The 72,089-nt window shown below is 37.9% G+C and overlaps 3 protein-coding genes, 1 long non-coding RNA gene, 1 other non-coding gene and 5 pseudogenes across 6 annotated transcripts; 1 reads left to right on the forward strand and 9 right to left on the reverse strand.

Moving 5' to 3' along the window:
- Window positions 1-19,081: 19,081 nt before the first annotated feature.
- On the reverse strand, window positions 19,082-19,633 carry LOC104786415 (putative defensin-like protein 9). Its single transcript, XM_019245524.2, has 2 exons — window positions 19,456-19,633; window positions 19,082-19,351 (listed from the first exon to the last, which is right to left on the reverse strand). Exons 1-2 carry the CDS (start codon window positions 19,517-19,519, stop codon window positions 19,167-19,169), a joined length of 249 nt encoding a protein of 82 aa, XP_019101069.1. The 5' UTR covers window positions 19,520-19,633; the 3' UTR covers window positions 19,082-19,166.
- A 2,640-nt stretch (window positions 19,634-22,273) lies between these two features.
- LOC147943508 (uncharacterized) lies at window positions 22,274-22,935 on the reverse strand (annotated as a pseudogene).
- A 10,894-nt stretch (window positions 22,936-33,829) lies between these two features.
- Window positions 33,830-34,486, reverse strand: LOC147943509 (ubiquitin-conjugating enzyme E2-16 kDa pseudogene; annotated as a pseudogene).
- Window positions 34,487-35,379: 893 nt separating this feature from the next.
- On the reverse strand, window positions 35,380-36,971 carry LOC147943510 (uncharacterized; annotated as a pseudogene).
- Window positions 36,972-45,871: 8,900 nt separating this feature from the next.
- Window positions 45,872-45,978, forward strand: LOC147943511 (small nucleolar RNA R71). The gene has a single exon (XR_015558679.1). It is a non-coding gene; the product is annotated as a small nucleolar RNA R71 (small nucleolar RNA).
- A 3,547-nt stretch (window positions 45,979-49,525) lies between these two features.
- On the reverse strand, window positions 49,526-53,378 carry LOC147943512 (uncharacterized). Of its 2 annotated transcripts, XM_087450598.1 has the most exons (8): window positions 53,115-53,254; window positions 52,937-53,020; window positions 52,525-52,595; window positions 51,420-51,862; window positions 51,095-51,224; window positions 50,711-50,998; window positions 50,351-50,575; window positions 49,526-50,138 (listed from the first exon to the last, which is right to left on the reverse strand). In XM_087450598.1, the coding sequence occupies exons 6-8, from the start codon at window positions 50,924-50,926 to the stop codon at window positions 49,692-49,694; spliced, it is 888 nt and encodes a 295-aa protein (XP_087306724.1). In that variant the 5' UTR covers window positions 50,927-50,998; window positions 51,095-51,224; window positions 51,420-51,862; window positions 52,525-52,595; window positions 52,937-53,020; window positions 53,115-53,254; the 3' UTR covers window positions 49,526-49,691. The 2 variants fall into 2 exon arrangements, with proteins under 2 accessions (XP_087306724.1, XP_087306725.1); XM_087450599.1 differs by having other exon boundaries at window positions 51,420-51,788; window positions 52,937-53,378.
- Window positions 53,379-55,782: 2,404 nt separating this feature from the next.
- LOC147943513 (uncharacterized) lies at window positions 55,783-57,527 on the reverse strand. Its single transcript, XR_015557401.1, has 3 exons — window positions 57,083-57,527; window positions 56,672-56,742; window positions 55,783-56,010 (listed from the first exon to the last, which is right to left on the reverse strand). It is a non-coding gene; the product is annotated as an uncharacterized LOC147943513 (long non-coding RNA).
- A 2,210-nt stretch (window positions 57,528-59,737) lies between these two features.
- LOC147943514 (uncharacterized) lies at window positions 59,738-60,492 on the reverse strand (annotated as a pseudogene).
- A 933-nt stretch (window positions 60,493-61,425) lies between these two features.
- LOC147943515 (uncharacterized) lies at window positions 61,426-62,701 on the reverse strand (annotated as a pseudogene).
- Window positions 62,702-64,471: 1,770 nt separating this feature from the next.
- Window positions 64,472-64,837, reverse strand: LOC104786418 (uncharacterized). Its single transcript, XM_010511832.2, has one exon. The coding sequence runs from the start codon at window positions 64,835-64,837 to the stop codon at window positions 64,472-64,474; it is 366 nt and encodes a 121-aa protein (XP_010510134.1).
- Between the last annotated feature and the right edge of the window lie 7,252 nt (window positions 64,838-72,089).

The raw sequence follows: 72,089 nt of genomic DNA on the forward strand, positions 1-72,089 counted from the left end.
ACAGCATCCTCTCTAACTATTTGCACTACCATGAACAGAAGGCTAAGCAAACAATTTCTATTATAACACCGAAACATAAACTCACCGTGGAATCACACACTCAGCTCGAAGAGGATGTTCTAGGACTCCATGCCACACACAATTGACTAACTCACATAATCAATCAAAGCATGCAAATCCCCAAACATCTACAACAGAAACCTAGTGAACCCAAACCTAGAACCGTAAGGGCTCTGATACCAAAATGAAACAACCGACCTTTTTTTTTAGTAATAAATAATAAATATAATATAATAAATAACTACAACTAGTGGTCCCATACCCACTAGCCACCTAACCACACTCACAACCAACAGCGGAACAACATACCAATAAATATCCATTAAACCAATAACCAATAACCAATAAAATAATATCCAGTATTGATTCCAAACAGCATAAATCAAATAACCAGCAATCCTAACAATGCTCTCAGACTCAACTCTAGCAACCTAACAATGCCAGGTAAACAATCAATCGAGTCCCTAGAACATCCTCCTCTTCATTGCCTTTGATTCCACGATCACACTTTGCTTTTACCTACACACCACAAACAACAATTGAGATGCGTAAGTATTATCACAAATACTTAGTGAGGCAATCCTCCCATCTACTGGGCTATACACACAAGCAATAAGATCTCTACAAGCCACAATCAACAATCAAATAAACAAACCAAGCAACACCATACTGGTGTCGACCGACACCCTGCCTGACACTCTCGAAAACCCTAGTTTGTGTCGACCGACACCTCCACATGGCATCGATCGACACTCGCCAAAGTCTCGAGCCGTCCTCGCGTTGGTGTCGACCGACACCCCAACTGGTGTCGACCGACACCGTTGCCGAGCAGCAATTTCCTTCGATCAAAAACTCCGAATCTCGCCTTCAATCTTCTCCAATCCGCTCCTTGCACTCCCAGAAGCCAAACCCAGCCAAAACAGCGACGAAATACCATAGAGAACTCAAAGAAACCACCACATAAGCACCAAATCAGAGAAAATCTAGAGATCTTAGCTTAGATAAGCCATGGTCATGCACTCACCTCTCTGCAAGAAGATTCTGACCAACAAGAACGAATTCCCTCACTCCTAGCAAGCTTCTAGCTCCTTCCCAGCCTTAGATCTCCCAAGAACAGCAAGGAATCTCACCAATCTCTCTCAAAAGCTCAAGAACAAGGTTTTCTCTCTCTTTTTCCTCAAAAACTCACAAACGGCGACACACAACCTCTGAAACACGACCTAGGTTGTTTCCTTCCTTTTAAGACCCGGTTAAATGGTTTCCTTAAACCAAACCAAACCAAATCGACGATTAAAACAAACCCGACGAACCCGGAATTAGTGGTGTCGATCGATGCTACAAGGGTATCGATCGACACCCCAACCAAAAACGCATATTCCGGTTCGCGGATGTTACACATATCTGCTGCAGCTCTCCTTCCTGGGACTCCAGCACCACCGGCCACTCAATCCTGGCACATCAGCCACACATTCTTGACCACTCCCGTCATAAAACCCTGGCCCACCGGCCAACATAATCCTAAAATCCAAGATTAAACCATCATCACTCTTGAGGTCTACATTCCGTCGTTATGTTCATACTTACGTTCTATACATTGCTTGCTCCCAACTCTTCCTCTCTTAGGTCGCAACCTTTGAGCCATACCGATCTCACTCTCAGACTAGCGTCTTCGAGTTATACCGTTTCACTCTTGGACCACAATCCTCAAGATCTCGGTATCAGGGGATTTACTCATCCCCTCATGGGAACATCATCCCCTCTGCCACTCTCGAACCCCTCAGCCCCTCGAGCTATCGGTATTCAGGGGAATCACCATCCCCTTAGGAGCAACAATCCTTAACGACTATAAACATCTCTCGACACAAAGTACCTCATGTGGTCCGAGTATAACATTTCAATGTTGCACCTGCCCACTAAACTTCTAATATCCAACTGGATTAACCCCCAAACAGAGAAATATCTGCTCCAACTGCATAGGTCCACCTATCCGCCTCTCTAGGTCTGATACCTCTTAAGAATAATCTCATACCGGTCATCTACAACCGCTCCAACCTCTTAACATAAGGTGGAAAGTCCTCAACATCCGCAGCCCTCGGCTGCACCCCACCACATGCGGCACAACTGGAGCCTACACTAGTACCCCTCTCGGTAACCGCTCCAACAGCACGCCAAGCGATCATCTCGACCCTGGGCTCCACCTGCTGCAACCCCACACCTGGGTTCCTAGCACCCCCGGCACGCTCACCGGCTAACCCCCTCTGGTCCCTCCTGATACGCTTGCGACCTCTAATGTACCTCCTCGTGGAACTCTAGACCACACACTCGCTGGCCTCGGGACCCGCCTGAAAATGACCACGACCACGTCCCGTCCACGACCAACAACTCAAACACCTTAACCACTGATCTTTCAAGAACAGAGGCTAACAAGCATAAAACAAATCAATACCACACAAAGAAACATAACAATAACTCACCGTGGAATCTCATTGAAGGCTCGAAGAGGATGTTCTAAGACTCCATGCCACACACAATTGACTAACTCACATAATCAATCAAAGCATGCAATCCAAAATATCACAACAGAAACCTATCGAACCCAAACCTAGAACCGTAAGGGCTCTGATACCAAAATGAAAAGACCGACCTTTTTTTTTTAATCATAAATAATAAATATATTATATAATATAATAATAAACTACAACTAGTGGTCCCATATCCACTAGCCACCTAACCACAATCACAATCATTAGCGGAAAACATTACCAATATCCAATAAATATAAATAGCCAATATTAATTCCAATTATAAACTAATGATCCAAACAACATCCAAAGAACCAGCAATCCTAAACAACATTCTAGGACTCCACTCTAGCAACCTAACAGAAGCCATACAACCAAACGAACCACTAGAACATCCTCCTCTTCATCGCCCTGATTCCACGGTCACACTTTGCCTTTACCTGCACCACAAACACATATTGCAATGCATGAGTATTTAATAAACACTCAGTAAGGCAATCCTCCCATCTACTGGGCTATACACATAAGCAATAGAGACATCTCTAACCATCAACCAACAATCATCAATCAACAATCAACAATCAACAATCAACAAGCCAAACAACACATAAACAAGCAGATTAGAGAAATCTCCAGCTTAGATAAGCCATGGTCCTGCACTTACCTTAACAAGTGATTCACAAAACTAAATACAACCAAATGAGAGGATTTCCAATGTCCAAGAACAACCAAACTTGTTCTTACAACCAATCACAACAACAAACAAATATTGAAAACAAGCTGCCAGAAAAAACAGAAAAGAACAACCTCACAAGTGAAACCACGAAATCAAAACTAACCGTTAACTTTCTAATCCCTCCGGTGAAAAGCAAAGTATATACGTCCAGAAGCATTCCACAAAATTTCAGCACGATCAGATTACAGATGAAACCGAAATCGTCCCTGTAACACCCGCTGGTCACAATCCGTGAATGAGAAGAAACGCTCCACGAAACTACCAATATCTCCTAGAATATTAACCCAAATTCACTTCTGTAAAAAGGCTAGTGTACGAAAATCTCTTTAGCTACAACCATACCAAAAATTGATACCTTTCAAAACGATTTGACCAGTTGAATCTTCCTTCTCCCAAACCCTGACAGTTCTGTTTCTCTCTTAACACTAAGGAAAAAGTTTGATCTCCTTCTCTTTCTCCTTTACACTCAATAACCAAGAGTTATGTCTCTTTCTCTCCCTCTCTCAGATGAAAATGTCGACCAAAGAACAAAAGCATGAGAGGAGGCGTTAGTTGAGAAAGAGATTAGGGCTTTTTGGTTTAATTAGATTAAACCAGAATTTAATTAAACCAAAATTAATTAAAATCCACTCTTTTGGTTTACTCAACATAACCCAAACTCAATTCCTGGAAAACGGATGTTACACTACGAATGTAGGAATTTGGCTAATGGGCCGGCTAGTTGTGGTCCAATGATTGACCAAAAAAAAAAAATTTGGTTAGATCTTTATCCATAACATATTGTCCATAACACAACATAGACCAAATAAGTACAAAACCCTTTAATTCTAAATTTTAAATCCTAGAACATAAATCCTTGAACCCAAAACCAAAACTATTCACTTAAAAAAAAAAAAAAGTTTAGTGGATAGAAAAACTATGGATAGGTCTCCATGGATTTAGAAAGCATATCTAGACCTTAAGATTCATGATTTTCATTCAAGCCCATCCAAAACGTGCAGATACTTAAACAAAAGTTCTCTGTGAACTTGATGCACTTGAAAAGAAACCCATTATATCTCAATGGACAAACATCAATCATTTATTTAGAGTCAAACGAGTTTTAAAGCTGAAGAATAACAGTTGAATGGTGGCTATGGATGTGATCATGTGGATATTTTTTTTGTGGATACCAATGTAGACAGACCAAAGAATCTTCATACAACATCCACACAATTAAATACATAGACACCATGAGCTCCTTGCTTCATGTTTTGTGTTGGTCCAGAAACATATACACTCATAAGTGGTTAATAAACAAAATAAAAATTAACAACATTGATTTATTTAGAACATTGAACATCAATCATGTGGATTAGTAGTTATGGATACTTATCTTATAATATCTTGTTCATTCTTTACATGAGCAGAAATTTTTCCAAGATAAATTAGCCACATAGATTTCTTTTAGCTAATTTTTTTTGTACTATTTTTCAGCTAGAAGTAGGTATATTAGAACTTAGAAGTGTCACTAGAAGCATACTACACAATAAACATAGTCATTATTAATCTCAAAGCCTATCCATCAAACTCTGACCACGTGGACAAGCAATGCAGATGAAATTTATCGACAAGTTTGTTGCATGTTCAAACATCACCATAGTTTAGCCACTTAGATGTCTTTTCGCCAAATATTTTTGTACTATTTTTAAGCTAGAAGTAGAGATATTAGAACTTAGAAGTGTCACTAGAAGCATACTACACAATAAACATGGTCATTATTAATCTCTAAGCCTATCCACCAAACTCTGACCACGTGGACAAGCAATCCAGATGAAATTTATTGACAAGTTTGTTGCATGTTCAAACATCACCATAGTTTAGGGTTTAGACTTTAGATGGTATATAGATTCAATGTCTATGTTTTGAGTTCAAGTTGTATTGTCTAAGGTTCAAGGTGTAGGATTTAGGGGTTAAGGTTAAAAGTTTAGGGTTTAGGTATGTGGATGATGTGTCTATATTTTTAATTCATGGTTTAGGATTGAGGGTTCAAGGTGTATGGTTTAGGGTTTAGGATTTAAGATTTAGGGTATAGAGTTTACGTTTTTGGGCTTATATGGATTTAGTGTCTACGTGGTGTTATGGTTACGAGCTAAGGATATATCTAACCAAATTTTAATGGTAGAAAAGGTGGATGAGCTTTAAAGTAAACCCTAAACATGGTGATGCTTTAGGGTTTAGATTTTAGGATTTATGACTTATGTGGATTTAGGGTTTAAGATACAACGACAACATCAAATCCATATATTCATGGTTATGTGGATACCAATAAAATTTGGGGGTTCTAGAGATTTAGGGTTTAGGATACAACGATAATATCAAATCCATATATTCGTAGTCATGTGGATACCAATAGAATTTTTGGTTTATAGAGATTTATGGTTTATGATACAACGATAGTATCAAATCCATATATTTGTGGTCATGTAGATACCCATAGAATTTGTGGATTCTTGAGATTTAGGGTTTAGGATCAACAACAACATCAAATACATATATTCATGGTCATGTGGATACCAATAGAACTTGTGGGTACTAGTAACACATGACCATAAATGTGGGTATTAATAACACATCAAAGTTTGTTATCAAATCCATAATACATGACCATAATTATGGTACTAGCAACACATCAAATCCATATATTAATAGTCATGTGGATACCAATTGAATTTGCGGGTTCTAGAGATTTAGGGTTTATGATACAACGACAACATCAAATCCATATATTCATGTTCATGTGGATACCAATAGAATTTTGGGGTACTGGTAACAAATCAAAGTTTCTTAAAACTTATCCAAATAAATAACTATTTATGAATGCAATATTTTGTTAATCCATCATGCATCTAATTTAAGCTTAAAGTATGTGGACAAACACTCTATTTCATATTGAAATTTTAGTTAAATAAATTCATTAATTTCTAAATTATTTAATTAATTTAGTTTGAACTTAGAAATTGTTGATTTGACTATGAACACCAATTCAATTGTATTTGATTTAGATTAGATCCATGAATTTTTTTTGTGGAAAGAAAAAATATTGAAAGGTGCAAAAAATATTTATTTACAAGTTGCTTAACTTTTTTTTGGTTTGTCAACAACTAAAGTTACTAAACTTAAAATTTAGTATTTTTATCACCAACTAATGAAAATGAAAAATAAATGTTAAAGAAAAAAATATTAAAAAGAAAGAGAAAAGTTAGAGAGAGAGATGAGAAGGAAAAAAAAGAAAAAGTAGAGAGAAGGTTAGTTTAGTTAGAGGGTGTAAGTTGTAATTTGACATAAGAAAAGTATAGGGATAGTAGAAAGTGGATGCAAGTGTCAATACTTTAGGAGAAAGTGGATGTAGATGGAAAATTCCCGTTTTTCTATATATTTATCTCTTGATCTAGTAAAAATTGCAAAATAGATATGTTTTTTTTTTTACAATAAAATTATTCCACACCACTTATAGTATTTTGATTCTTACTAATTTTACTCAAAAGATTTTATATTCTTAATTTTTGAATGAAATTTTGTAGAATTTTAGTATATTATAAAATTATAATATAGATAAAATATTGTAAAAACCTGTCTCGTGGACCCCACTAGCCTCACTGCTAGCCGCCCCAACGGACCCCAAGCTGGCCCTGCAGGGTATCGATCCTAACCCCTCACTGGGTGAAACGACCGACCTTTTTTTTTTTTAATAATAAATAATAAATATAATATAATAAAATAAACTACAGCTAGTGGTCCCATACCCACTAGCCACCTAACCACAAACACATTCAACAGCGGAATAACATAATCAATATCCAATAATAAACCAATAATAACCAATAACAAACCAATATTATAGCAAAGACAATATCCCAATACCAAAAAACAAGAAACAAGGAACCAGCAACCTAGCAATGTTTCTAATGACCCAACTCTAGCAACCTAGCAATGCCAGACAACATCCAATCGAGTCCCTAGAACATCCTCCTCTTCATTGCCTTGATTCCACGATCACACTTTGCCTTTACCTGCACCACAAATACAAATTGAGATGCATGAGTATTTGATAAACACTCAGTGAGGAAATCCTCCCATCTACTGGGCTATACACACAAGCAATAAGATCTCTACATGCCACAAACAACAATCAATAAAACAAACCAGGCATTATACAAAGCACACAGCAATCCGTCGTAGCTGAAAGAAGGGTGTCGACCGACACCAGATGGTGTCGATCGACACTGACAATCTGGTGTCGACCGACACCCTGCCCGACACTCCCGAAAACCCTAGTTTGTGTCGACCGACACCTCCACATGGCATCGATCGACACTCGCCAAAGTCTCGAGCCGTCCTCGCGTTGGTATCGACCGACACCCCAACTGGTGTCGACCGACACCAATGACGAGCAGCGATTTCCTTCGATCAAAAACTCTGAATCTCGCCTCCAATCTTCTCCAATCCGCTCCATGCATTCCCAGAAGCCAAACCCAGCCAAAACAGCGACAAAATACCATAGAGAACTCAAAGAAACAACCACATAAGCACCAAATCACATAAAATCTAGAGATCTTAGCTTAGATAAGCCATGATCATGCACTCACCTCTCTCCAGGAAGATTCTGACCAGTAGGAACGAAATCCTCCCTCCTAGCAAGCTTCTAACTCTTTCCTAGCTCCAAATATCTCAAGAACAGCAAGGAATCTCCCACACTTTTCCCAAAAAGCTCAAGAACACTCTCTCTTTGTTTTTCTCTCAAAAACGGTGAATACAGACAAAAAACACGACCTTGGGTCGTTTTCCCTCTTTTACACTCGATTTAGGGATTCCCTAAACCAACCACGCAAACCGGACAATTAGAATTGAATCAACCAAACGGCCACAACTGCTGTTGATCGATGCCTCACTAGAAGGTGTTGATCGACACCCTTACCAAAATACCAAAAATTGGTTTCCGGGTGTTACAATTCTCCCCCACCAATCTAGATTCGTCCTCGAATCTCGAACAACCATCAGCCAAGGACTCCCGTGCAACCGTCTCCACAACCCACACTCCTCCGACCGATCTACAGAAGGTCACCTCTAGGCGATAGACTCACGCTCCAGGCGTCATTTGCTCTTGACTTTTTGGACTTTCCTTTACTCATAGGCCTAAACCTTGAGTTTTTTTTATTGGCTCCTCATCCAACCTAAGTCTGCATACCAAATGTTGGCTCCTCATCAGGCCGAAGCCCGCATGCCATAATATATAAGGAAAAGTCCAAACTTGTCTCTCGGGTTGCCACCCTACAGCGCGCCCCCAGATCGTCATCCGAAGTCGATATACCAACCATACTCCCGAGCCACAAAGTCTCTGAATATGGCAGTACTAGGAGAACCTAAGTCCCCCAAGAGTCACGAGCAAACGATTCTGAACACGTCTGAGTCCTATCCCTATCCAGGTTTCCTTCCCGTGGTTCGCGTAAAAACATCTCAATGTCCTACCAACCACATATTCCCTCACTGGAATACCTCATGACCACACAAGGATCATATACACGCCACAAGGGCCGCCACAAAGGCCAAACAAAATGTCCTAAAGAGGACCGCCACCAAGGCCAAACAAATGTCATAAAGAGGACCGCCACCAAGGCCAAACAAATGTCCTAAAGAGGACCGCCACCAAGGCCAAACAAATGTCCTAAAGAGGACCGCCACCAAGGCACTCTGGCTAAACAGCCCGCCACAAAGGCCATCTGTCCCGAAGGACCGTCATGAAGACCATCTGTCCTGAAGGACCGTCACAAAGACACTCTGGCTAAACAGCCCGCCACAAAGGCCATCTGTCCCGAAGGACCATCACAAAGACACTCTGGCTAAACAGCCCGCCACAAATGCCAAACAAATATCCTAAAAAGGACCGCCACCAAGGCCACACAAATGTCCTAAAGAGGACCGTCACAAAGACACTCTGGCTAAAAAGCCCGTCACAAAGACCACACATTTTCCAAAAAGACCGCCATACACGGGCACACTGACTCAAAAGTCCGCCACTAAGGCCACACACAAGCCCCCCTTTAAGGCTCTCCACCGCTAAAATGGACAAATTCTAACTCCCATAAAACTTTCCATATTTAGCACTTTCCATTTTTGGAAACTTTCCACTTTTGGAAACTTCTCCTTCAGGAAATTTTCCTTCACAACCCCGCCTCACGGAAACTTTGTACCCCAACACCACCTCATCTTGTTACTGAGTCGCACAACCAACCAACCTAAGCGACCGAGTAACAAGAGAGATGGGCTGGAATACTCCATTCCCGCTCCAGCCACGGATTACAGATGGGACCAGGCTAAACAAGCTCAAGTCGCGGCTTGATTCTCATACCACTTCTTGAACCTTGCCTTCATCTTTGCCTCAGGCTCCCAAGTCTGCTCCTCAACACCATCACAGTCCCACAGGACTCTCATCAAAGGAATCTTCTTCTTCCGAAGTTCCTTGATCCTCCTCTCGAGAACCCTCACTGGTCTCGCCTCCACTGTCATGTTCGGGTGAAGATCCTCAGGAATCTTAGCCAACACCTGCTCACCCTCACGGAGACACTTCCGCAGCATATACACATGGAAAACCTTATGGAATGCACGCATAACCTCAGGTAACTCCAGTCTATATGCCACTGGTCAAACCCGCTCAATCACTCTGAATGGACCCATATATCTCAGACTCATCTTAGTCTCTGACAATGACATGTTCGGACCCCGCAACATGGCCATCTTGAGGTACACTCTGTCTCCTACCTGAAACTCAAGATCTCTCCTCCTCCTATCAGCATAACTCAATTGCCTATCCTGAGCCTCCTTCATGTTCAGATTGAGAACCCGAATATTCTCTGAGCTCTCCTGAACAAAACTAGCACCAAACATGCTCCTCTCCCCCACCTGAGTCCAGCATATTGGTGTACGACATGGTCTCCCATACAAAGCCTCATAAGGAGCCATCTGAATACTCGCCTGGTAACTGTTGTTGTAAGCAAACTCTACCAGGTTCAGGTGATCTGCCCAATGGCCACCCCAGTCCAACACACACATCCTCAGCAAATCCTCCAGCGTCTGGATCGTCCTCTCAGACTGTCCATCTGTCTGGGGATGATAAGCTGTACTCATATGCACCTTAGTGCCCATCTCTGCCTGAAATGCCTTCCAGAACACCGAAGTGAACTTAGAATCCCTATCAGACACAATGCTCGCTGGCACCCCATGCAATCTGACTATCTCTCTCACATACTTCTTGGCCAAGACCGCTGCTCCGTTAGTCTTCTTAATGGCCAGAAAATGTGCTGACTTAGTCAACCGGTCCACAATGACCCAAATAGCATCAAAAGTCCGTGACACTGGCAATCCTACCACAAAATCCATAGTGATCATATCCCACTTCCACTCAGAAATGGGTAAACTCTTCGGTAATCCGCTTGGAACCTGATGCTCAGCCTTCACCAGCTGACACACGTCGCACCTCGTGACCCAACTAGCTACAACTTTCTTCATCCCGACCTAATGATAGTACCTCTTGAGATCACGGTACATCTTAGTCGCTCCTGGATGAATAGAAAACATGCTCGCATGAGCCTCCCTCAAGATCTCCTATCTCAAATCCTCATCCTTGGGCACACAAATCCGACTGGGCACCAAGATAGTACCATTAGATGAGACCTGATACTCTTAATCAATATCCTTAGAGAAATTCACCAGCCCCAAATCCTTCTCCTGCGCCAACCACACCCTGCTTAGAAGATCCGCTCTATAAGCCGCCTCCTAACCCAATGGTTCTCGAGAAACCGCACACAAGCTCAACGCACTGATCTCTCCTACCAGAGACTTCATCTCCTGGTCCTGTAGTAACCTGTCAAACCAAGGAGACTCCTGATATTAGTGACATTTTCTAGTCTAGGCCAATCTCTGATAGCCTGAATTTTCTCCAGATTTATAGAAACTCACTCTGCAGAATCAATGTGACCCAGAGAACCCATCTCACGCTGCCAAAAACTACACTTGCTCAACTTAGCAACCAACTTCTGCTCCCGCAGCTTCTCCAGAACTGCCCTCAAATTCACTGCACACTCCTTAGGACTCTTAGAAAATACCAGGATATCGTCGACAAAAATGATGACAGACACGTCCAAAAACTCTTGAAACACACTGTTCATCTATCTCACAAACGCTGTTGGCGCGTTAGTCAACCCAAAAAGGCATTTCCACGAACTCATAATGCCCATACCTCATCCTGCAAGCCGTCTTCCTCACATCTGCTTCATCTATCGGTATCTGATGATAACCCGACGCCAGATCTACCTTGGAGAACCAAGTAGCACCTCTCAACTGATCCAACAACTCATCGATCCTAGGAAGAGGGTACTTGTTCTTCATAGTGACCCGGTTCAAACCTCGATAATCAATGCACAACCAGAAACTCCCATCCTTCTTTTTAACAAACAACACCGGTGCTCTCCACGGTGATACATTAGAACGTATGAATCCCTTGCTCCATAAATTCTCTAGTTACTTCCTCACTTCAACTAAACAAATACTCAAGTATGCCGACATCAACTCGCCGCCACCTGAATATTAACCCTCTTGTTCGTCCAAGAACCTCTAGTAACTTGTCTCTTAGGGAAAACTTCCACAAGATAGATTAATCTAAAATTAGCTTTCCGCTTAGCTATTCTCCACAGCAAATCATCATTACGAGCGTAATAAAACAAACAAGTACCATACGTTCGCATATTCCGATTCAGTGTATCAAATGCTTTGCAGACCGCCAACTTAACCTACTTGACTTGTTTCCCCCCAGCAAGCTTACCAAAACCTTAAATCTAGTAACCTTGTCCATCTCCAATGAACTTCATGTACCATCGTCGCAACGATTAGTTTATCCTGCCATGAAGGCTTCTCGTGAATCTCATGTACCTGGCAACCATGCCCTTACCGGCTCATATCTGCTGCAGCTCTCCTTCCCGGGACTCCAGCACCACCGGCCACTCAATCCTGGCACATCAGCCACACATTCTTGACCACTCCAGTCATAAAACCCTGGCCCACCGGCCAACATAATCCTAAAATCCAAGATTAAACTATCATCACTCTCTAGGTCTACATTCCGTCGTTATGTTCATACTCACATTCTATACATTGCTTGCTCCCAACTCTTCCTCTCTTAGGTCGCAACCATTGAGCCATACCGATCTCACTCTCAGACCAGCGTCTTCGAGTTATACCGTTTCACTCTTGGACATCAATCCTCAAGATCTCGGTATCAGGGGAACTACTCATCCCCTCAGGGGAACATCATCCCCTCTGCCACTCTCGGAGCCCTCAGCCCCTCGAGCTATCGGTATTCAGGGGAATCACCATCCCCTTAGGAGCAACAATCCTTAACGACTATAAACATCTCTCGACACAAAGTACCTCCTGTAGTCCGAGTATAACATTGCAATGTTACACCTGCCCACTAAACTTCTAATATCCAACTGGATTAACTACCAAGCAGAGAAATATCTGCTCCAACTGCATATGTCCACCTATCCGCCTCTCTAGGCCCGATACCTCTTGAGAAATAATCTCATACCGGTCATCTACAACCGCTCCATCCTCTTAACATAAGGTGGAAAGTCCTCAACATCCGCAGCCCTCGACTGCACCCCGCCACATGCGGCAAAACTGGAGCCTACACTGGTACCCCTCTCGGTAACCGCTCCAACAGCACGCCAACAGATCCACCAAGCGATCATCTCGACCCCGGGCTCCACCTGCTGCAACCCCACACCTGGGTTCCCAGCACCCCCGGCATGCTTACCGGCTAACCCCCCTCGGGTCCCTTCTGATACGCTTGCGACCCTCCGACGTACCTCATCGTGGAACTCTGGACCACACACTCACTGGCCTCGGGACCCGCCCGACAATGACCACGACCACGTCCCCGTCCACGACCAACAACTCAAACACCTTAACCACTGATCTTCCAAGAACAGAGGCTAACAAGCATAAAACAAATCAATACCACACAAAGAAACATAAACTCACCGTGGAATCACACAGTCGGCTCGAAGAGGATGTTCTAGGACACCATGCCACACACAATTGACTAACTCACATAATCAATCAAGACATGCAATCCCAAACATCTACAACAGAAACATAGTGAACCCAAAACCTAGAACCGTAAGGGCTCTAATACCAAAATGAAACGACCGACCTTTTTTTTTTTTTTTAATAATAAATAATAAATATAATATAATAAAATAAACTACAGCTAGTGGTCCCATATCCACTAGCCACCTAACCACAAACACATTCAACAGCGGAATAACATAATCAATATCCAATAATAAACCAATAATAACCAATAACAAACCAATATTATAGCAAAGGCAATATCCCAATACCAAACAACAAGAAACAAGGAACCAGCAACCTAGCAATGTTTCTAATGACCCAACTCTAGCAACCTAGCAATGCCAGACAACATCCAATCGAGTCCCTAGAACATCCTCCTCTTCATTGCCTTGATTCCACAATCACACTTTGCCTTTACCTGCACCACAAACACAAGTTGAGATGCATGAGTATTTGATAAACACTCATTGAGGCAATCCTCCCATCTACTGGGCTATACACACAAGCAATAAGATCTCTACATGCCACAAACAACAATCAATAAAACAAACCAGGCATTATACAAAGCACACAGCAATCCGTCGTAGCTGAAAGAAGGGTGTCGACCGACACCAGATGGTTAACGGTTGGTTTTTATTTTAGGGTTTCGTCTTTGAGACTATTCTTTTCTGATTTTTCTGTCCAGTTTTGCTATAAGTCGTTTTTGGTTGTGTGGCTTGTTGTAGGGAATTGCAGGGCTGTTTCAGACGTTAGGAGAGTCTCAACTGGTTGTATTCGTTGTTATAATCAGTTTGATAAGGTGAGCGCGTGACCATGAGCTTATCTAAGCGATTGGGTTGTATAACTTGTTTTGTGTGAAGTTGTGTAGGTGTGATGAATGTGTTATTGGATGTTCTGTTCAATGTTTGGTTTGTTATGTTTTATTTGTGGTTGTACTCTTGATTTGCTTGTGTGTATAGCTCGTAGATGGGAGGATCGTCTCACTGGGTATTTCTGGTAATACTCACGCATCTCATTGTGTTTGTGGTGCAGGTATTGTGTAGCGTGGAATCATGGCGATGAGGAGGAGGATGATCTAGGGTCTCGGTTGTGTGTTGTTGTAACACCCACAAACCAATTTTTGGTATTTTGGTAAGGGTGTCGATCGACACCTTCTCGTGAGGCATCGATCGACACCAGTTGTGGCCAGTTTGGTCGGTTCAATTTTAATTGTCCGGTTTGCGTGGTTGGTTTAGGGAATCCCTAAAATCGAGTTTTTAGAGGAAGAAAACGACCTAGGGTCGTGTTGTTTTCTGTTTTCCGCCATTTTCAGAGAAAAAGAAAAGAGAGAGTAGTTCTTGAGCTTCTGAGAGAGATTGGTGAGATTCCTTGCTGTTCCTGAGAGATCTAAGGCTGGGGAGGTGCTAGAAGCTTGCTAGGAGTGAGGGATTCGTTCTATTTGGTCAGAAACTTTCTGCAGAGAGGTGAGTGCATGACCATGGCTAATCTAAGCCTTTGATTCTCTTGTTCTTGCTTGTTGTTGCTTGTTTGTGTGTTTTTCTTGCTGGGGATTGGTTGTTACAGGTTCCTACGGAGGTATAAGGCTTGGGTTTTGAGTATTAGACGATTTGGAGGATATTGGGAGCGAGATTCGACTCTCGACTTCGCGCGGATCGCAGTTGCAGAGGGAGTGTCGATCGACACCACTTGACAGTGGAGGCGAGACCAGTGAGGGTTCTCGAGAGGAGGATCAAGGAACTTTGGAAGAAGAAGATTCCTTTGATGAGAGTCCTGTGGGACTGTGATGGTGTTGAGGAGCAGACTTGGGAGCCTGAGGCAAAGATGAAGGCAAGGTTCAAGAAGTGGTATGAGAAGCAAGCCGCGACTTGAGCTTGTTTAGCCTGGTCTCATCTGTAATCCGTGGCTGGAGCGGAAATGGAGTATTCCAGCCCATCTCTCTTGTTACTCGGTCGCTTGGGGTGGTTGGTTGTGCGACTCAGTAACAAGATGAGGTGGTGTTGGGGTACAAAGTTTCCGTGAGGCGGGGTTGTGAAGGAAAGTTTCCTGAAGGAGAAGTTTCCAAAAGTGGAAAGTTTCCAAAAATGGAAAGTGCTAAATATGGAAAGTTTTATGGGAGTTAGAATTTGTCCATTTTAGCGGTGGAGAGCCTTAAAGGGGGGCTTGTGTGTGGCCTTAGTGGCGGACTTTTGAGTCAGTGTGCCCGTGTATGGCGGTCTTTTTGGAAAATGTGTGGTCTTTGTGACGGGATTTTTAGCCAGAGTGTCTTTATAGCGGTCCTTTTTAGGACATTTGTGTGGCCTTGGTGGCGGTCCTTTTTAGGACATTTGTTTGGCCTTTGTGGCGGGCTGTTTAGCCAGAGTGTCTTTGTGACGGTCCTTTGGGACAGATGGCCTTTGTGGCGGGCTGTTTAGCCAGAGTGTCTTTGTGACGGTCCTTCGGGACAGATGACCTTTGTGGCGGGCTGTTTAGCCAGAGTGCCTTGGTGGCGGTCCTCTTTAGGACATTTGATTGGCCTTGGTGGCGGTCCTCTTTAGGACATTTGTTTGGCCTTGGTGGCGGTCCTCTTTAGGACATTTTGTTTGGCCTTTGTGGCGGCCCTTGTGGCGTGTATATGATCCTTGTGTGGTCATGAGGTATTCCAGTGAGGGAATATGTGGTTGGTAGGACATTGAGATGTTTTTACGCGAGCCACGGGAAGGAAACCTGGAGAGGGATAGGACTCAGACGTGTTCAGAATCGTTTGCTCGCGACTCTTGGGGGACTTAGGTTCTCCTAGTACTGCCATATTCAAAGACTTTGTGGCTCGGGAGTATGGTTGGTATATCGACTTCGGATGACGATTCGGGGGCGCGCTGTAGGGTGGCAACCCGAGAGACGAGTTTGGACTTTTCCTTATATATTATGGCATGCGGGCTTCGGCCTGATGAGGAGCCAACATTTGGCATGCAGACTTAGGTCTGATGAGGAGCCAATATAAACTCAAGGTTTAGGCCTACAGGTAAAGGAAAATCCAAAAAGTCAAGAGCAAATGACGCCTGGAGCGTGAGTCTATCGCCTAGAGGTGACCTTCTGTAGATCGGTCGGAGGAGTGCGGGCCGTGGAGACGGTTGCACGGGAGTCCTTGGCTGATGGTTGTTCGTGATTTGAGGACGAATCTAGATTGGTGGGGGAGAATTGTAACACCCGCAAACCAATTTTTGGTATTTTGGTAAGGGTGTCGATCGACACCTTCTCGTGAGGCATCGATCGACACCAGTTGTGGCCAGTTTGGTCGGTTCAATTTTAATTGTCCGGTTTGCGTGGTTGGTTTAGGGAATCCCTAAAATCGAGTTTTTAGAGGAAGAAAACGACCTAGGGTCGTGTTGTTTTGTGTTTTCCGCTGTTTTCAGAGAAAAAGAAAAGAGAGAGTAGTTCTTGAGCTTTTGAGAGAGATTGGTGAGATTCCTTGCTGTTCCTGAGAGATCTAAGGCTGGGGAGGTGCTAGAAGCTTGCTAGGAGTGAGGGATTCGTTCTATTTGGTCAGAAACTTTCTGCAGAGAGGTTAGTGCATGACCATGGCTAATCTAAGCCTTTGATTCTCTTGTTCTTGCTTGTTGTTGCTTGTTTGTGTGTTTTTCTTGCTGGGGATTGGTTGTTACAGGTTCCTACGGAGGTATAAGGCTTGGGTTTTGAGTATTGGACGATTTGGAGGATATTGGGAGCGAGATTCGACTCTCGACTTCGCGCGGATCGCAGTTGCAGAGGGAGTGTCGATCGACACCAGCAAGTCAGGCATCGATTGACACTGTGGGGTAGTGTCGGTCGATACCATTTAGCCAGTATCGGTCGACACTAGGCTGGTGTCGGTCGACACCTCCCTTCCAGCGAGACGATGTTTGATTTCCTGGTTTGTGTGTTTGTTTGTTGCTTGTTTTGGAACTTTGGAATCACTGTTGCTTGTGTGTATAGCCCAGTAGATGGGAGGATTGCCTCACTGAGTGTTTATCAAATACTCATGCATCTCAATTTGTGTTTGTGGTGCAGGTAAAGGCAAAGTGTGATCGTGGAATCAAGGCAATGAAGAGGAGGGTGTTCTAGGGACTCGATTGGATGTTGTCTGGCATTGCTAGGTTGCTAGAGTTGAGTCATTAGAAACATTGCTAGGTTGTTGGTTCCATGTTTCTTGTTGTTTGGTATTTGGATATTGCCTTTGCTATAATATTGGATTATTATTGGATATTGTTATTGGTATTGTTATTCCGCTGTTGATTGTGATTGTGGTTAGGTGGCTAGTGGGTATGAGACCACTAGTTGTAGTTCATTATTATTATTATTATTATTATTATTATTATTTATTATTAAAAAAAAAAGGGGGTCGGTCGTTTCAGTTGTTGGACTTGGTTATATTGTTTATGTTGAAACCTTGGATAGAGTTATGCTAGGTTGATGGATAGAATGCTTAGGAATGTTATTGCATTGATGATGTGTTGGTTCTGTAAGTTGGTATGTTTCCGCTGTGCATATTGATTGTTATTGGTTTAATGAGGAATTGTGGTTTGGTTGGTTTAATTAAGTAGTATGGGATGCTTAATTATGTATTGTACTTATTTAAAAAAAAAGAAAAACGGGTTAGATCGTTTTAAATATTAAAATATTTTTATCAATATTAATCATACCCACAACCACAAGTAGTATATTATATTAAAAACCATATCCACAAGTATATAGTTTTTAACATTTTATCTATATTATTTAACTTATCAGTAATATTTATTTTATTTATCAGCTTATCTAATTATATAAAGTTTGGTTTCAAAGTTACTCATTAATAAGCTCGTGACACGTGCCAATTTTATCAATAAAATATCAACACTTGTCAATTCTAATTCTATTAAAATATTTAATAATTAAAGGGAAAAAACCGTCATCTATTTTTTCTTTGGACGTTTAATACCTCGTGTTATTTTATTGGAAGAAAAATACCTCTTGTTAGTAGATTCATACTTACGGATTAACAGACGTGTATAAGCGTGACAGAATCATGTAACAGCGTTAAATTTTGACCTCACGTTTCTAAGTAATATATATGATTTGTGTACACAGTCAGTTGTATTAATTGATGTGGTCTGGTGGTAAAATTTTTAATACTCAAAGATTCTGGGTTTGACACCCAAGACAAACCCTTTTTCATTTTTTTTGTTTTCTTCTTCTTCGAGCCACGAGCTCCATTAATAACAACAACAGCTCGAAGTTTCTCTACTTAGGAACAATGGTAAATCGAAAAACAATCTCTTAGCAACCTAAGAAAACTCAAAAAACCAGATCTTCACCCACTTCCTCCATTGATGAGACGAAGCTTCTGGCAAAATCCAGATTTTGGTTCGATCGGAGAAGAGGAAGAAGAAAATACTCTCCATGTGGCCACTGGTAGCTTCGGGATTAATAGAGAAGGAGGATGAAAGAGAATTGAATCAAATCTCTAGATCCTTCGTTAGCTCCGATTGAATCAAATCTCTAGATCCTTTGTCAATTTTATCGAACAAAGCTTAGTAGCCATATATTGTAAAATAGAGCTAGTTTTGAGTACATGTATAGATATCTTAGACTCTTAGACTTAGTGATGGATTAAAATTAAATTACTTTTTTCGAACAAATAAATTAAAATATTTATAATAGTATAATATTTTGTTTAGGTAGAATTACATAGCACAAGGCTTCATGCACATACATCTGCTGTGAAAGAAATCTCCGTTGCATTTACCATCAGGGAAACCTTCGCTCATACACACTCGCTTGCAAGTCCTCCATTTCGAGCAAAATCCCGTGAAGTTGATGCTTTCGGTTTCGCACATTTGGGGTTGTCCTTCAACCATCTTCATCACACCTATATAAGACCATATCAACAATAAGAATTCAATAGTATAACCAAAAGAATTTGTATATTTCAGTAGATTTGTTTAGAGCTAGTGGGATGATAGATTTGTTTACCAGGTCCGACAACAAGTAGGATTAGGAAGAAGAGTGTAGAGATAAACTGCATAGAGCTCTTCATTTTTCTTTTTCTTTGATAAATGATTAAGCGAGAGAATTAAGAGAAAACAAGTAGAGAGATCTTGATGTTTAAATCAAACTTGTAAGAAATTATGTGAAAAGGTTCGCATTTTATAGTAAACAGAAGCATAAACCTTAGTTGGTAAAAGTATCAAAGTATATTATTTATAACTGTGAAAATGAAGATTAATGAAGATATATGGAATAAAATCTTCTAATGAAGTATATTAATGAAGATAGAGCTCTTTATATCTATCTCTTTTATCTATCTTGATCTAGTAAAAATGTAAAATAGATATGTTTTTATAATTTACTTACAAGAAAATTATTCCACTTCACATATCTAGTAATTTCTTAAAAAATCTACTCAAAAGATTTTATATTCTTAAATTTTAAATAAATTTTTGTAGATTTTTATTATATTATAAAATTAAAATTTTAATATAGATAAGTATTAAAATATGTTTATCAATATTTATCATATCCCCATAATCTTAACATCTTTTGTTAAGATTTACATAATTAAATCGTTGCCATTTGGATTATCTTATTCGTTCTTCGAGACTTTTAGTTTCTGAAATTTCTTTTGTAAGCTTTTACCCTCCGGTTAGGGCAACCAACCTTGGAGTTATCTTTTAATTTAATGTTTGGGTGACAAAAAAAAATCCTTTCCATTTGAATAATATCAAAACTTGAAATTATTATTTGTAATATAATCATACGTTAAATTAATATCCAAAAAAACAAACTTTAAATAATACTAAAAGAAATTGCTATCCATAATTTAAATATTTTAAATACTTTTAATTTACAAAAAAAAAAAATACTTTCAGATCATGTTATCGAGCGGGTTAGAGCTGTTTACATAAATATGATTATATAGATTTTTTACGGATTGTTCTACTAAAATACATAAAATTGTTTAGTTTCATATCAAATAAGTTAACGAGAGATGTTAAGCCAATCCTAATCGGTTCGAAAAACAAAAAATAGAATCTATCTAAAATTATAAAATCTAAATATTAATCAAAAGATATTAAAATAAAACACCAAAATTCACAACATACATATTATCATAATAATTATTAAAAAAAAATATTTAGCTTGTATCACAGATTAAAATCCAGTTATATTTAAAACCATATCCACAAGTAACATATAATATATATATATATATATATATATATAATATTTTATTTCTATTATAAAACTTCTCAACCAAAATTTTATAATGAAATTTCATGTATGTAAAACTTTTTCTTTTACTTATTTACTTATGTGTTTATATAAATTCCGGTTTTTATCCACCCAAAAAAGAGAAGAATCTCTGAAATCGATCACAAGATAAAAGCTCATGGAACATTTTATATTTGAGCATTGGAAAGTCTAATGAAAAGATATAATACCAGTGTCCTAAATGACCCTGACTCCATCTTTCATGTTCCAAATTTTTAAAGCAATGTTTTTTCTTTTACAAGATGAAATCTTCTATTTCTTTTCTTCTAATATGCATTTGTATAATTTTCTCTATGGTTATCATCTTAAAATTCACTGTTTGAAAACTATATTGAATTGAATTGTTATAACTTCCTTCCACGTCTACTAGTTTAGTGATGTAAATATTTCACCACATTCAAATAAAACAATGAATAGACAAAACATTTTTTTGGTTTAATTAAAAATTACTAATCAAATACTATAGTAAATCTTTTGAATCCCCTTTATAATAAAACGGAAGTACACAACATTATTTTATAGACTATATAATTTTAATAAGTTGGTTATACATATGTTATAGATTAATTGGTTACAAGTTAAATAGTGGGTACAACTTTAATTTATTTCCGAAAATCTTAAAAAGAATATTCTAAAGAATTATTTGATATCATCTAACTTACCATATTATTATTTTTTTCAATTATTCAACCATATTAAAATCTTTTGATATCTAACTTAACATATTAATTTGTTAATTATCATTCTACTTCACCTCTCATTTTTATATATGATTCTATTTTGTGAAACAAATAAATTATCATATTATTATTATAATTAAAAAATAGTTTTATTTCTGTATATACAATAAGTTGAATTTTTAAAAACAAATATAAATTGTTCAATCTATAAAATATTCAAGCTTTAGTAATATTATTCTTTAAAAATAATATCTATTGAATTAAAACTTTACTGAGTAACGGGTCAAAATTTGAATATTTAAATTCAATTTCATATTTTTTTTTGTTGAATTTTATATTTTATATAATATAATAAACTTTAAATAATTTACTTTGAAATATTTTTATAATATTGAAACTTGATATAAAAGTTAGAGAAACTATAAACACTCTAAACTGATTTGTTATAGCAATGTCAATAATATGTCACTATACTATGAAAGAATTTCAAGAAACCAAGTATATTAAAACAAAAAGTATAAAAATATATTAAATTACTGATAATATAATAACTCGCTTTTTAAAAACCAAATTTACAAAATTATGTATTATAATGACATTCAAGTCATGATGTAGAATATACATTGTTGAAATAACTTCACATACATAAACTAATACAACATTTTAAAATTTTATTTTATAGTATAAAATATAAAAAAATTGTATAAAATAAAATTTAACCAGTGTTATAGCACAAATACTTTCTAGAATCATTAACAATATAAAACATACAAAATAGGTATATCTTTTTCATCATATTTAGCATATGATTTTATTGCATAATGTTTTATCAAAAAAACTTTTTAAAACAATAACACAAATAATATTTTATAGAAAATTACAATATAAATAAAATAAATTTCAATCTGTGTTCTAGCACGGTCTTAATCTAGTTGTACATAGTATTGTACGGCCTAATAATATTCAACATCTACACCAATCATACATATGTACACAGAGATAGAGGACTAATCAATCTTACATCCATTTAAGGAAATAATCTAAAAGAGATGAAAAAATTAATCAAACAATGCCATATAAAAATCCTTAAGATGGTGATATATTGTCGTTGCTGCCCCATCATGCGAAGGAGAAGCAAGAGATGAAGAAGAAGAAGGAGACATCTCTTCGCCAGCAGGCATATCTTGAAGTGCCGTCAGAATTCGGCGGATGCTGACAGACCTCATAGGCCGGAAACTGTAAGCCATTTTCAAAGAATTCGATCTAGAGAAAACATTGGACGATTTCGAGAGGGTGAGATACACCAAAGCTTGAACCAGAGAAAATAAGGCCACCTTCATTAACATCGTTCATAAGCCTCCATCCATTTGTTGTAATAGACAGAAATACCTATTAGAAGAGTTTTGATAAGACAAAAGAGTTAATTATGGGTGGCCGTGGTAACAAAATTTTTTCTTTTTTTCTTGGGGGTTGTGTCAAGATTTGAAGATGAGCTTTGAGATTGAAGATTTTAAGTTGATGCTGAAAGAAGGACATGGAAGGAGAGCGCCTTGCGTATTTGACCAGAGGTAGAGACGTGGAAGTAACGGACATGGACATAATACTGTTACTTAGACCTTATCCGGTCAAATGGAAGGACACGCCATATTTTTCTACAACCCATAACATGAAAAGTAATATTTTAAGTACGTGATCGATGATTGAACACCAACTCATGAATTGTGGACTAGCTAGAACCTTTGTCCCTCGGTTCGATCCTCAGTTTGGGTCGAGATGATATACTGTTCCTCACAAGGATAATATTGACCAGTTTAGCACTTGCGCAACATAAAGATTACCCCAAATGAAGTAATGAACATATATAAAACTTTACATACCTCCCTGGCCATAGTTATGTTCGTGCAAATACTGTATATACCAAAAACTTACTATAGTAAGTATATATTTGTCTCGTTATTACCATTAGACAAGAAATTAAAAGATTACATAAAATGGTATAATTGGCAAATAAACAAATATTATACTTCATTGTCCATATATATTATATAGTTATTTTGGTTGCAGATACAAAATCATATAGTAATCTTTGCTCTCGTCATAATATATGATAAAATACCATGGGAAGAGTGATTAAAAAATTACATAATCCTACTATATTTATTGAAAATTACACTTATAAAAATAACATTAAAAGTATAAAAATTTATATTGGAATGTCAATATGAATAGTAAAAAAAAAAATCATTAAGGATAATCAAGAGAATTTAACCAGAATAGATAAAAAAAAGGGGGAAAAGCAAAAATGCTCCTTTTTTCTTTCCACTTTTTAAAAATGCCCTTGGGAAGGGTCCATTTTTAAGGGTACCCATTTTTTTGGTGAAAAAGAATTTTTTACCCTTAGTGAAGGAAACCTAATTTTCTCTCCACTTCGCCGTGCTTCTCTCCTTCCTCAACCGACGATTCTCTCTCTATCCTTCTTCACTTCGTTCATCGGCGATTCTGCACGGCGATTCTCGGTCCTTCTTCGCAGCGATTCTGCGCTTTCGTCTCTCGTACACGTAATTCCCGACATTGATTCTCGTTCTATCGCAGGCAGGATCCTTCTTTCTTTGTTTCTTTCTGGGTTTATCAATTTGGACTATCGCTTTTTTAAATTTAGGGCTTTTAGATTTCTTTGATATCGATTTGGAATATGTAAACTCTTTTAAATTTGGATTTCTGTTCTTGTAAAACAGTTTTTAAAAGCCCCTTCAGTTTCTTTGATATCGATCCAGATTCAGAATCTAACGCATTCAGATCAATAATTGTGTTTGATATGGATTTGAAATTAGTAAAGTCTTGTAAATTTGGATTTTTGTTATCTCTTGTAAAACACTTTTTAGAAAGTCCCTGTTAAACTATTTGATATTAATTTTTAGATCGGTCGTAGTTGAATTATGTCGATAAAGTGTGTTGATAAGATGACTTCAGATCGATAACGTGTGATGTTGATTGTTAAAAACCCTTTTAAAACTCTTGTAAATCCGTTGAAAAGTCTAATTAAGTGTGTTTCTTTAACAGATGGCATCAAGTGATTTTGAAGCCCTTGCACTACCAGAACCAATATATGGTATGGGTTTTGAACCAATTGTTGGAGCAAACATATGTCAACATTCGGACTTAAGCCTAGTTGCCAAAGTTAAACATGCATTAGGAAAAGCATCTTTCACGAAGCTTCAATCTTCCTTCCTTGGGCCTATCATCGATCTTTCGGCCAGAGACATCAAATTTTCTGGGAAATTATTCCACTACTTGATGCTGAGAAGGCTGAAGACAAGAGGGAGAAACTTATGGTTTACAGTCGACATGCAACCTCTTCGGTTCTCCATGAGAGAGTTCTTCCTTACAACAGGTAATTATAAAGTGTTTGCAATGGTTTTAAAAACCTTTCAATGGTTTTTTAAAGGGTTTTAAAAGGTTTAAAACCTTTTTAAAACCCTTTTAAAACCTCTTTAAATTTTAAAATTGTTAAAAGCCCGTTAAAACTCTTTTAAAACTCTTTTAAAACCCTTTTAAAACTCTATTGTAAAAAGGTTTTTCCCGTTTTAGAAGTTTTAAAACCCTTTTAAAACCCTTTTAAAACCCTTTTAAAACCCTTTTAAAACCCTTTTAAAACTCTTTGCCGTTATTCTGTTTAAAAAGGGTTTTAAAAGGGGTTTAAAACAGTTTATATTAGGCAAGTTTGAACAAACTAACATCATTGTTTTATTAAACATAGGGATTCAATGCAAACCTATTCATAGAGAACCAAGGAATAACCGCAAAGATCCAATTAGTGAACCATATTCTTGGGCGGTGAGAGGAGATTACACTTTAACTCAACTTCAATATCGACTATTTAATGAACCAGAAGAGGGTGAAGAACCTTTGGATGACAAGGAAAAGGAATGCCTCGCTGCAGTGGTATTAACAGAAGGTATTTTGATGACACCATATTCATTAGAGAAGATACCTCTGTCTAGGCTTAAGCATGCATCGGATTTCGAGATGTATACAGCCCAACCATGGGGCAAGGAAGCGTATAACATTCTCGCCACATGCATTCAGAAATTCGATAAAGATTCTTGGTCAAAAGGTCAGTATAGTGTCAAGGGATTTCCCATGGCATTATATATATGGGCCTTGAGTGCTGTTCCAATTTTTGGTGATACATTTGGGAGAAGATGTAATTTTTCTAGAACATTCTATCCACTGATTCTCAACTGGCAATCAAGTCGATATGCAAGGTTTGATGATATTGTTGAAGCTATTAAGACAACAACTTGTGTAAGTTTTGAATTCTATTAAAAGTGTAGTTTTGATTATTCATTGATTATCTATATTTGATGAGTTTTGTATTGATGGATTTTGATTATTTTTGTAGGTTGAAGTCAAAACAATAATTGGAGATCTACAAGAATATAAGCATTTGGTTGATAAAGATGACAATGATTTTGAAGAATAAGTTATTGGCTTGGTTATGAAAGGCTATAGGTTGAAGAAAGAAGAATGGTCTTCTAGATTAGTTGATATTTACTATGCTTTGGGAGAGTTGGGTGACAAAATAGGGGAAAAATTGCCAGTCTTTGAGAAACATGAGAAAATGGAGAAAAATTTGTCAGATTCAGAAAAACTTGACATAATCCTCTTTATGTTAGATGACTTCAACAAAAGACTAGAAGCCATTGAAGAAGCTGTCAAAACCACATCAGGGAAAGATAAGGATAAAGGAGTAAGATTACAAGATCGCACCTTTTCGCATATATTGGACAATAAACTCTTTAAACTGAGCTCCTTTTTTTTCTTTTCCCTTTGCAGTCTCACGAAGATGAAGATGGACAGAATAGAAATGAAGAGGTTATAAATGAAGAGGTCAGTATCTATTTTAAAAGTTTTAAAAGTCCCACATCAAAGTTTTTTGTTTTAAAAGTGTTTTTAACGGATTTACAACATAACACTGATTAATGGGCAACCATAGTGACTTAAACCTTTTAAAACCCTTTTAAAACAGAATGTAAAACCTTTAAAATGATGTTGTTATATGTTCTTTTGTTTTGTTGCAGGCTGGCAAACAAAATGTTGATGGAGATATTGCTAGAGAAGATTTCGTAGAAAGCCAATCTGCAGATTCTGTCCGTCCGTCAAACACACAAGATGGGAGCTACGCTGCAGATGATGAAAACACCCAAAAAACTGGTGGTGATGATGGTAATTACTTTGAAGAAACACCAAAGGTACATATATCTAGTATTTTTATAAGTTCTCAAATACCCTTTTAAAAGCCTGTTGTAAACCACAATTGTTATCATCTTTGAAGGATAAATCTCCTTCTCCACGCCCTACTACACCAAAATTTGATCTTCTTTCTGAAGAAGATGAGGATAGTGGAAAAGATAAAAGCATGGGTAAAGAGAAGGGAGCAAGCAGTAAGAAGAGAGTTTTGATAGAGAGAAAACAGGTAAATCATTAATTTTTTATATAGTTGTTATGAGTATTTTAAAAGATTTCATCAAGTAAACCAAGAAATGATGAACTGCAGAGAAAGTGTAAGCAAAGCAATGATGGTGATGATGATGTTATGAACAGAAAAGAGGTTAGTAACTAGTTGTATAATGTTTTACATTTTATTAAATGTTTACAAAAAATTGTGATTTTCTTGAGGCACTACAGAGGAAGAAGCGTAAACCAAGTGACAATCCAGATGCTGATATTCAAGCTAGAGAAGGGGTATGTATCTAACTTAATTATTTCTATGAGATATTTAAATTGTTTTCCAGTGTATCGATATAAAGTGCAAAAAATTTTTGTTTTGTAAAGCCACAGAAAAAGAAGAGTAAATCTGATGATGTTGGTGGAGTGCAAAGAAAAAGTGAACGAAATACAATTCCTTCTATTCACACTCAGCCGCCTTACACGGCCGAGAAGAAGAAGGACCCAATACTTTATCCTTTTTCCAAAGTTGATAAGACCCGGTTAGATGTATTTAGTGACTGGAAGACTTCAAGGAAAACAAAAGTAAGTTTTAGTTTCTAGCAACAAAAGTAAAAGTTCAATTAGTCTTTTAACATATGTATTCATGGTTTTGTAAGTATTCATGATTATTCTGTTTATTTTTGGATGTAGGCAACTAACAATTCTGGGTAAAAAAGTTGATGCTAAGTGGTTCACAACACTAGAGACGCCAAGGAAGTCGTTAACAACACTTGTATGATTACAAAGCTTAAGGTTTTACAAATGTGTTGTTAACGTTTCATGGGGTTTTAAAAAGGTTTTAAAAAGGTTTTAAAGAGTTTTAAAAGGGTTTTTAAAAGTGTTTACAAGAGGTTTAAAAGGTTTTAAAAGGAATTAAAATATGTCTTTTAAGCGTTTTCAAAGATTTACAATGTGTTTAAATTGGTTTACAAGATGATGTGTGACCGGGTCTGAACTTATTTATATGAATTATTTGACAACAAGACTTGTTCTAATCTGTTTTTTGTTGTTGTTTAGCATGTTGATACAGTTGTGAAGTTGTTAAGCAAAAGAGAAGAAAGTCATTCGCACTTCTATAAAAGCAAAGCATTGACGTTGGCTGAAACTTCTTTTTTGAGAGAGATTGATGAATATTACTTAATATTCATTGACAACAAAGATGAATATGAGTTCCCTGAAGAAGGATTCAGCCAACTCTTCAAGGAAGCACCTACAAACAAAATACTGGCGCCAATGTTGGTTAAGGAAAGGCTTTGGATGCCATTGATGATCAATTTGGAGAAGAAGGAGTTGATTATCTACGACTTAGGCAAGCATTTCTACACCAACAAAATTAAAGACACACAGGTGGGTGCATATGCTGTTGCAATGCTTTATATTGCCCAGAAGAAGTTTGGGATGAAAAATGATACAGAGAAATCTCCGTTCAGAATCAGTATTATAAATTGCATACCTCAGGTAAATACTGTTGAGCTTGTTCTCTAGTTTTCTGATATGGTTTCTGTAAATACTTTGGACTCTTCACTTTGTTTTTTCTTGATAGGTTGATAAGATTGAAGATAATGGTGTCTTCATGCTGAAGACAATCGAATGTTTGGCTATGAGCATAACAACAAATGGCAATCTTAAAAATGAGTCAATTGGTGATTTACGGAAGAAAATGGCGGTTGATATCTTTGCAGGTCAGTGTAGGTTTTTACATGGTTATTTAAACTGGTTTTAGATGGGTTAACAACTTTTGTATTGCAATGTATTTTAAATGGTTCTAACATCAATTATATTATATTTGCAGAATTACAAAATGACTAGGATAATGGAAGTTTGCATCTTGCTGGTATATGAACGTGATCGCAGGAATGGTGCTTTAGCTTATTGCATCAAGAACAATATTTTAGTGTTTTTACTGTGACACTATTCTAAAAAAATGTTAAGTTACTCCTTTTATATATATACTTTGTTTAAGTTTAGGTATTTACAATGAAGTTTAAAACGTTGTTTATCATTTCCGAATCCTTTTAAAAAAAATTTAAAACTCTTGTAAATCCTATAAAATTTATTGAAATACCCAAAAAAAACCCTTTTAATCCTTTTAAAATACGTTTTAAAACACTTGTAAATCCTTTAAATTCATTGAAATACCCAAAACAAAACCCTTTTAACCTTTTAAAATCCGTTTTAAAACGCTTGTAAAAACTTTTAAATGGTTTTAATACTATATTTGAAATGATTTTACAATGTTTTTGTATAATAAGGGTGAAAGCCCTAGGCCTAGGCCCAATAGTAAAATATAACCTCCCCTCCCCCCCCTGTATCAATTGTCCCTAAAAGCAAGGGTTTTCTTTCAAAAAGTACAGTTTTCCGTCTGGGAGGTTGAAAGTCGCGAAATTCACTCAAATCTGTATTTGCTTAAATTGGGTTCTCGATTTCGTCGGATTGAAAGTAGGAGTCGGCTGATTGGGTACGCGAGGACTTCAAATTGCAATTTTCTTTGTCGAATTACGGACTCTTCTTCTCCCTCGTTTTTCCTCTCAGTCCTCTATTCGAATTCGTCGTCTCTTCTTCTCCAATTTGTAAGTTTGGTTTGGAATTTAGTTTTGACTTTAATTTCTATTTCAATATGAAATTTTATGATGTTTTGGTGAACTCGGAATACGAAGGTTGGAAATTTATCAATGTCTTTAAAAAGTTTTAAGTTGGTTTTAAAATAGGATTTATAAGGGACCTTGGGTGCATGCCATGAATATGTTCTCTGTAAACAATGTTGACAGGTTTTGCGATATGAGTAATTTTGAAGATTCTGCGAAGAAACTATGCTTTCCAAAAAGATTAATCACGCCAGGCACAGAGGGAGATACATTAGCAAGAGTTACTAAATATTCTTCAGAGCAAGCTGTTTTGGCGACTGTAAAGGATGCATTAAAAAAAAAGAGTTCCAGCAGTTAGAGAAGTCTTTCTTGGGTCCAATTATAGAATTTTTTAATCGGGAAAATATCAACTTCTCGAGTCAACTGGTCCACCACTTACTACAGAGGAGGATTTTGTCTGCGAAAAACGAGCTCTGGTTTGCATTTGATGATCAACCTATGCGATTTTCGCTAAGGGAATTCGTCATTACAACAGGCCTTCCCGTAGGCACTGTTGCATCATGTACTGTTACATCGAAAAAAGATTTGTGGATGAATGATAAAATGACCTGCAAACGTCTTCTTGATACTTTGAAAGTTAAAGGAAAAGACATGAAAGCTGAGGAAAGAATTAAATTAGGTGCTTTGATACTAGTGGAGGGGATATTGATAGCTCAAAATCCAATAGTTCAAATTCCCTTAAGGAATTTGCTGAGAGCCAGTAGTTTTGAGAATTACTGTAAGTATCCTTGGGGTGAAATTGCTTACGAATCATTAGTGAGAGATGTGAAACAAATGACTGTGGGAACGTTGGCAAAGAAACAGTATGGAATGGCTGGCTTTCCATTTGCAATCCAAATCTGGTTGTTATCTTCAGTTCGACAGCTAGGGGAACATTTTGGTGTTAGGGAAAGCATTTCAAGCCAAAATCAACATCTCCCACTGATCTTGCAATGGCAAAAGACATCTTCCCCAAAATTCAATGAAATAAAATTTGTTCTCGAGTCTTGCAAGGTACCATTACTTCTCTAGAACTATTTTTTTTTTGTTTTCCAACAGTTTTAAAACATATTGTAAACCCTTTTAAAAAATTGTTAGTAATGTAATTTAGATTTACGATGTGTTTTAAACTGGTTTACAAGACTTTACAACGGATTTACAAGGGATTTCTAGAGTTATAAAAAGAGTTTTAAAAGGTTTTACAATATCTGTATAAGACTTTTGATATATAATATGAATCGATTTATCTTTGCAGTTTGAAGTGAAAACAATTGTCGGTGATCCCGATGAATATAGCCATTTGGTTATGCCACCGAATGATGAAGACAAGGATTTTGACGAAGTTGTTAAACTTGTAATCCAAGGCTATAGGATGACTAAGGAGGAATGGATTCAAGGATTTATTCAAGTTGAAAATGGAGAACAAAATAAAAAAAAAGCGTGTGAGAGAAGCTGCAGGGCCATTCTTGAATCAAACTAACAAAAGAAAAAGAATATCTTTTAGTGAGAATATTGACATGATTTTAAAAACATGTCAACTTACTCACAAAAGATTAGTGAGACTGGAGAATCATGTGGGGATCACTACTGCTGCTGCAACACCACAGTGGGAATCAAGGGTATTTCAAGAAGAGGAAGTACCAGCCTCGGCAACTGCATTTCAAGAAGAGGAAGTACCAGCCTCTGCAACTGCATTTCAAGAAGAGGAAGTACTAGCCTCTGCAACTGCTTTCCAAGAAGAGGAAGTACCAGCCTCTGCAACTGCATTTCAAGAAGAGGAAGTACCAGCCTCTGCAAATGCTTTCCAAGAAGAGGAAGTACAAGTCTCTGCCACTTCTTTTCAAGAAGAGGAAGTACGAGCCTCTGCCCCCGATTTTGAAGAAGAGGAAGTACCAGCTTCTCCAAGTGAATTTGTAAGTGAAAAAAAATCTTAATTCCTTTTAAAATCATTTTAAAAGTGTTTTAAAGAGTTTTTAACAAAATCATATAATCGTTTTCAAAGATTTTGCTAGTGTTTAAATAGTTTTAAACAAAATTTACAACATTTCTAGGTATCTAAAGAAGATAATCAAGATTATCAACATGAGAAACATACTGACTTGAGAGGGGACCCAAGTGTTATTCATGAAGAAAATACCCAGGATACTAATGAAAATGATCCACAAGAAGAGGATAAGAATAATGATAAGGTATGTGTTACTTGAATATGATCGACAAATTTTAAAAACCTTGTAAAAACATATTTGAAAATAATTTACATATGGTTAAAAAAAAATATCATTATTTATGCAGGATGAGAAGCCTAACAGTGCTGATGATGTATACTCAAGCCAAGAAGAAGCGTACACTATTATATCGGATGACGAAGAGTGTATTAATATTTCAGAAACTGATGAAGACCCAAGCCAAGAAGAAGCTCCCACTCAACAAGAAGATCCAAGCCAACAAGAAGCTCCCACTCAACAAGAAGACCCAAGCCAACAAGAAGCTCCTACTCAACAAGAAGAGCCAAGCCAACAACAATATCACACCAGCCAGGTAATGGGCAGTTGTAAGTTGTTGAAGTCTTTATTATAAATGATTTTCCCTGTTGAAAATGACATATAATATTTTTTTCTTATGTTTGTATTAGTGCAAACACCTACTACGCAGGAGAACAATATAAGTGACGAAGAAATGAAACAAATCGAGGAAGTTATAACCTCTTGGACGAAGAGCGAGGACATCAAAACTATGCTTTCGTCAATTGATAAAGTAAGTTTGAAAAAATCATATACTTGTTATCATAGGCATTAAATATTAATAAAATTTGGATGTTCTACATTGTAGTATCTTTGGCAAGGGAATAAGTGGGAAAAAGTCTATGGCATGGATTTGATGACTAAAGAAGATGTAAAAAAAGTAACAAGGAAGGCAATATTAATTCTTCATCCTGACAAAATTCCTAAAGATGTTACTCCACAAATGAGATACCTTGGTACCAAAATGTTTTCAAAATTAAAGGTTAGTGAACCTCGACTTTTGTTAGATTTTATGCACATTTTACTGTTATTTAATATTAACTTATATTTTTGTATTCTTTTGCAGAAGTACAAGGACAAATACTTAGGTTAAGGAATTTGGCATCTTGCTGGTCGCATCAAGAAGAATAATGAATGGCAAAGTATTTCAATGTTCAGTTTGCAAGTAGATTTTTAAAATTGTCTTTTTAATGTTATGTTATTTCTTTACCATATCTTCCGACCATCTCTGCCATGTAAAACTTTTTAAATGGTGTTAATCCTATAAACCTATTAGTTATACATGAGTAGTTTGTTCAAACTTGCTTAATATACGAGGTTATTGCTTCAAAAACAGTTTTTTAAAAAGGGTTTTAAAAGCTTTTAAAAGGGTTTTAAAACCTTTTAAAAGGTTAAATCTTCTAAAACGGGTTAATATTCTTTTAAGTATTAAGGGTTTAAAAGGTTTTAAGAGAGCTTTAAAAGTTTTAAAACCTTTTTAGAGGGTTTTAAAACCTTTTAAACGGGCTTTTACAGCTTTTCAAACGTTTTAAAAGAGTTTTAGAAGTTTTTGAAAACTTTTTTAACATCTTTTAAAAGTTTTTAAAAACCCTTTTAAAACCATTGAAACCCTTTTAAAAACCATTTAAAAATTATTGCTGGTATATAAACGTGATCACATCAAGAAGAATAATGAATAGAATAGTATTTCAATGTTTAGTTTGCAAGTAGATTTAAAAAAATTGTCCTTTTAATGTTAAGTTATTTCTTTTCGCTTGTAAAACCTTTAAATGGTGTTAATCCTATAAATGGTGTTAAACTGTTTATAGGTTTTAAAAGGTTTTAAAATGGTTTTAAAACCTTTTAAAAGGTTAAATTTTCTAAAACGGGTTAATATTCTTTTAAGTTTCAAGGGTTTAAAAGGTTTTAAGAGAGCTTTAAAAGTTTTAAAAACCTTTTAAAACCTTTTTAGAGGGTTTTAAAACCTTTTAAACGGGCATATAAACCTTTTAAACATTTAAACCTTTAAGAGTATATCTTGTTTTTAGAAATTTTAAAAGGTTTTACAAATTGTTTATAATGATATATATCAATTTGGTTTGCTTTTTTAAAAGCTTTACAAGTTATTTCTAATATTTTAAAACAGTAAACTCTGAATAAAAATATTTTTTACAATGGAGTTTACAAGAGCAGAGACTGAAATATTTTATTAAAAAAACAAAAACAAGATAAATTATTCAAGAGTTCTTAAAAATAGATATGAACTATTTAAGTTCATATTTCAGTTCCCTCTACCAGCGTATTGATTAGTCATCTCTCTAGCCATGGCTTCAAACCTTCTCTTATCAAATTTGTAGAGGTTGGCAAGATATTCAATGGTCTGTTCTTCATTATTGACCTCTGGTTCAATCAACTTCTCCACTAATCCCTTGAAAAGCATAACAATCGGCAAGGGAATCCAACAGTCTGTCCTCAAAACTTTTAGGTAAATGCCACCCCTATCTGATACATTTGGGTGGCAAATTCTTGTGATTAAAACAACCTGCATTATCAAGAAAATTTATTTAAAAAACTATTGAGTTGCTGCAAAAAAAGGAGTCCTAATAAACAGGCTTGCTAAAATAAAAAGGAGTATAATCAAAAGTAGATACCTTGGGGGGACTTCTTGCGTAATCAGGTGGAAAACTAAGCCTAAGTTTAAACACTCCCCCTTCATAAGGGGTGTTCACCGGTCCGATTAGAGTGGCCTCCCAACGAAAAATGTCGTCATCAACAGTTACTAAAAAAAAGGCAAACCCTCAATCTCTTTTATCCTTAACAGTAAATCAAATCTAATCAGAAGATGTATGTGTTTACCTGCTGTGACGTTTGGCGAAAGATCCCTGTTCAGATATTTCAGATCAGTTCTTATATGGCTTGAAGGAGAACGACAGGCCATTTCTGACAGATTGAAGGAAGAAGGTAAATAGATTTTTTGAATCTGGGAGATGATTTAGGAGACAAAGGTTTGATTTTTCGAATCTGAGAGATGATTAAGGAGATATCGTGAGACAAAAAGTATATATAATAGGCGAAGCGTCGCTTTGGTTTACAAAAAGTACCCCTTCAACGCTTAATTAAAACCTAACCAATGCGACGCTTCGCGTAATACCCCTTCAAAAAATTAACCCTTCGAAGTCTTATCCCTTAAAATCTTACCCCTTCAAAACTCACCCCTTCGCTGTTTCGAAGTGGCTCTTCACATATTACCCCTTCAATCGTCTTCCACAAAAAAAACTTAAGCGATTCGAAATCAAAATTCGAAATCGTCTCTATCTCTTCAAATCATCTAAAATCGTTGGAGGGTTTTGCTTGGTGTTTGATTACGAAGCAGTGAAGAAGACTGAAGATGGTGAAATCAAAGGAAATTTAGTGTTTTTGCAGTGAGAGAGAAGAGAGAGAGAGATGAAGAAGAGTAAGAGGAAGGGGAAGGGGAAGGGGAAGGGGAAGGGGAAGAGAGAGAGAGTGTGGCGACTTGCTTTTTACAAGAGTATATATATGGTTTTTAATCGTTGGAGGGTTTTACAAGAGTATATATGGTTTTTAACATGTTTTAGAAGGTTTTACAAGTTGTTTGTAAATTATTTTAAAACAGTACGACTTGCTATTTTAAAAGGCATTACAAGTTGTTTATAATTATTTAAAACAGTAAAATCATTATAATCATTTATAATCAGTATAAAATCATTATAAATCTAAAAAAAAATCTAAGAAATTGGAGTTTACAACACCAGACTGAAAATATTTTATTAAAAAGAACAAATTCAAGTTGAATTAAAGAGAGAGACAGAGTTAGATAGCAGCTACACAACTAGATTTGTTGTGACCACACTGACCGCACCTACTGCATTTATATTGTTTTGAATTTGTCTTAGCCTTTCCATACTCCCATGAACTAGCTATTCCCTTTTTCTTTCGCCTGCCACTAGGTATACGAGTAGAAGGTGGCCGAATATAAGTACTAACACTCTCTGGAATCTCCCAATACTCCATATCACCTACTGGTGAATGCTCTCTGAATATCCTAAACGCCATCTGTAAAATAAAAAAGAGGAAGATAAGACTTATAGAACTTTGATAAACCTTTGAAAAACCTTGTAAAACCTTGTAAAACCTTTTTTAAACTGTTTATAAACCTTATAAATAACTTATAAAACCTTTTAAAACCTTTTAAAACATTGTAAAAACCTGTCGGATCCGTTACTTTAGCAAACTTTTAAAAACCTTATTAAAGAAGAGAGTTATAACCTTTCAGTGGAATGATAATCATCAACAAACATGTTTTCATTGAGATTGACATGTTTGGCAGCAGCAATTCCATGTGCACAAGGGAATTTGTCAATATCAAACATACAGCATGTGCATTTCCTTGTGTCCAAATTCACCATATATGTCTTTAAAGCTGCTTTAACCTCGAAGACATTTTCATTTACTTGACTAACTTCAAGCCAGCGGGTAGTATTATTATAAGATTCATTCATCTTATTCCCAACTTTTGGAGTAAGAGCATATGGATGTCGACAGCTCTCCTCATGTCGTTTATTAAATCACCTAGTCAAAATAGACCTGATTGTATCAAACAGGCAGACAATTGGATACTCACGAGTCTCTTTTAACCTGGAGTTAATGGACTCGGCACAATTAGATGTCATGATGTTGTACCGGTTAGAAGGAGAATATGCACGTGACCATTTCCTAATATCAGCTTGCCAAAGATATTCTCCAAGATCCGGATCACCATTGGAAATTTAACTGAACAAATAATCAAAATCATACTGAGTGTAAGCTCTTGAAGCATCATGAGCAACTGGAAGAAGAGAAGCAGAAGCTCTAAATCGTGTTTCCAGGTTCTTTTGCAAGTGGAAAGTGCAGATCCCATGATGAGCATGTACATAATTTACTGAAAGCGCAGTTGCAATTGAAGAAGCCCGATCAGACACGAAAACTAGATCCTTTTCATCAGGAATAATAGTCTTCAAACACCGCAAAAACCAATCCCATGATGCATCATTCTCAGAATCAACAACGGCAAAAGCAATAGGATACAACTGAAAATTACCATCCTGAGCTGATGCAGCAAGCAAAGTCCCTTTATATTTTGATTTCAAATGGGCGCCATCAATAGAAATAACTTTTCTCATCAACTTAAAACCTCTAATTGATGCACCAAAAGCCAGAAACCCATATCTAAACTTATGATCAGAATCAGCTTTGATGTAAGTGATAGTACCTGGATTCTTATTTTCTATCATGTGAAACCAACTCGGTAAAACCTCATAACTATCAGCAGGTATACCCCTAGCAAGTTCTGATGCATGTTCTTGAGCTCTCCATGCTTTTGAGTACGAGACACCAACTCCATGGTCATTCCTAAAAATTTCCATGAGCTATTTGGGTCTGAGAGGAAGCTTTCCTCCTACAAAATGGTTACTAACCAAACCAGCCAAAGTCCTTGCAGATGCTTGGCGATGATTAACATTCCTTAAAGCAGAGTCACAGCTGTGCTGACTAATATACTTTCGAACAACAAAGCTATCTGATGCTTTAGCCTTAGTAGCACCTAGCCTCCAACTACATTTTTCATCAATACATTTAAGAACATACCTCTTGTTGTCTGACTTAAAAGTATGAAACTCAAAACTATGCTTGACTGTATACATCCGCATCTGACTTCTCATTTCTGTTTTGTCTTTGAATAACTTTCCACAAAACAGTGAATCAACATCGATTAGACCAGTTGAGTGTGAAGAACCAGATGGATACCCAACAGAGGTTGTCATGTTATGAGGAACACCCTCGACATATGGATTTGGTATTGGTTGACCCTGAAAGTACAAATCAATGGTTATTTAAAAGGTTTTACAAGTTATTTAAAAGGTTTTACAAGTTATCTCAAAGGATTTAATAAGGTTTACAACCGTTTTCAAAAAGGTTTTTTAAAGTGTTTAAATGTAAATTACCTGAGTATGAGTAGAAGTAAAATCATCAGAATTGCCAGTATATTGACTTGAAGAACCAACAGGAGAACAATAAAAACGAGGAACACCCTCGACATATGGATTTGGCATTGGTTGACCCTGAAAGTACAAATCAATGGTTATTTAAAAGGTTTTACAAGTTATTTCAAAGGATTTAATAAGGTTTACAACCGTTTTCAAAAGGTTTTTTAAAGTGTTTAAATGTAAGTTACCTGAGTATGAGTAGCAGTAAAATCATCAAAAGTGCCAGTATATTGACTTGAAGAAGCAGCAGGAGGAACACTCTCGACATATGGATTTGGTATTGGTTGACACTGAAAGTACAAATCAATGGTTTTTTAAAAGATTTTACAAGTGATTTCAGAGGATTTAATAAGGTTTACAACTGTTTTCAAAGGTTTTTAAAACGGGTTGAAAAGGCAATTAAAACATTTATACCATTGTAAGTTACCTGAGTATGAGTATAAACATCAATAACATTCCAAACTAACAGATTTGAGCTTGTTTGATCCTGAAAGGATTTGTAAAGTATTGAAAACGTTTTACAAGTGCTTTCAAAGAATTTTATAAGGATTTGTAAGCAAGAAATAATTTAAAATTCTAAAGTAGAAAGTTACCTGAGTAACAGCAGTAACACTCTCAATAAAAGTAGTAGAGCTAGGTTGACCCTGATAAAGAAACATTCCTCAAATCAGTTAGTTTTCTAAAACAATATTAGAAAATAACAAAAGAATGAGTTTACTAAAAATACATGCTCTACAGTCTCACAAAAATCCTCAACAGTAACACATAGATGAAGAACTCCTCCACTTTGTGCATATTTGAGTTTAAAAGCTTCAAGCTGCCTATCATTTCTAATAAAGATAGGAATACTACCTATAGTAGAAGACTTAGCAGGCAATGTATAACTAAGCTTTAAACATTGTGCCTGAATATCAATGTCAAAATCTTCTAACATAATCTTTAACAACTCACTAAATCTAGTATTCTCATCAATGTTAATCAAAGAAGCTCCCCTTTCATTATCCATCTCAAATTCCCAATGAATGTTGTTGTTCAACTTCCAAACCACATACTGAATACAATTCAATCATTTGTACACCCAAACAAATCCTAAGAAAACAAACCAATAAAACTACATTAAAAGAAGAAAGATCTGAACAACTATATCAAAGAATAACCGTAGATGTCCAAAGATCTAATAAAGGACTTTATTATCACGAACAGATCTAAAAGAGCAAGTGCTTAAGACCTAAAAAAATTCTGACATCAAATTTGAAATCGAAACAAACAATCTAATAGCTAACACAAAATTGAAATTGAAATCAAAACAAAAAAACAGAAACAAGCTTACACAATGGGAGAAAAGGACTTTATTATCACAAACAGATCTAAAAGAGCAAGTGATTAAGACCTAAAAAAATTCAATTTATAACGGTGGAGGAGAGATTTACTTTATAAGACCTAAAAACTCAATTGCTCAATACGATGGGAGAAACACTTACACGAAAGGGGTAGAAGAGACGACGAACTAAAGAGAGAACTAAGACGACGGAAGAAACAGTGATAACGGCGGAGGAGAGAACCGACCGGAGAAGGAGAGATGTCTCCGGAGAAGAAGAGACGAAGACGAAGACGATGGGAGAAACAGTGATAACGTTGGAGGAGAGATCCGACCGGAGAAGGCGAGATGTCTCCGGAGAAGAAGAGACGAAGACGAAGAAGGTATAATTATAACACAAGGGCAAAAATGTCTTTAAAAATAAAGGAAGGGTATAATTAAAAATGATCATCAGAGGGGGTATTATGAAAAAGGGGTATCAAAGAAGGGGCATTAGTAAGAAATTCTCTAAAAAAAGTTAGTGTATTAAAAAAAAAGATATTTAGAAATATCTATTTGGTTAAACAACTAAGATTTCTACAGATATTATCCGATTTTATACAAATTTTTTCGGCAATAATCTCTGCAACAATACTGTGACACTCCGGTTTGTGCAGAGGTTTAAAAAAATTGATTTGGTCACCTATGTCACCAAATTGCACTTATCTTTTCGGTCAAATATCCTAAGAGAACTCCATAATTAAGCGTGTTTATGTTGGAGTAGTCTCAGGAGGGGTGACCTTCCGCGAAGTGACTGTCGGAACTGTGATACTATGATTTTTGTGTCTCCTAGTAGGTCTCAATTAACCTTATGCGTTGTAATACTTAAGGTGTCAATCCAGTTGGGAAGGTTCACTATCACTCAAGATGCAATCAAGAAGTCACAAGTTAAGCCAATTCAAAAGAGTGTTTTTTTTTTCTAACAATCCTAGAGTGATTAAAATGCAAAACCGAAATGAGTCACAGAGCTAGAAACGAGAATGCATGACACGAAGCGAAAATGAATAAAAACATAAACGAGTCTAAGCATGAACTAAAAAGCAAGAAACGAAACTGTTCCAGGAATGTAATAAAAATCAGAAAGAAAGAAGTCCTAAGGATGGGATAATTGATGTTGGTGAAGTATCCTAGTCTACAGAGTGTTTAACATACCCAAGCAAACTATCCCCAAACAATGAACATCACAACTTAGCTAATCCAATCTCTTGGCAAAAGCTACTCAGACTCAACCACTTCCATACCTAGCTCTCGCTAGAGGATCATGGTCGAGCAGACATTACAAACAAGTTCATTCATGTCAACAAACATCCTAGACAACTAATCTCTTAGGCTAGGAACGTAAGTCTCTAGCACTACTTGGTCAGACATTTCATCAAACACCTTTTGGGTGTGGAAATGTCTCAAACCTAGTCCCAATTGATCAGAGAAAAACTAGTATTTCTTACTCTAGTCCAGAAGGGAATCATGCAATCAACGCTTAAACACTCTACATCCTAAGATCCTCCACCTAATCTATCCCATCCTCAAGAACTAACACACTACTCAGATCCGAAAATCATAGTCAAAGATGCAAACATAGAAAACATTGAAACAAGCATTCTTAGATAGATTAAAATGTGAAGAACAACTTTGTAGAAGAAATCAAATCAAAATACTGAATAAATTCAAAGATATCGGGATACAAGATCAGAGTAAGGTTTTGGTGGCTAGGGAAACCTTACAAAAGAAAAACGAGATAAAAACTAAGATGTCCTCAGCCCAGACTTAACAAAATGTATTTATAGTAAAAACATGTAAATCCCTAAAATTTAAAACGACAAGGTGAATCGTCGGTTTGGGAATCTCCTGAAGCGCGTAAGACGGAACGTCTTCCTGACATGTGCGGTCGAGTCGCGTGTCGTCTCTCCCTAGAGTGAGGTCGAGTGGAGTGAGTAGGAGTGGCTCCAGTGGTGTGAATGAAAATGGCTCGAGCATGGTCGGTGAAAGTGGCTCGAGCTGGGTGTATACGCATCCACTAAAACAATGATAACTCTTGAACCACCCCTTCGATTGGCTTGAAATAAACAGCATTGGAAAGATGACTCAATTATCTACAACTTTGATGAAGACGTGAAAAGCTCAATCCCTAGACCGGTGGCTCGAGTGATGGCTCGATTGTGGAAGTGAGGAGGGCTCGACTGTAGAAGTGAGGAGCGTGGCTCGATTGTGGAAGTGAGGAGGGCTCGACTGTGGAAGTGAGGAGCGTAGCTCGATTATAGAAGTGAGGAGCGCTCGATTGTGGAAGTGAGGAGCGTGGCTTGATTGTGGATGTGAGGAGCGCTCGATTGTGGAAGTGAGGAGCGTTCGACTGTGGAAGTGAGGAGCGTGGCTCGATTGTGGAAGTGAGGAGCGCTCGATTGTGGAACTGAGGAGCGTGGCTCGATTGTGGATGTGAGGAGCGTGACTCGATTGTGGAAGTGAGGAGCGTGGTTCGATTGTGGAAGTGAGGAGCGTGGCTCGACCCTCTGCGCTTCCAACGTCTCCTAGACACCTGAAAAACTCCAAAATGCGCAATGTATGCAAGGATGATGCAGAAACTTCCTAAACATGCAAAATGTGCGAAAGAGGTTCTAAAATGATGCAAAACGACTAGTTGTCCTAGCTAAATGCAAGACAAATGCAGGCTAAGGAGATGCAAAATATAGACATATCAACTCCCCCAAACTTATTCTTTGCTTGCCCTCAAGAAAACTATCAAGAACAAAGTATGGAAGAGAGGTGTGAAGATGGGGTCTCAGAACCTAAAACATGCTGAATAGAGTAGTTAGAATCAAGGTCCTTGTTTTTAGTTCTATGATGCATGGTGAAGGAACTTTATTTCAAATCTACACATGCAATCCTATCAATCATCCCCTTTAACATTCATTAACAGAGAACCGTGAATCAAGCTAAGCAATATCATTAAACTCGTTTGGCTAGGGTAAAGGTTAGAGACATAGATGGTCTCCTCATCAAGCGGTTTTATCAATACAGAACAAGGTTCTCTCACGAAAAGGAGTTGAGCTTAAGAGAAGGCTAAAGGTTGAAACCAACTGATACATACAAGAGCACCGCCCTGTCTACCCAAAGAACACTCCAAACCGAAGTTGGTCCTATCTCTACCCTTCATCAGAAACTTCATCTCAAACTTTTTACACTTAGTCTTAGGAGGAGTTCACTTCTTTTCATTCTAGCGAATTGGGAAATCTTTATTATCACTATGGTTCGTTTTCTTTTCTTCTAGGGACTCTAGACAACTTAAGCATTTTTTTTTCTTTGTCTAATCTTTTTATTTTATGCCCAGAACCAATAACTCTTTTTACTTTGCTCAACCCAAATCCTTTACTAGACTTGTAAACTATGTAAACACATCCCCCTCCTAAAGAATTTCTACCTCTTTACTTTTCTGCACAAATCCATACCCAATACCCAAAATCGAGTTCTCACCTAGTCCTACTAGTCCAGATAACGCGAACTAGAACTACACAGGATCCTACTCTTGTCGGTTAGAACCTAACACTTTCTAACAAGCTCAACTCGGAAAAGGCCTGACACTCAAGAATACAATTGGCTTGAAAGAACGGTTGGTTAAGGGTGCGGGGAACTTTTCCAAAGATGGGAATCAGCTACTTGGATTGACAAGGGTGGTAAAAATGTGAAAGACAATCCAAGTATGTGTATGGTATCCATGAGTTCAACTTCAATGCATCACATGATAATTGCAAGTCAGGATTAGGTTCAGGTAGATAGGAAATGATATCAATTCAAAACATGCTTCAATCTTACATTTTCAAGTTCAATCAACAAGCATCAAAGAACTAATAACAAGGGCCTTGATCCTATCCTATTGAATCCAGCATGCTAACAAGGTTACAATCATCATCAACCCCTATGCTAAATGCAACAACCCTATATGAATAAACCTAGACTCCATCCTAATATGCAAGTGCAAACTACATGAACACTCTGTTTTTGTGGAAATTTTAGATTTTTTTTTTTTTTTATGCAATAGATGGATGCAAACTCAAACATGATATGATGCAAAAATTAAAATAAGAATCACAGAACACAACATCAGATACATCATCTCAAACCCTCCCCCAAACTTAAATTACACAGTCTCCTGTGTAAGAAAAATTTGCAGGAGGATTTAAGAATCACAACAGAAACAATGCAGGAATGAAATGGTATGTACAAAGGGAAGGTGGGAGTACCTCAGTAGTAGCAGAAGGAGTCGGTGCTCGCCCAAGGAGGAGCGTTATATTGACTTTGCCCTTCACCTTGTTCCGGATCCGCAGGGGTGTCCTCAGTGGTTTGATCGACGTGCTGCTCAACGGCTTGCGTGTTCTGATACATGTTTGGCTGCTCATCACACTACATGTCGTCGACTCTGTACTCGCCATGATCTGATACTAGCACAACCACCTCTGTGGGCTGATAATCTCCTTGATGTTCGATCTGCTGCTCAACTCCGTGCATGCCCTGATGTGCGCTCGAGCGGATGTCGTGAGTGGCTCGAGAGAGGAAGTCGGAATGTGGCTCGATTGAGGCAGTTGGGAAGGTTGGCTCGATTCATCGATTTGGAACAGCGAGAACAGCGGCTCGAGTGAGGTAGTCGGGAAGTTCGAGTCGCAAGCGTGATGTGCCGGTGTCGGTCGAGTCGAGTTTTGTAGACCCCTCTAGAATGTCTTGTCTAACCATATACTCTTTAGCATTCTGCCCAGGTTCAATAAGAAAAGATCTTCTCTTCTTCATTATCCCCAACCTCTGTCTTGCTTTTCTTCGAGAAGAGATTTTAACTTTATCCTGGAGCTGCATGATTTGCCCTCTCATCTCCTCCAACGTGGCTGTTAACTCCACCAGTGTATCCCTTAAAATCTTGGTTGTTTGGGGTTCAGACAAACTGTCAAGCGCGGCAGGACTTGTCTCTTGCGGTTGGTGATTAGGAAGTAGGTCTCGACGCTTAGGGAGGGTAACGATTGCACTCGAGTTGGAGAATGGTCGAGTGACACTTTGAGTTTTCTCTTTGGTTACCAAAACCTCTGTTTCTGCCTCATTCACATCCTCAAAGATGCCAAACCCAGATTTCTGATCTTTCTCTTCAATCACGAAGGTCTGTCCATCAATAGTTGGTTTCTTCTTAGAATCCTTGATATCAAACTTCATCTTGAAGTTTTTACCCAGATTGAGATCAATCATCCCCTTCTTGACATCAATGACTGCTCCAGCTGTAGCTAAGAAAGGCCTTCCCAGGATTAGTGGATCTTTAGGCGCTTCATCCATTCCCAGCACCACAAAGTCAGTAGGAATCTCAGCTTGTCCAATTTTGATGGGCAGGTTCTCTAATATACCATGAGGAAATCTAGTAGTCATATCAGCCAATATTAAGCGGAGGTTGCATCACTTGTATTCGCTGAATCCTAGCCTTTGAGCTACAGAGAGTGGCATGAGGCTTACTGAAGCACCAAGGTCGCATAGGCACTTTTTGAAGGCCAATGGACCTAGAGAACAAGGCAAGGTGAAAGAACCAGGGTCCTCTAGCTTCTTTGGGATAATCATCTTCTGAATAACAGCCTTGCATTCATGAATAACCCCACCTATGTCATGTACTACCCTCTCATCTTCCAGAGCCTTAGCTTGAGCTCCTTTAGCTATCTCCTCCTTCTCTTTGGTCTTTTCGGTTACCAAGTCAGTTAAAAACTTTTGATATTGAGGCACAAGTGCAAATGCATCAAGCAAAGGCATCCTAAGTTCAATCTCCTTGACTTGTTTTTCGAACAGAGCTTTATACTTCTCAGTAAGCTGCTTCTTAAACCTCACTGGAAATGGTAGAGGTGGTTTGTATAGTGGAGGAATGAATCTCGCAGGTTTATCCTTGGGAGCAGTGGGTTCTTTAGTAGCTTCAGGATCATATTGCTTGGCTGACTTAATTGGATCCTTGAGCACCTCGACAGGATCCTTTATCTGAACTTCATATTGAAGAAATTCCTCCCCATCTAAACTCTCAGTATCCTCAGTGAGCCGTACATCTACAGCTTGGGTGGTGATGGCATGCATAGTAGCATAGTCCTTGGGGTTTTGAACTGCTTTTCCAGGTAGTTGGCCAGTTGTTGGGGTAGAAGTAGAAACAGTCTTGCCTTCCATATACTTCATCTTGGAGTTAAGAGCTTCAAACTTGACATTCAGATCATTGTAAGAACATTCCATCCGCTGACTGAGTTCAGCAAACTTCTTAGCAGTATCCAGAGAACCACTAGCTTGACCTTGAAGAAGTTGTTGCAGCATGTGCTTCATTTCTTGATCTGGGGCTGGGGTAGGCGGAACTAGTTGAGGGCGAAATCCTGGCGGTGGTCCTGAGGGAGCTTCGTAACCCTGCTGGAATTGTTGTTTTGGTGCGAATCCCGGATTGTAAGGCACAAAAGATTTTTGTTGACCTTGTTGTTGTTATTGAGGCGGGTACACCTGATCTTGTGGATTAGCAACACTGTTACTTCGGTAAGACAAATTGGGGTTCGTCTTGTAGGGGTTGTAACCTTTGTTGTATCCACCCTGATTCTGGACATAGCTGATCTCCTCAGTCTGCTCACCCTCCCCATCTGGAACTTGGAAAGGGTCATCCTCAGATACAAAGTGGACGCTCCTCTGCTGGCTTAGCAAGATACGGTCAAGCTTCTCATTGACATTCTTGAGGTCCTTCTTGTACTTCTCTTTAGACCCAGCGTCACCGCGAAATGTGCGGTCATAATCCTCGTTGTAGTTGCCGTCGGACTGAGCGAGATTCTCCACCAGTTGCCAACCTTCATCGACGTCCTTGTTCAGGAAGTTACCGTTAGAAGTGGTGTCAAGCAGCATACGTATTTTGGGAAGGACACCACGGTAGAGAGTACTCACTAATGACTCGTTGCTGAAACCATGGTGTGGGCACTGGCTGTGGTAACCCTTGAAACGCTCCCATGCTTCACAGAATGACTCTGAGCTCTTCTGAGTGAAGCTGGAAATCTCATTCCTAAGACGTGTTGTTCTAGAGTTGGAGAAAAACTTGGCCAAGAATGCCTTCTTGCAGCCATCCCAGGTGGTGATTGATCCCTTGGGAAGGTTTTTCTCCCATTGATGAGCTTTGTCTCCCAGGGAGAAAGGGAAGAGGCGCAACTTGTAACCATCCTCACTCACGCCGTTGATCTTGGTGAGACCACAAAGACGGTCGAACTCGTCCAAGTGGTCGAGTGGATCCTCCATAGGCAACCCGTGAAACTTGTTCCCTTGGATCATGGTGATCAGACCACTTTTTATCTCGAAGTTGTTGTTCGGCACGGCGGGAGGGACGATTCCAGCACGTTGAGTATGAGTGTTCGGTGCATCCCCAGCACCAATGTTTCGCGGTCCCTGATGTGGTTCATTCTGGTGTTCCATGACATGTGCGGGATGATCAGTGGGTTGACGAGCTTGTCGTGGGCGTTGCAACCGATTGATTTTGTCCATCACAGGAAGGAGATTCTGATGCCCTCTTGATCTGGTGTGCATGCAAGGTTGCAATCAACAGGTACGTGAGATGCAAAACAAACAAGCAGAAAACCAAAGCAAGTCAGTACTCAGAATGATAAGTGTAACGGAACTTAATCTTGCAAAACTTGAAATCTTAAATGTAGCAAAACGAATCCCAAATGGCAACGGCGCCAAATTGATACTAGGATTTTTGTGTCTCCTAGTAGGTCTCAATTAACCTTATGCATTGTAATACTTAAGGTGTCAATCCAGTTGGGAAGGTTCACTATCACTCAAGATGCAATCAAAAAGTCACAAGTTAAGCCAATTCAAAAGAGTGTTTTTTTTCTAACAATCCTAGAGTGATTAAAATGCAAAACCGAAATGAGTCACAGAACTAGAAACGAGAATGCATGACACGAAGCGAAAATGAATAAAAATATAAACGAGTCTAAGCATGAACTAAAAAGCAAGAAACGAAACTGTTCCAGGAATGTAATAAAAATCAGAAAGAAAGAAGTCCTAAGGATGGGGTAATTGATGTTGGTGGAGTATCCTAGTCTACAGAGTGTTTAACATACCCAAGCAAACTATCCCTAAACAATGAACATCACAACTTAGCTAATCCAATCTCTTGGCAAAAGCTACTCAGATCCGAAAATCATAGTCAAAGATGCAAACATAGAAAACATTGAAACAAGCATTCTTAGATAGATTAAAATGTGAAGAACAACTTTGTAGAAGAAATCAAATCAAAATACTGAATAAATTCAAAGATATCGGGATACAAGATCAGAGTATGGTTTTGGGGCTAGGGAAACCTTACAATAGAAAAACGAGATAAAAACTAAGATGTCCTCAGCTCAGACTTAACAAAATGTATTTATAGTAAAAACATGTAAATCCCTAAAACTTAAAACGACAAGGTGAAGCGTCGGTTTGGGAATCTCATGAAGCGCGTAAGACGGAACGTCTTCCTGACATGTGCGGTCGAGTCGCGTGTCGTCTCTCCCTAGAGTGAGGTCGAGTGGAGTGAGTAGGAGTGGCTCCAGTGGTGTGAATGAAAATGGCTCGAGCATGGTCGGTGAAAGTGGCTCGAGCTGGGTGTATACGCATCCACTAAATCGATGATAACTCTTGAACCACACCTCCGATTGGCTTGAAATAAATGGCCTTTGAAAGATGACTCAATTCTCTACAACTTTGATGAAGACGTCAAAACCTCAATCCCTAGACCGGTGGCTCGAGTGATGGCTCGATTGTGGAAGTGAGGAGGGCTCGATTGTAGAAGTGAGGAGCGTGGCTCGATTGTGGAAGTGAGGAGGGCTCGACTGTGGAAGTGAGGAGCGTGGCTCGATTGTAGAAGTGAGGAACGCTCGATTGTGGAAGTGAGGAGCGTGGCTCGATTGTGGAAGTGAGGAGCGCTCGATTGTGGAAGTGAGGAGCGTTCGACTGTGGAAGTGAGGAGCGCTCGATTGTGGAAGTGAGGAGCGTGGCTCGATTGTGGAAGTGAGGAGCATGGCTCGATTGTGGAAGTGAGGAGCGTGGCTCGATTGTGGAAGTGAGGAGCGTGGCTCGACCCTCTGCGCTTCCAATGTCTCCTAGACACCTGAAAAACTCCGAAATGCGCAATGTATGCAAGGATGATGCAGAAACTTCCTAAACATGCAAAATGTACGAAAGAGGTTCTAAAATGATGCAAAACGACTAGTTTTCCTAGCTAAATGCAAGACAAATACAGGCTAAGGAGATGCAAAATATAGACATATCAAACTGTGTGAGTGGGGACAAAACACAGGAAAAGATCATTTGGTGATTTGTAAGGACTGTAACAAATCTTTAAAACATTCCGGACGTAGCAAACTGGCCGTCGGATATAAAAAGACTCACGAGCCTAGTGAAAGGACGTGAGACCCAAGAAGGAAGATGGGTCCATGGACTGGGATTGGACATAGGGCCCACTAAAACGTGGCGGTCGGAACATTCCAAATGGTATCAGAGGCGAACCCAGACAAGTGTGGAGTTAAGTGGGCACACACCATCGAGGGTGACGGTCTTGGTGTGCAACGAGAATGTTTGTGATCTGTTAGTGAGGGTGAATTTTTACACCCAAGTTTCAGGGACATGCGGAGAGGTTTAAAGAATTGATTTGGTCACCTATGTCACCAAAGTGTACTTATCTTTTTGGTCAAAACTCCAGAATTAAGTATACTTGAGCTGGAGTAGTCTCATGATGGGTGACTTTCCCGGAAGTGACTGTCAGAACTGTGCAAGTGAGGACAAAACACAGGAAAATATCATATTGTGTTTTGTAAGGATGGTAACAAGTTTTTAAAATCTTTCGGAGTGATATAGAGATAGGCTCACATTCCTAGTGAAAGGACATGAGGTCTATTAAGGAAAGTGGGCCCATGAACTCAGATTGGACATGGGACCCACTAATAGGTGGCTGTCGGAACGTTACAAATAATCTCATTGTAAATAGGTTAAATCAATTGATATTAATGAATAAGGAAATAACAAAAAAAATTATTTCAAATTTAATTCAAATAAAATGTCCAGCTCACGGTTTAATCTGGGTTAGCACTACAAGAAAATAGGCCATTTGCCACTCCTACTATAGTCGCTCTTTAGTCGCAAATAAGGGTTTTGCGACTACTTCGCGACTATTTTCGATGGTCGCAAAAAAACGGTCGCAAAATATGTTGGTCGCAACATGGTTGCTTATTTGCGACGGATTACAGACTCTTTTTTATAGTCGTATATTTGCGACGATACTGTGACTATAATTGGTAGTTGTACATTTCCGACTAAACTGCAACGAAGTCTACTTAGGGACAGTTTGGTGACTACATATAACAGTCGTATGTCTACGACCGTATTGCGATTTAGTATTGCGACTATGTTAAGACTGTTTTTGTAGTCGCTAAGGAGTTCGTGTTTAGTAACTATTCTGCCACTATTTTGTGAATTGGTTTAGTCACAAAATAGTCACATTTTGTGAATTGGGTTAGTCACAAAATAGTCACATTATTTGAATTTGTTTAGTCACAAAATAGTTATATTATTTGAATTGGTATAGTCACAAAAGAGTCACATTTATTAATTGGTTTAGTCACAAATCAGAAACGTTTTAGCAATCCTAATTGTGATTAATTTGGGAATTTCAAATGCTAATAATCAAAAGGAATGATGATTGAAACTACCACACAAGCAAACTTATCATCCAAAACAAAAAGATCATCCTAAACATCCAAGAAACAATATTCAAAAGCAAGTTCATACATAAAGAAAAGGGGAATTAGAAGTTTAGTTGGAAGAGAGGTAGGGGTTTGTGCAGCTGGACTGGAGGGTGGTGTGGTGCCTCCATCGATGGGTTGTGGAGTGGTTGTAGGCGCGATAGCTGGTTGGGTGGCTGCAGGAGGAGGAACCGTAAAAGCTGAGTATTCAGGAATTTTTTCAGAGATGAAGAGGACAAGCTTGTTGATCACAGCTTGAGACTCTCGGTGTTCCTGATCACGTCGTGCATTCTCAGACTCATGTTCAGATATCTTGCGCCGAAGTTGATCTTGAAGCTCCGCAAGAGTTGCTGCAGAAGAGCTCGCATAACTCTCTTTCCTTTTTCCTTTCCTTAGTGTCTCAACAAGTGATCCAAGGCCAAATGGGTTACCTCTGTTATCTGTTTGAGTACACTAAACCAAAAGATAAACATTCGCTAATCAGCACAAACCAGAAAACTAAATGCAGAATCAACATCAAATATTCTAGGTTCCTAAGCATAGCTCATTAAACAATTTTAAGAAAACCAGGAGACTGTTAATCTAAGAATAAACATCAATCATCATTCACATTAAGAAACCAAAATTGACAAAGAAAAATCACACACAAAAGACAAACGAATTACCTCAAGGAAGATCTCATTTCTTTCTTCAAGGGAAAGAGTTCGATGTGTTGAACTCTCTGAACCATCTGGACCATTAATGTCCGTGTCAGTTTGTCTGTCTTCTATGGTCTTCTCATAAGTCTCAGCAACTTGTTTGGCTTTTTGATCCACAAATGATCCATCTGGCCGAGTGTGTGTTTTAAGAAACACTTGGACCAGTGATACAGGACGCCCCAGCTCTTCCTCCTACAATGATAGTGAAACACATTAAATTATGAAAATTTTAGAAAAACATTAGGAGCTTAAGTGGCCGTGAGAGCATTAAATTATGAAAACATTAGAAAAACTTTAAGGTGAAGTGGATGGAAAGAGAAGTGTTACCATTTCTTGATGAATTTGTACATATGATTTCTGACCAGCTAAGTGTTTGTGCACTCCAAGGCCTCCACGGTCCGAGTTTCTGCAATGAGAAGCATTCTCACTCCTCTCAATGGCATCATGGGTGTTCCAATATTCGCACATAATAGGCCATACTTTATCACCAATCCATGGTGGTTGTACACCACTCCTCCTAACTTGACTGACAATGCCTTTCATCCTGCTCTTTGCTATCTTCAAGAAACCTTCTTTAACAAGCTCAGTAATCCCGATATCCCAATTATACTTCCGCTACAATAACACAAAACATTTAAGTTAGCAAATTGACCAATTCATATATATAGAGTTAAGTGTTTAAAGCATTGTCAAAACTATAATTTGACTTACTGCAAATGTCCTGAAGTATCGCTCTTGAATGTGTTGTGGAGTAACCTTCCAACTGTAGTAAGGCCCTTCAAACTTTCTCCTTAAGATTCCAGCAATGACTCGAGAAAGCTTTCCTTTGTGCCGGTTAAACCTGTTACATTAACTGAGTAAGTCTACTTGAAAATATGAACCAATAACCTATTGAAACTATTGAATATCTAATAACAATCGATTACTGAACATCAAACAACAACAAACAACCGATTAGTGAACCTATTACCGCAAGAGGAGAGAGCGTTACCGAGTATACTTAAAGAAAAATTACAAGAGGAGAGAGTGTTTATACCATAGAGTTTCGACTCCAGGGATAGGATGCTGAGACAGGAGTGGTAGATGTTCTCGGCCTGGAAGAGCTAGCAAACCATCTAACAGATCTTGGTAGTGAGCGACATTTTGATTAGGGTTTTGTTCTTCCTCGTTTGCTTCGTCGCCATTATCTCCCTCTGGAACAAGCTCTGGTTGCGGTTGAGGGTGAGGAACAGGAAGAGGCGCTTGTTGAGGAATCGGAGGCGGTTGAGGGTGAGGAACAGGAAGAGGCGCTTGTTAAGGAATCGGAGGCGGTGTAAGTATCCTCCACAGTGGATGACTACTCGACGGTTGATTTTGTAACACCCGTACCGTCGCAAAAGACGGAACAACATGTAATCCATCCGGTCTGGCCAAAAACGTTTCTTTCTTTAAAATTCACCAACGAAGAAACTTCAAACTGTAACTCTTGAACTTACTAACCTGGGAAAAAGGGAAATAAGGGGGTGAGTAAACAAGTTTACTCAGTGAGGAGATCAAACTCTGCCCACTGGACATACAATAATCACATTCCAAATATAATCAACAAATATTACTTAGCATAGATTCAGAATGTCTATCAAGCAAGCAAACAAACAAACTTCTTATTTCTCCTTATTAACTCTCATCTTATTTTATGCACTTCTGTGGCAACTACCACTTGCAAACATTTCTGTTTCTTTACATTACTTAATAAGTTTTACTTTACTTATAGGTTTGGCCATTATCACTTTTTCTGGCTCCCAACCCCCCTTTCTTAGAAGACCACGGCCCATAGCTCGATTCTTCCCCTGCTCGTCAGCGGTTTATGACCCATAATGAACCCGTCGGTCCATTACAGTCCAACATCCTCAAGTATCTTTTCTTTTCTCATTCTCATGTATGTTCATAATTTTATTTATAATATAATATAAGTTAATTCATAACACCATATCATGTAGTTAATGAGCTTCACATATATCATGTTACTAACAACCTACTTTATCATGCACACAAATCCACACAAACACATTCAATTAACAAACAATTCTTGAGTCTATACTCAGCAACTATCGAAGAGTATATAAGGAAAGAGATTACTGCATATCCGCAAATACCACCCTCACCTTAGCAATTGGATTTAATCCTTGGTTTAGAAATAGCAACAACAGAACCTTGCTTTAGCAACAATCTTGGTCTGCAATGATTTAGATGACAACAATCCATTAAATAATCCATGGTTATTCCAATAAACCAAATCCAAACACATGCCTCGGTTTAACATTTCTATGCTTGACTTTGTGCTTCTTAATTAAATCGATCAACCACAGTTTAATAATTAAACCAAACCAATATAATTATCCCCCAGTTATACATGATCGCACAACACCACACTTTTTACGTACTCACATAATTGAGTTCGGTAATGGAACCTTAATTACACAAACTTTTTCCGGTTTAGTTGGTTTATGCTCCCGGTTCAATAATCAACAAAACAACACAACACAAACACGCACGAGACTAAGCTCCGCCGTTTACCTCTCTCTCTCTGCAACTTCTCTCGACGGACATGTTTGGTGGCTCCAAGAGAAGGTTCAGCCCACGGTGGTTACGTCGTCATGGCTCAACAATCAAAACCAAAACAACACAACATATCATAAGTCAATGCCCAAAAACTTCCTGCACAAGTTACAAAAGAAATCTAGGGTTTCCTTACCCTTAATGGCCTCGACAATGGCTACGACTGCTCCGGTGACAGGAAATTGACATCCCCGGTGAAAGACGGTGGTTGACTGACCAACGGTGGTGATCGGTGGTGAGCGACGGGAACGATGGAGACCAAAAAGAACAACAGACCTTTATCTACGCTTCTCCTCCACGAGACTCACGGCAACAGTAGAGGATCACGGCGACGACAACAATCTCACTCTTATTGACTTAGGGACGTTTTACTCAAGATCTCTTCCCTTTGTAAAAGAGCGACGGCGATAGACGCGTATACATACCTATGTATCCACGAGCACACACTCACAATACACATATAACCTTGTCGTTTTGTCTTTTGATCAACTTAGGTCTTTAAGGGCTAATCCTAATAACAAAACAAACCGGCCCAATAAGAATTAAGAAATCGGGGTGTTACAATTCTCCCCCACTTAAAATAAATTCGTCCTCGAATTTACGAAACAGTTTCTCCACCACTTAGTTTTTGTCCCAACTTAGGAGTATCTTTTTCCATTACTACGATTAGTTCTGGCGTTTAGCAATATTACCACATGGAACGTTAAGTGTCACAGTTCCTTTAACTTTTCATCGCTTCACATAATACACATCTTCAAATATGGTATAAAACTTGATTAGGATACTCCAATTTCCAACAAAAGATCTTTCCATTACCTTGACTTGTGAAAATAACCAGTTCACTAACATATGACTTACGACCTGGTCTAACATTGTTCTGAAGTGTACACATCCACCATGACCATTACGGTTTTGAGCAACACAGAGCTATATGATCCACCAAGCTTTTGTTGCGATCATCCTGTAAAATTGACATTCCTTTGAAAGTTTTCCAATGTTAAATTTAACATAGTGTTTTTCTAACACTCTCTTAGGGTTTTGGTTCCTTTTGGGTTTCACACTTCCATGCATTTGTTTTTTTTTTTTTTTTTTTTTTTTTCCTGTCAAATTCCATATAATCCTCATTCGCCATATATTGACCATTCTGCATTACTCAAACACCAAATCAAAATAATGTTGCCTCCTCATAATTCTTAGTGATCTCCATTTCGCTATCCTTAGTGGATTCCTATACCACGTATCAAACTTCATACGTTGTAGACTTTGCGTTTGCCTCTTCTTCAAATCATTTTTTCCGTTTATAATAACAACCATTTTCTAAAGCTCTCTCCAAAGCTCCAATATTGAATCAATCAATTTTTTTTTCTCAACATTTTTTGTCTTGACTCATCCTGCTCTACAACTACCCAAGTTGCCTCCGTACTGCTAGTCGTCCGCAGCAATCCACCATCAATCTCCATTTTCACCATACCCTTTCTTATTCAGGTTAAGACCACTTCAAATTATAAACAGCCTATCTCCACTGTCATGAAACATTTTTTTATTTTTTTTTATTTTATATCTGTAACGCTAATTACATAGAATACTCTGTAGAAGTCCATAATCCACATTAATGTGTGGTTTCCTCCCACACTGCTATTTTCTACTTCTTCTGCTACAATTCTTTTTTGTGCTCTCCCAGCACTAGAATAACCTCGACTAGTGATCTTTATACAAAACCTCATCTTTAAACTTTGTGGCCCCCTAAAAAAAACGTCTTTCCACAATATCAGCACCAATATTTTGTAAAATATCCATTTGACTATTATAAGCTAGTATCCCACACATTCGTCCACTCGATCAACACGTCCTTACATGTGAATCGAGTAATTGGTTTAGCCATACTAGCATATCGTCTACCAAACTTCCGTTTGTGATCTACTACTCCAAGAAACTATCGAAACTACCGACCTTAATAGCATTTGTGGTCCTCAACATTATCTTCTCCAATTCAACTTACATTCCAACTCTTAGAAACAATTCCAACACTCCTTCATCCATTCAGGTTCCAATGAGTTGAGTAGTTTGTTTAACCTTACTGCATGTCGCACACTTTAACATTCTTGCCAAAACCATATAAACTTATATGGTGTTATCATTCATATGTGACTCCTTCCCACTTTTTTTTTTTCCTTTCCTCTACGGTTTGTAGGGTTCTTTCCCATGTTATTTGTCACTTTATTGTCGCCACACATATCTTAGGGTGTTCTGTCCCTCTTAAAAAAAAAATTTATATACTTTTCTGACTATCCTGACGAACTAATCTTCACTTGGAACTTCTTACCAACTCCTTTAAGCTTGCACACAAGGGCCTCAGATTTCATTTACAAAAACCAAAAAAATACAATCAATAATCCCTAAACCTATAAACCAAACACGCAATTCAATCAAAGAAATAAGGCAACATTCAATATCAATCAAATCAAACAAAGCACACAAACATAAGACATGGTTCAAGTCTTCGTCTTCTTCATCACCGACCTTGGAAAAAAAACGATCTTCCCCACTGGAGGAATTATCCATAGCAATCTAGCATGGTATTGACTCCTCACCCTTCCTCTTAAAAAAAACATTCATCACACACTTTTTGGCTTCACGCGCAATTGCGGTTTAGGTTCTTACACTGTTTCTAAGGATTGATTTCCACTCGCCACAAAATCAAGCATAAGATTAGAATCCTACTAACTTTCACAATGAAAGTCAAGAACAAGTTTGTTGTTGGTGAATTTAAAATCTTTATACAAAACAAAACTCGTTTCCGGAAACTTTCTTTGAAAACATTTTTTTTTTTTAAAAACAAAAATCGGTTTTGAAATCTTGACCCTCCGGGTCAGCACCGGAGTGGCCTTAACCGGCTCTGATACCAAATGTAACACCCGTACCGTCGCAAAAGACGGAACAACATGTAATCCATCTGGTCTGGCCAAAAACGTTTCTTTCTTTAAAATTCACCAACGAAGAAACTTCAAACTGTAACTCTTGAACTTACTAACCTGGAAAAAGGGAAAGAAGGGGGTGAGTAAACAAGTTTACTCAGTGAGGAGATCAAACTCTGCCCACTGGACATACAATAATCACATTCCAAATATAATCAACAAACATTACTTAGCATAGATTCAGAATGTCTATCAAGCAAGCAAACAAATAAACTTCTTATTTCTCCTTATTAACTCTCATCTTATTTTATGCACTTCTGTGGCAACTACCACTTGCAAACATTTCTGTTTCTTTACATTACTTAATAAGTTTTACTTTACTTATAGGTTTGGCCATTATCACTTTTTCTGGCTCCCAAACCCCCTTTCTTAGAAGACCACGGCCCATAGCTCGATTCTTCCCCTGCTCGTCAGCGGTTTATGACCCATAATGAACCCGTCGGTCCATTACAGTCCAACATCCTCAAGTATCTTTTCTTTTCTCATTCTCATGTATGTTCATAATTTTATTTATAATATAATATAAGTTAATTCATAACACTATATCATGTAGTTAATGAGCTTCACATATATCATGTTACTAACAACCTACTTTATCATGCACACAAATCCACACAAACACATTCAATTAACAAACAATTCTTGAGTCTATACTCAGCAACTATCGAAGAGTATATAAGGAAAGAGATTACTGCATATCCGCAAATACCACCCTCACCTTAGCAATTGGATTTAATCCTTGGTTTAGAAATAGCAACAACAGAACCTTGCTTTAGCAACAATCTTGGTCTGCAATGATTTAGATGACAACAATCCATTAAATAATCCATGGTTATTCCAATAAACCAAATCCAAACACATGCCTCGGTTTAACATTTCTATGCTTGACTTTGTGCTTCTTAATTAAATCGATCAACCACAGTTTAATAATTAAACCAAACCAATATAATTATCCCCCAGTTATACATGATCGCACAACATCACACTTTTTACGTACTCACATAATTGAGTTCGGTAATGGACCTTAATTACACAAACTTTTTCCGGTTTAGTTGGTTTATGCTCCCGGTTCAACAATCAACAAAACAACACAACACAAACACGCACGAGACTAAGCTCCGCCGTTTACCTCTCTCTCTCTGCAACTTCTCTCGACGGACATGTTTGGTGGCTCCAAGAGAAGGTTCAGCCCACAGTGGTTACGTCATCATGGCTCAACAATCAAAACCAAAACAACACAACATATCATAAGTCAATGCCCAAAAACTTCCTGCACAAGTTACAAAAGAAATCTAGGGTTTCCTTACCCTTAATGGCCTCGACAATGGCTACGACTGCTCCGGTGACAGGAAATTGACATCCCCGGTGAAAGACGGTGGTTGACTGACCAACGGTGGTGATCGGTGGTGAGCGACGGGAACGATGGAGACCAAAAAGAACAACAGACCTTTATCTACGCTTCTCCTCCACGAGACTCACGGCAACAGTAGAGGATCACGGCGACGACAACAATCTCACTCTTATTGACTTAGGGACGTTTTACTCAAGATCTCTTCCCTTTGTAAAAGAGCGACGGCGATAGACGCGTATACATACCTATGTATCCACGAGCACACACTCACAATACACATATAACCTTGTCGTTTTGTCTTTTGATCAACTTAGGTCTTTAAGGGCTAATCTTAATAACAAAACAAACCGGCCCAATAAAAATTAAGAAATCGGGGTGTTACAGATTTGTCCTCGACGGTGGATGACTACTCGACGGTTGGTTTGTCCTCGACAGTGGATGACTACTCGACGGTTGGTTTGTCCTCGACGGTTGATTTGTCCTCGACGGTGGTTCTGTAGTCGGCAATGGACTACTTATTGGTGCTGGATTTATCGGGGGAAAGTGTGAAGGACGGTTTTGATGTGAATGGGTTGCAGACTGTGTCGCAGAGTCTGTGCGTTCAGAAGGGTTCGACGAATGAGAAGAGGATCTGCTACCACTGAAGATTCGGACACCGGTGGCGGTTCTGCCACCGCGACCTCTGGAAGCAACCTTGGTCTTAGGAGGCATCGGAGCGACGATTGAGAGAGAGAGAAGAAGAAAAAGATTTAAAGAGAAAGCGATAGAGGATTGAGAGATTGAGAGAGAAGGAGAGATCGATGTGTTTGAGAGAGAAGGAGAGTGAAGAGGTTTGAGAGAAAAAACCCTAGATCAATTGAAAAAAGAAAATAAGAAGTGTTAAAACGTTTAAGTGTTTGCCTAGTTATTAACGAACTGACGTTGCAATGTAGTCGCAAAACGGTCGCAGTATAAAATTTTGGGAGAAAAAAAACGCGTAAATAATTAGACAAATTTCACAAAATTATTGGTGGGAACATTAACCGCCAAAACAGGGTGGCAAAACAGTAGGAACGGTTGCAATGCAGTCTCAAGACAGTTGCAAAGTGGTGGCAAAGTGTTACTCTTTTGTGACTGTATTTTACTAGTCAATTTAAAAGTTTGATTTTCACACATTAGGAGCTTATTTGCATCCATACATCACTCATACTAGTAGTAAAGAGTATATAAAATAGGAAGAGTATGTAAAACATTGCTTTTAAAACATAAGAATTACATTTTCCTAAAGTCCTACACATTCTTCCATTGTGACATGTTTTTACAAAGATGGCTTTGGAACATATGCATGTATTCATTGTTAACATTGAAATTTATGACCTTAAAAAAGTTTTGGTTACTAAATTCAGTCAAATACAAGTATAAATGTATATCTAAGGATGTACGTACATCTCAAAAATGAAATTTAAGATACAAAAATAACAAGAGTGAGAAAAGAGTCGCAGAAACGTTGCTAATTCAGGTGTTAGTCGCTTATTAATCGCAATTCGGTTGCAAAGCAGTCTCAAGACAGTTGCAAAGTGGTGGCAAAGTGTTACTCTTTTGTGACTGTATTTTACTAGTCAATTTAAAAGTTTGATTTTCACACATTAGGAGCTTGTTTGCATCCATACATCACTCATACTACTAGTAAAGAGTATATAAAATAGGAAGAGTATGTAAAACATTACTTTTAAAACATAAGAATTACATTTTCCTAAAGTCCTACACATTCTTCCATGGTGACATGTTTTTACAAAAATGGCTTTGGAACATATACATGTATTCATTGTTAACATTGAAATTTATGACCTTAAAAAAGTTTTAGTTACTAAATTCAGTCAAATACAAGTATAAATGTATATCTAAGGATGTACATACATCTCAAAAATGAAATTTAAGATACAAAAATAACAAGAGTGGGAAAAGAGTCGCAGAAACGTTGCTAATTCAGGTGTTAGTCGCTTATTAATCGCAATTCGGTTGCAAAGCAGTCTCAAGACAGTTGCAAAGTGGTGGCAAAGTGTTACTCTTTTGTGACTGTATTTTACTAGTCAATTTAAAAGTTTGATTTTCACACATTAGGAGCTTATTTGCATCCATACATCACTCATACTAGTAGTAAAGAGTATATAAAATAGGAAGAGTATATAAAATGGGAAAAGAGTCGCAGAAACGTTGCTAATTCAGGTGTTAGTCGCGTATTAATCGCAATTCGGTTGCGAAGCGAAACGTTGCTATATTGTTTAGTTAATAAACGGTCGCTAATGTGCGACTCTTTTGTGACTATATTTTACTTTAAGATACTAATTTTACTTGCAAATTTCCAGATTAATCAAGCTATTAAGTTTTACTATAATTGAAATAAGTTTATTTGATTTTAACATAGAGACAATATTTTCCAAATCAGATGCACATTTAGTCTTCATATGCAAGTTCTTCATCTTCATCTTCATCTTCGGATGTTGACAAGTTACATTGAAATTCGTCTTCTCCTTCACCATCTTCTATCTCAAAATCGATTGGTTCATCTTGATGACTCTCGTCCACTAAACTCTCAATGATGATTTCTTCAACCAAAGTCGGAGTTGCCTCAATAACAGTTTGTTGCAATATAACCAAATCATCAACGTTAAACTTCCCTTGAACAACATTCCTCGGATTAACTTTGCACACTGTAAGCCACGATTTGCGAGGTCGTTTAGTGTATGGATATGACAGATAACACACTTGATCAGCTTGAGAACCTATATAAAGAAACAGAACATATTAAATTAATATTTATTTAATAATATATATACGGTTCGTAATTAATTCTTGAGAACCTATATAGTAAATTAATTAAAATATTTAGTGAAAAGAAACTTAACCTAAAATAAAAGGTTCGTAATTTCGGTATTTTCTTGACGGAAGCACGTCTACGATGCCTCCATTTGTCATGCGGATACCTTTGCCAACCGTTGGGTCAAACCAGACACACTAGAAAAGTGTTATCTTTAGGTTAATAATGCCAGGATACTCGAGCTCGATTATGTTTTCAACGGTCCCAAAAAATCATCCTCCATAGATGCTTCATAATAATTTTGCCCTCGGACACATACCCCATAATTCATTGTCTTTTTCGTCTGCCCGTGTTCACACGTGTGAAACATGTAACCTCTGGTAAAATACATGGGGCACGACTTGACTTTGTTTTCTGGACCATCAACCAATTCATGAACCCATGGAGGAAAACTTTGGATATGTTTCATTGTAGACACCTACAGAAGAAATAAATATAAATTGTCGGAAGTGAACCCATTCATTAAAATATTTTTTTTATATTAAACTATTTACATATACTTACATATTGGCAAACCCAATTGCAAAATCTTCATCTCTTTTCGATGTGACTTCATCATCAGTGAGTTCTGGATATTCATACCGAATTTGATCGTCCAACACACTGTTTTTCCCAACATATAGAAGACAATTAATCTATAAATATATTGAAGAGAAATTGCTATAAAAATAATCTGAAACATATACCTCTCTAGGGGACGAAAGTAATCACAATTCCGCAATACATATGCATGTGCGCATTTTTGATCTTTATCAGACAGCCAAAACTCTGTAACTTGGCCACTAGGACGACCGACTTGAGTGAATATATCTGGTACGGGTACTAGATATACAGGAACCTCACCCGCATCATATCGCAATGACCTGAAAAATATTTAAAACTTTAAGTAGCCTTACATGTTAATTTAAAAGACCATTATATATTATAATGTAAGTATGAAATACCTCCTTCTACTAGCTGTAGAAATGGTTGAAGCAAAGTAGTGTTCTGAGAAGTATGATATCTCATCATTAATATATGATTGAACGATTGATCCCACTGGATATCTTTTGTTCTTCGCCTTCCCTTTCAAGCGTTTGAAAAACCTTTCGAAGGGATACATCCACCTATACTGGACTGGACCACCAAGTTCGGCTTCGTATGGTAGGTGTACAGGAAGGTGCTCCATGACATCAAAGAACGAAGGTGGGAATATTTTCTCCATATTGCACAAAATCATCACAATATTCGCTTTCAGGACTTGGACATGACTTATCTCCAATGATCAACTGCATAAGTCACGGAAAAATGATCCATTCCCTACAATATATAAATAAAATCATTAATTAATATGACATATATATAAAATTAAATTGCTATATATATATATATATATATATCAAATTTTTACCTGATATTGCAAGATGGACGTCACGTGGTAACAACTCTGCAAACACAAATGGAAGCAATCGTTCCATAAAGACATGGCAATCGTGGCTTTTCATTCCTGAAAACTTTCCATCCTTGATGTCTGCACAACTAGCTAAATCAGCTACATACCCATCTGGAAATTTAACATCTTCTTTGACCCATTGAAGTAGGCTTTTTTTCCCTTTCGCACTCAATCTCCAAATAGGAAAAGGAGCTCTCCCACCAGCATCAACATGCAATTGACTTCGATCACAAAATCTTGCAACATCCAATCGGGACCTCACATTGTCTTTTGATCTGTCTTTCACATTCATAACAGTGTACATGAGATTATCGAGAATATTTTTCTCAATATGCATCACATCAAGATTGTGTCGTAAGTTAAGATCGGTCCAATACGGGAGATTCCACAAGATGCTTTCTTTGTACCAATTATGCCAACTTCCATAACCATCCACTTTATTTTCATGCCCATTTCCTCCGCAGTCAGAAGTCTTTGGTGGCTCGGCATTTCTTATACGCTCATGTAAGACCTGTTAACCCATCAAATATTGCGGTGGATAGTCGTTCACTGCGTGTTTGCATTTGAGAAAGTGTTTTTTTATCCTTTCGCATTGGATGATTAGCAGGAAGAAATCTCCTGTGGCAATCAAACCAACATGTCTTCCTACCAGCTGGCAATTGAAATGCATTTGTATCGTCCATACAAATTGGGCAAGCTAATCTTCCGTGTGCTGTCCATCCTGACAACATGCCATATGCTGGGAAATAGCTGATAGTCCACAAAAGGACAGCTTTAAGGTTGAAATTTTGATCTAAGGACACATCATATGCCTCCACTCCATTATACCATAACTCTGTTAACTCATCGACCAATGGTTGGAGAAAAACGTCAAGACTAGCTCGTGGATGATTCGGTCCTGAATTCAAAATTGTCAGAAACAAATACTCTGTGTTCATGCACATCCCAGGACGCAAGTTGTATGGAGTCAATATCACTGGCCATCATGAATGGTGTTTCGACATCCCAAAAGGATTGAAACCATCTGTACATAATCCAAGATAAACATTGCGCGGTTCTGCTGCAAATGAGGGATGCAATTGCTGAAAATTCTTCCACTCAGCCGCATCTGAAGGATGACACATTAATCCCTCCTCAGAGCTGTGCTCAGCGTGCCATCTCATAAAAGCTGCAGTCTTCTCAGATTGGTACATTCTCTTCAGTCTTTCCGCAATCGATAAATACCACATCTTACTGAACGGTATTCTTGTTCTTCCTTCACTAGCCTTATACCTTGGTTTGCCGCAGAACTTGCAATGCTCCAACTTCTCATCATCTTTCCAAAAGAGCATACAGTTATCTATACATACATCACATGTACGACACGGTAATCCTAGCTTTCGCATCAAAGTCTCCGTCTCATAGTATGAACCGCTTGCCTGATTACCCTCTAGTAAATACTCCGTAAACAGTCCTGTCCATGAATCCATACAATTTTCAGACAAATTGTAGTCGACCTTAATGTTCATGAACCGAGCTGCCAACGATAACTGCGACTGCCCTTCCCGACATCCATCATACAGTGGCGTGATTGCAGCAGCTAGCATATCATAAAACCGTTTTGCTTCTTGGGTGGGTTGTTCATGAACATGATCATTTCCACTTTCATGTTCATGATACTCGTTATATGGTATAGAACCATAAAATGCATCATTCACCATCCCAGCATATATATTCTCCCCATCAAATCCTATTGGTGCACTAGCACTAGCATAATCTGTATTATTAGCATAATGACTACTAGTTCCCTCCCCAACAACATCATAATCTTCACCATGTTCATACCATACATAATAGTTAGGCATAAACCCCCTACTTAGCAAATGATTCAAAACAGAGGCAGCTTTCAAAGACTTCGAATTGTGACATACTACACAAGGGCAGTAAAACCTACCTCTGCTATTTTGTGCATGGCTACAGGCAAAATCGATGAACTCTTCCACACCCGCCGAATAATCCGATGAGATATGATTAGTGAACGGATCGATCCGATTGTACATCCATGCTCTTGAAGGATTGTTCCATATTATTATTATTATTTTTTTCTCTCTTTTTTTTTTCTTCCTCTCGATTTTTTTTTTATTTCTCACGTTTTTTTTTTGGTTTCTTTCTCCCGTTTTTTTCTCTTTAGAGTCGATGTAAATGAAAGAAGAAGTAGTGGCATATATATAAGAGAAATTTTGCCACTGTTTTGCGACTATTATAGAAAGAGTCACAAAATTTCAGTTCACCTAACACACTTTAAGCACGTTTTTTGCCGACATGGTGCGACTCTTTTGCGACCGTTTTCAATGTACTCGCAAAAGTTGAGTACAATATCTTCCCCATTCTCAATGTTTTTTGCCGACATGCAGTGACGACTTTGCTACTAAATGATACTCCAAAAAGTCGTTGCAAATAAGTCTCTATTTTGCGACTTATTTGCGACGGCACTCACGTACCAAAATTGCAGTTGCAAAGTAGTCACAAAATGCATCTTGTTTTGCAACGAAATAACATCAGTTACAAAAGAGTATGTATTCGGTCCCAAAGGTGAGACGTTTTTGTGACTGTATTGTTTCGTCGTAAATTTGCGACGGTTTTACTTCCGTATTTTGAATAGTCGTTAATCGGTATTAAAATAGTCGCAAAACCGTCGCAAATATTTGTGACTAAACAATCAGTCACAAACAGTAGTCGCAAATGGCATGTTTTCTTGTAGTGTAGTACCTAGTGTGGAATTATTAAACTGAAGGAAAAAAATCAATTAACAAACATCGAATGCATATTATACTAGACCCAAAGCGGAAGTCACGAATACTACTACTAGCTAGACCAACCAAAAACGTTGTCGTTTTTTTCATCGAAGAGGAAACCAACGTTCTTGAAACTGAGATTGATGAGAAACCATGAAGAAGAGAAAGACAAACATGAAGGCCGCTCCCCATGGCGTTTCTCCGGCTCTATACAAAGACTCTCTTTCACTCAGAGGTATCAACGACGTCATCTTCCCTCTTACACCTCCATCGTCGGATAGAAAATGGACGGCCAAGAGCAAAAGCAGAGGAGATGCCATGAGTGCAAGCTTGAACTGATCCGTAAAACCTTCTATGACTGGTTCGTAACTCGCGTACCATGAGATCGTTACGAACATGAATAGGATCAAGACGAAGACGCAGAGTTGTAATGGAACTGGAGTACTGCTTCCTTCTTGATATCTCCCCATTTAGACTCTTGATTGTTGTTTATTTGGTTTCTATTGAGATGGTGAGATTTTTGTTGTTGTTGTAGAGAGAGACTTTGATGTTTGAGTTTTGATATTAAGAAGTTGGAGGTGTTGAAGTTGGTTTAATATAGAGAACTTCATTAACAATTAATGTTTGCTTCGGATTCTACAAGAATATAATTAAGTATGTTTGTATATATAATACAAATTTAATTTATACAATACCGGACCGTCTGAATATATATTTATATTATTTTTCAGCTAGGTTTATGAATCAAACTGGATTAACCATAGAGTGTGAGTGAAACTAACTGACATTTTCATACCAAACAAAAAGAAAAAACTAAACGAAACAAACTAATTACGAGATCTAATTTATTTTCTTGAAAATGTGATTTAAAATATATGTTGAATAATATGATATGAGCAACAAATTTTGGTATTTCTATAATATAGTTTGATATATAAGTATTTGATTTTACTGAAATCACTGAACTGAAATAAGCTTAAAAATTGTAGAATAAATCCTATTATAATTGCAGAAATCTTCTCATTTTTTTTTGGTCAACTGCAGAAATCTTCTTTATGCAAAAGAAATAAATAAAGCTTATTATTATTTGTGTACTATATCTATACTATTAATTGGGAGGCACATTTAGGCATAAAAAAGACAATTAACCATGTATGACATGAAATACCCCTACGAAATAAAAAGAGAAAGAACAAAGAAAAAAACAATTGAGAACAAAGAGGTAATCTTATATGAACAATTCTTGGGTTCTCTCCTAAGGCGAATCCCTTTGTTCACTTCTCTTTATTTTAACCAATGAAAATATGACATGTCATAATACATTTAAGAACTTATTCATTCAACACCTTATTAAATAAGGAAACAAAATCTGTATATATTATCATAAAAATTAAAAACTCAAACCGTTTTTTCATAAACCCAAACCGATATATAGTTTCATTCTAGAAAAATACTTAGGTTCACTCCTAAGGTGAATCCATTTGTTCACTTCTTCATTTTTTAACCAATCAAAATCTTTTATATATTATTTTATTTTAAAAATAAATCAAAACTAAATTAAAAGGCAAAACAAATTAAGGAAACAAATTCTGTATACTTTTAATTAAGGAAAGTTAAATATTGGGTTGGTTTATATTTTACTATTAGAACAAAAATATGTGTCGGTTTGGGTTTACAAATGAGGTGATTAGGGTTTAGATTTTACAATTAGAATGAAATTATATGTCGGTTTAGATTTACAAATAAAGTGATTAGGGTTTAGATTTTATAATTTAAACAAAATTATATATCGGTTTGGGTTTACAAATAAAGTTGTTAGAGTTTAGATTTTATAATTAAAACAAAATTATATGTCAGTTTGGGTTTACAAATAAAGTGGTTAGGGTTTAGATTTTATAATTAAAAAAATATATATATGTTGGTTTGGGTTTACAAATGAAGTGGTTAAGGTTTAGATTTTACAATTAAAACAAAATTATATATCGGTTTGAGTTTACAAATGAGATTGTTAGAGTTCAGATTTTACAATTAGAATGAAACTATATATCGGTTTGGGTTTATGAAAAAACGGTTTGAGTTTTTAATTTTATGATAATATATACAGATTTTGTTTCATTATTTAATAAGGTGTTGAATGAATAAGTTCTTAAATGTATTATGACATGTCATATTTTCATTGGTTAAAATAAAGAGAAGTGAACAAAGGGGTTCACCTTAGGAGTGAACCCAAGAATTGTTCATTAACTTATCAAACCGAAATTATTTTCATAGCAAACAAAATATTAGGAAAATAGTAACTGAAAATCTTTAATTGATTACATAGAATAATCGACTAATTTATCTTAACACATAAGAGGATTATGTATGATTTTTCTACCATCGCAACAAACCACCTTCATTACTACTATAAAAACCAAACAAGACATCATAACAAAGAAACACATCAAACCTAATATAACAACTCAGAAAGTCACCTTGATAGTATAGATGGCCGCCAATGATGGTATCACTCATGTGTCTGATATTAAGCCCTTGAAAACAGCATCGAAGATCAGAGTCAATGGTAGATGCTATCATGATCATAGTTGGAAGGATTTTTCAATCAATTCTCTATGTTGAAAAAGGATACCATCTACAATGGACATGATAATTGTAAGGTTGACAAGGTTTGGTTAAGCATTTCTTACTGCCCATTGTAAATCATTTGCTATATAATATATTAAGTCTAACTGAAGGTGCACTAATCATGTTTGTTTTCTAAATTTTTTTCTAAAACAGGTTGATGGTGCTCTTCATAGATTTAATAGCATTCCAAAACAATGAATGCTGAAACTGTCCCCAAAACATGTAGGAATTATCATTTGCAAAAACTGCTCAAGTGTCTAAGCGTTTTTGATTAAATAGCTTTTGTCACGGATTTTTAGTATTAAGTCAAATCTGTGTTGATTAGTTTGTAATGAGAAGTTAAGAGGCTTAATAATACTAACCTCTTATTTGTATATAATGGCATGTGCTTGCATATGCATCTCTTGCCTTGCTTCATATTGCTTGCATATGCATCTTTTGGTCTTACTAAATCAACCTGACAATAAAGAAATTGATTTTGTTATCATTGTCCAATGAAAGAGTAAACAGGAGAAAGAAAAAGAGAGATTATATTAGAAAGGTCATGTAAATCATCTATTATTAGAATCCTATTAAGTAAATCGTAGCATCACATTTATATTATGTGGACCCATTATCAGGTATGCAAGAACCATTATCTAGGGTTTAGGGTTTATAACTAAAAAGGTTGAATTCTAATTCACTTACTTTTGACCCTGGAATCTGAGAATCTAATGAATATTAGATTAAGTATAGCTTAAGTATGAAGTAAATCTTGGATTCAATAATCGCATGAAAGAATAGATGATGGTGATAATGGTACTATGCAAAAGCAATAAAATAGGATTTCAAAGTCATGAATTAGTTGATTTAGTTTTTCATAGTTATTTTTTTTTTGGCAAACCAAATACTTTCATTAATTAAACTTAGGTCCTTACACTAAGGGAATTTTGGAGAGCAGCCTTTGATAAGGCATCTGCCTCTTTGTTTTCCCCTCTCGGTACAAATCGAAATCGAATTTCAAGAAAATAAGAACAGATAGTCAGGATATCATGTTGAATCCCGTGGAGCTCATTCTGTCAAGTTCCGAAGTTAATGGCTTCGATCAATTGAGATGAGTCTGAAGCTACAGAGAGTTTTGTGAAACCTAGAGCCAAAGCATGTCGCAAAGCATGTATCATAGCAAGTCCCTCCGCCAACAAAGGTGATCCTACATGAGACACTGCAGTGGATTCCGGTACTTTAATTCCCGAGTTATGGTTGGAGAAGAGCCATCCTAAACCCACTTTTTGGGATCTCGTTTCCCAAGCCGCATCGGTGTGGAGATTCATACAGTCCGATCTGGCTGTGGAGTTGTTCTCTTTTGTACAGACTTGCTTTGGTTTCGAGGTAAGAATTTGGGCATTCTGCCATTATCGTCCTAGGGAAATTGCAGCGGATATGGTATCCCTCGGTGGGTCATGTCGCTTGGAGAATAGTTTATTGTTCCGCTCCTTCCAGATCTTCCAAAGAATCCAAGGATGGAGAGGGCCTTGTCCGACCCTGGAAGGTGGCAATACCGTGGCGTTGTGGAGATATTCAATGCCCTCTCTAACAGTTGTGAATTGGTGCGGGTTCAAAGGTTCCTTCAGGGGAGCAAGTCTCTGGACTTCTTTTGCAAAGTCGCATGAAAAGAAGAGGTGGAGGGTGGATTCGAGGTTGCCACAAAAAGGACAGTTGGCCTCGGCGTTTATTCGTCGTCTCCTCATGTTCTCTCCCACCGGTAAGGCATCCCTCATCAATTTCCACATGAATAATTTTAATTTTGGTGAGCAATGGGATCTCCAAATGTGGACGTTCCAACTAAATCCGCTAGTTAAATCATGCAGGGATCCACTATCTGGTTTGTGGACAATACTCTCATAGTAACCAGATTTAGCAGAGTAGATACCAGAGGTCGTTGGGAGCCAAGCGTAGGTATCTTTTGCCCCTAGTGTACTCGGTTTGATCTCCAGGATTTGATCAGCATATCCTGGGAGGATTTCCTGGAGTTTTTCTCTATCCCAGTCCATGGTGATGGGAGATATCAAGCATGCAATAGTGAGGTTTGCAGTATCTTGCGGAGGTGGTCCCATTGGGGTTATTGGGGAGGTAAGGGAGATCCATGGCTCGTTCTAGATCAGTGTATCCTTTCCATTACCAATAATCTTCCCTAATTGTGATTTCAGGAGATCTTTCCAGATTATTACACCCCTCCAGCCATGGGAGGAGGAGGAGGGAGCCACACTATCTAGAAATGGATTGGAATGACAGTATTTTCCTAGGAGCAGTTTTGCTAAGAGACATTCAGGGTTTGTGAGGATTCGCCAGCTGATCTTAGCTATAAGGGCATAATTAAAGCTCTGTAGATCTCTAAATCCGAGTCCCCCTTCTCCTTTTGCTCTTGTAAGTTTTTTCCAAGCTACCCAGCACATTTTCTTCTTCTCCATTTTTTCGTCCCACCAGAAGCATGTTAACACCGATTGTATACGCCTGTACAGGGAGTTGGGGAGTTTGAAACACGACATGGAGTATGTTGGCATGGCTGCTAGGACAGATTTTAGTAAAGTAATATTCCCAGCTGCCGAGAGATAGCGGGTTGACCAACTACAAGCTCGTTGTCGAATTCTATCCACTATACTAGTGAATAGATCTTGCTTCTTTTCGCCAAAGAGCTCAGGTAAACCCAGATATTTGCCTAAACCACCCTCCTTTTGTATGCCAAGTTTGGTTTTAATTCTCTCTTTTGTCTCCATTGGGGTTTTTGCAGAGAAGGTTATGGCTGACTTGTCTGCATTGATCTTCTGTCCTGAGGCTGCTTCGTATTGTTGCAGGATTTGCATCAGCGTATGGCAGTTAAGGTCATCAGTCTTGTAGAAGAACATAGTGTCATCAGCAAAAAGTAGGTGGTTGATTCTTGGGCTCTGCTTCCCCACCTTTATACCTGTGAGTTTTTTCTCTCTTTGCGCTTTTTGGCAGAGGCCCGTCAACACTTCACTACAGAGAAATGAATTTATACGGGGAGAGTGGATCTCCCTGTCGTATTCCTCTCTGAGGGGTTACCAATTCTTGAGCAGATCCATTCACAAGGTATGAGTACCTTATAGTTGTGACACATTATAGGATCCAGTTAATCCAAGTCGCATGAAAACCCATCCTTTCAAGGACTGCATTGATAAATTGCCATTCGATTCTATCATAAGCTTTACTCATGTCTGTTTTCACAGCCATGCAGCATATTTGTTTTGCAGACGAGGAGTGAAGGTAATGAAGGACTTCATGCGTAATGAGAACATTGTCAGAGATCACTCGTTGGGGAACAAAGGCGGATTGATTCTCTGCAACCAGTGTATGCAGGATGGGTTGTAGTTTTTTGGTAAGGATTTTAGATATGATCTTATAATAGACTGTGCATAGGGCTATTGGTCTGTAGTCTGCCATCCTCTTAGGGCTCTTTATCTTTGGTATCAGTCTAACATAAGTGTTATTGATGTTGTTTGGCAGGGTACCCGAGATAAAGAAGCTTTGAACTTCTGAGATGATCTGAGGGCCTACTGTGCTCCAGTTTGTTTGAAAGAAGCTGGCTGAGAAACCATCTGGGCCTGGTGCTTTGTCCGGATGGATAGAGAAACAGGCTGATTTGATTTCCTCAGGCAAAGGTATGGTGATTAGATCTGCATTTGTTTCCTCTGAGATTCGATGGGTTATGGCTTCCTCAACAGTTGCAGTGTTTCCGGTTCCCTTAGATTTGAAGAGGTTTTGGTAGTATTCCGTGATGGTATCTAAAATTTGATTTTCCTCATATCTAGCATGTCCATCATCGTCCTCTAAAACCGAAAACTTATTCACAGTCTTGCGGCCTTTTGTAATGGCATGGAAGTAACCCGTGTTTTTATCTCCAAGTGTAAGCCACAATTGTCTGCTGCATTGCTTCCAGAATTCTTCTTCTGCCTTATACGCTTGTTCAAGTTCATCGTTGATTAGAGCTAAGTGCATTGGACTTGATTCTTGACTGGCCATGAGTTCTTCTAGCTTTTCCTGAGCCGTCACAATTCGCTGCTGACTATTCTGATGGTGCTTCTTTGACCATAGAATGATGGCTTTCCTGCAGCGATTGATCTTTATTTCGATTTCCTCTGGTTCTTCCGGTTTCCACTGGTTCCGGACCAGTTGAGTAACCTCTTTGTTTTGTCTTAATCTTCTGTCGTATCGAAACAAACCCTTTTTCCTTTTATAGTGCAGGTCGAAATAAGTCACTAGTGGACCACTAGTTATTGGTATTCTGTACCGACCTTTTTAAAAAAAATAATAAATAATAAATATAATATAATAAATAAACTACAACTAGTGGTCCCATATCCACTAGCCACCTAACCACAATCACAATCAACAGCGGAATAACAATACCAATAATAATCTAATAAATATAAATAGCAGAAAACATAGAACCAGCAACCTAGCAATGTTCTAATGACTCAACTCTAGCAACCTAGCAATGCCTGACAACATCAAACCGAGTTCCAAGAACATCCTCCTCTTCATTGCCCTGATTCCACGATCACACTTTGCCTTTACCTGCACCACAAACACACATTGCAATGCATGAGTATTTTATAAACACTCAGTAAGGCAATCCTCCCATCTACTGGGCTATACACACAAGCAATAGAGTCATCTCTAACCATCAAACAACAATCAACAAACAACAATCGACAAACCAGGACTCTGCATCGACCGACACCAACATGCATCGACCGACGCCACATGGGGATGCATCGACCGACACAGAAGCTGCATCGACCGATGCAAGTTACACTTGCATCGACCGACACCCAATCTGCATCGACCGACGCATGCTCGACATAACACGAAAACCCTAGAGTTTTACGCGCCGTCCTCGCACTTGCATCGACCGACACAAGATATGCATCGATCGATGCAATGCCAAGCATCGTGTTTTCCCCGAAGCTTCTCGCCGGATCTTTGTTCCTACAATCACAAAACTCGATCCAAAGCCACAAGAAAGCTTCCTAACGTCCATAGCAATGATCTAACAAGTCTAACATCACACAACAAGCAGATTAAAGAGTTAGCTTAGAT

Source organism: Camelina sativa, chromosome 5, assembly GCF_030686135.1.
Source record: "Camelina sativa cultivar CO46 ecotype springtype chromosome 5, ASM3068613v1".
In the NCBI taxonomy this organism is placed as follows: Eukaryota; Viridiplantae; Streptophyta; class Magnoliopsida; order Brassicales; family Brassicaceae; genus Camelina; species Camelina sativa.

Bases quoted from the DNA above. Each gene is read 5' to 3' on its own strand.
- LOC147943512 (XM_087450599.1), bottom strand. From the start codon at position 50,926: ATGAAAGGCATTGTCAGTCAAGTTAGGAGGAGTGGTGTACAACCACCA. The intron at 50,576-50,710 runs GTAACACTTCTC...CTATCATTGTAG, and splicing joins TACAAATTCATCAAGAAATG to GAGGAAGAGCTGGGGCGTCC. The intron at 50,139-50,350 runs GTAATTCGTTTG...CTTTTGGTTTAG, and splicing joins GAAATGAGATCTTCCTTGAG to TGTACTCAAACAGATAACAG.
- LOC104786418 (XM_010511832.2), bottom strand. From the start codon at position 64,837: ATGGGGAGATATCAAGAAGGAAGCAGTACTCCAGTTCCATTACAACTC.
- LOC104786415 (XM_019245524.2), bottom strand. From the start codon at position 19,519: ATGAAGAGCTCTATGCAGTTTATCTCTACACTCTTCTTCCTAATCCTA. The intron at 19,352-19,455 runs GTAAACAAATCT...GGTCTTATATAG, and splicing joins CCTACTTGTTGTCGGACCTG to GTGTGATGAAGATGGTTGAA.